The sequence below is a fragment of the Cyprinodon tularosa genome, unplaced genomic scaffold (genome assembly GCF_016077235.1).
Source record: "Cyprinodon tularosa strain WSP-4 unplaced genomic scaffold, ASM1607723v1 ctg376, whole genome shotgun sequence".
Lineage (NCBI taxonomy): Eukaryota > Metazoa > Chordata > Actinopteri > Cyprinodontiformes > Cyprinodontidae > Cyprinodon > Cyprinodon tularosa.
The window spans coordinates 314,483-386,571 of NW_024039092.1; the positions used below are offsets into that span (position 1 = coordinate 314,483).

Consider the following 72,089-nt stretch of genomic DNA (forward strand, 5'->3'; position numbering starts at 1 on the left):
GTATCTCCACAGTTAACAGTTCCCAATTCCAACTTTCTATCTGTTAAAAAAGTAAAAAAAAGTATTATTTTCCCAGTTGGATCACTGTTGCAATGGATATTTAAACCTAATTTATTTGTGTGAATTAAAAAAAGAGAACATCTGTACACACACAATAAAACAAGCTTTAGTTCATTGTCATTTTCATTCTTACTTAAGATAATCTTTCTCCTAAGGTAAAGTGGGGGAAATAAATATTTGACCCCTTGCTGATTTTGCATGTTTGCCCACCGACAAAGAATGCAACGATCTATAATTTTAATCATATGTACATTCTAAGAGTGAGAGACAGAATCCCAAAGAGAATTCCAGAAATTCACATCATATGAATTTATAAAAATTGATAACCATCTGATGAGGAAAAGCAAGTATATGACCCCCTACCAAACAGCAAGTATTCTGACTCCTACAAGCCAGTTAGTCTTTCTATAAGACACAGCCCCAATCCCAACCAATTATCTACATCAAATACACCTGCCTCACTTTGTTACCTGTATAAAAGACACCTGTCAACACCCAAACAACCAGCATCCAACATCACCACCACGGGCAAGACCAAAGAGCTTTCTACGGACATCAGGGACAAGATTGTTGATCAGCACAAGGCTGGGATGGGCTGCAAGAGAATCGGAAAGCAACTTTGAGAGAAAAGATCAACTGTCGGTGCAGTTATCAGGAAATGGAAGAAACACCACCGCCAACCTCCCTCGGTCTGGGCCTCCACACAAGATCTCGCCTTGTGGGGTGTCCCTGATCATGCGAACGACGAGGAATCATCCCAAAACCACAAAGGGGGAACTGATGAATCAACTGAAGGCAGCATGGACCACAGCTACAAAAGAAACGGTTGGTAACACACTACGCTGTCATGGATTGAAATCCTGCGGCACATGCAAGGTCCCCCTGCTCAAGAAGAAACATGTACAGGTCCCCATGAAGTTCGCCATTCACCATCTGTACGACTCAGAAGAGGCCTGGAAGAAGGTGATGTGGTCAGATGAGACCAAAATAGAACTTTTTGGCCTCAACTCAACTCGTCGTGTTTGGAGGGCCAAGAACACTGAGTACAACCCAAAGAACACCATCCCCACCAAGCATGGTGGTGGCAACATCATGCTTTGGGGGTGCTTTTTAGCCAAGGGGACGGGACAACTCCATCGTATTGAGGGGAGGATGGACGGGGCCATGTATCGTGGAATTCTGGACCAACATCTCCTTCCCTCAGTGAGAGAAGTGAAGATGGGTGGAGGATGGGTGTTTCAGTACGACAACGACCCTAAACACACCGCCAAAGCAACAAAAGAGTGGCTGAAGAAGAAGCACATCAAGGTTCTGGAGTGGCCTAGCCAGTCTCCAGACCTGAATCCAATTTAATTTTAACTTTAATTTTTGTCTTTTTTTCTCCTCCTTATGTTTTTAATATTTTCTTTTGACCGTTTTCTCCCTTTTACAGGTGCTGGTCATAAAATTAGAATATCATGAAAAAGTAGATTGATTTCAGTAATTCCATTTAAAAAGTGAAACTTGTATATTATATTCATACATTACATACAAACTCATATATTTCAGATGTTTATTTTGTTTAATTTTGATGATTACAAATGACAACAAATGAAAATCTCAAATTCATCATATCAGAAAATTAGAATATTGTGAAAAGGTTCAAAATTGATGGCCCCTGGTGCCACACTCTAATCAGCTAATTAACTCAAACCACATGCAAAAGCCTTTAAATGGTCTTTCAGTCTAGTTCTATAGGCTACACAATCATGGGGAAGACTGCTGACTTGACAGTTGTCCAAAAGACGACCATCGACACCTTGCACAAGGAGGGCAAGACACAAAAGGTCATCGCTAAAGAGGCTGGCTGTTCACAGAGCTCAGTGTCCAAGCACATTAATAGAGAGGCGAAGGGAAGGAAAAGATGTGGTCGAAAAAAGTGTACAAGCAAGAGAGATAACCGCACCCTGGAGAGGATTGTGAAACAAAACCCATTCAAAAATGTGGGGGAGATTCACAAAGAGTGGACTGCAGCTGGAGTGAGTGCTTCAAGAACCACCACACACAGACGTATGAAAGACATGGGTTTCTGCTGTCGCATTCCTTGTGTCAAGCCACTCTTGAACCACAGACAGCGTCAGAAGCGTCTTGCCTGGGCTAAAGAGAAACAGGACCGGACTGCTGGTGAGTGGTCCAAAGTCATGTTCTCTGATGAAAGTAAATTTTGCATTTCCTTTGGAAATCAAGGTCCCAGAGTCTGGAGGAAAAGAAGAGAGGCACTTCATCCACGTTGCTTGAAGTCCAGTGTAAAGTTTCCACAGTCAGTGATGGTTTGGGGTGCCATGTCATCTGCTGGTGTTGGTCCATTGTGTTTTCTGAGGTCCAGGGTCAACGCAGCCACATACCAGGAAGTTTTAGAGCACTTCATGCTTCCTGCAGCTGACCAACTTTTTGGAGATGCAGATTTCATTTTCCAACAGGACTTGGCACCTGCACACAGTGCCAAAGCTACCAGTACCTGGTTGAAGGACCATGGTATCCCTGTTCTTAATTGGCCAGCAAACTCTCCTGACCTTAACCCCATAGAAAATCTATGGGGTATTGTGAAGAAGAAGATGCAATACACCAGACCCAACAATTCAGAAGAGCTAAAAGCCACTATTAGAGCAACCTGGGCTATCATAACACCTGAGCAGTGCCACAGACTGATCGACTCCATGCCACGCCGCATTGCTGCAGTAATACAGGCCAAAGGAGGCCCAACTAAATACTGAGTGCTGTACATGCTCATACTTTTCATGTTCATACTTTTCAGTTGGCCAACATTTCTATAAATCCTTTGTTTTTATTGGTCTTCAGTAATATTCTAATTTTCTGATATGATGAATTTGAGATTTTCATTTGTTGTCATTTGTAATCATCAAAATTAAACAAAATAAACATCTGAAATATATGAGTTTGTATGTAATGTATGAATATAATATACAAGTTTCACTTTTTAAATGGAATTACTGAAATCAATCTACTTTTTCATGATATTCTAATTTTATGACCAGCACCTGTATATAAAAAAAAACATTACTCTACATTATTTGCTGTAAATAGATGTAGTGAAAATATGCTGTTAATTTAAATGATAAAATGTGGTAAATTAAATGAATTCCTATCATTTTAATATTTGGTATTTTTTAATTATTTGAGAGATTTATATATTTTAACAAATTTGACCGACCTCATTAATGTGTCCGTTGTGTGGCTGAAGGCTGCCTGGATTCTGGAGCTCCTCTGATAACCTGGATAATGTTCTTACTGTTGACCCCATGAAAGGTGAAAGGTTAGAAACAGGTGGGGGAAGCAACTATTTGAAGTATAAAAAAGGTGCCACATTTTCCAGAAGGACGTTGGAGTGAAATGACACAAATTCCTGCATCAGCTGCATTAAAATATTGTTGTAAACTCTTACCAAGGCAGTCTCTGCTTAATGATGCTTAAAAACCAACGAGAGAAGGAAAACCTTCCATAGGAGCAACAGGTCACCCTGGCCTGTACTTATAGAGTCCCCAAACATTGGGTCAAGTAAGATTAACACTATGATTTGGGTTTAAATTACCCACTCATGGTGAATTTCAGCTCCTTCCGTTCAGGAGGAGATTCAGGAAACCCAAATCAACAACAAATGGATGAATTTCACCAGTCAGACCATCATAAAGATCAATGTTAAAGGTAAGTGGGATTGATTTGTTGTTCAGCCTCTCTTAAAGGAGAGGGCGAGTGTTTTCGAAAAAAAAAAAAAAAAAAGCACATGCACAACCCTGTACCCACTCGTGAGTGGAAACGCCTATTAAACACGTGTGAGACCATGCAGGAACACATTTCTCCTCATGCACGCTCTGTTTAAAAGTTGCTGTTTGCATCGCTCATACAAGCTTACTTTCCAAAAGAAGATTTGCAATTTTTCCATCCTCAGACTAAGTTAAAATGAGGACGAGCACGTAGGACGGCCTTACAACATATCACCAGAATGATCGACAATTAGGAGGACCACTTATTTAGATGATCCACCCAGAAAAAGACCTTTAATTGATATTTCTGTATGGGTGTTATGTATGGACCTGCAACGTTTTCCAGGCCAAGGACCCCCAAACTGATGGCAAAATAGAGCAGGGTCCAAAAAATTATATACATTGGATTAAATTATGTTATATCAAGCTGGTCCTATAGTCACTCTATTACAGATGGAGTCATGTAACGACAGTAATTTCTTATTCTGATTCCTGGTTGATGGGACAGATGTTGTGAATGAAACAGTGCCCAGCTTGAAAGAGCTCCTGTGTGTCGCTGAATGTGTGCATTGATGACTGAAAGACATCTTCTGCCTCCATTTATCTGTTTACTACAGTGTGCTGAATTCATGTTAATGTGGATTTAAAGACATTTTAATTAGGGGAAAATATGCAGGAAAAAAAAAAAAGTCTAATCAACCAAAAATTTCGCAACCCCCATGCAGTACCTCTATGGACCCCCTAGGTTTCACGGACCACATGTTGAAGACCTCTGGTGTAGTTTATTTATGTCCCACCTTGCTGTGAAACGATTTTCCCCTTAAAGGAATAGTACACGCAAAACATGATTAGCCTTCATTTTCTACTCACCCCCATGCTGAACAACACTCTGGAGTACTTTTTTGATATCTCAAATGCATCTGGAGATCTGGGAGGCTTCTTGCTGTCTGCTGACATTCAAATAATGGAGGTCTATGGTGCCCGAGGCAGAAAGGTCCATAAAAGTCCACAAAAAACGTGTCAATATTCCTCCATACTGCTCGTCCAATGTATTCCAAGTGTCCTGAGTAGGTAGCATCCAGAATTTACTCTAAACAAAGTAATTTAGAATGTTTTTTGGGCATAAACAGTAGTGGATAGGATTTCCTAAAAGCGCGTTCACGAGTCTACGGAAACCGCGGCAGACCAAACCAGATGAAAGTGCGCATTCAGCGTCTGCTCTGCCGATAATGCAAGCGTAGAAGAAGAAATGTGCTGTTTACCTGTGCAAAGAAAGAAACAACGAAAGAAAAATGTCTGAGGACTTCAGTGTTGAGGAAGAGCATGAGTTCTTTGCCGAGCTGAATGCGCACTTTCATCTGGTTTGGTCTGCCGCGGTTTCCGTAGCGACGTGAACTCGCAGGCGCGCGCTTTCAGGAAATCCTATACACTACTGTTTATGCTCTAAAAACATTCTAAATGACTTTGTTTAGAGTAAATTCTGGATGCTACCCACTCAGGACACTTGGAATACATTGGACGAGCAGTATGGAGGAATATTGACACGTTTTTTGTGGACTTTTATGGACCTTTCTGCCTCGGGCACCATAGACCTCCATTATTTGAATGTCAGCAGACAGCAAGAAGCCTCCCAGATCTCCAGATGCATTTGACATATCAAAAAAGTACTCCAGAGTGTTGTTCAGCATGGGGGTGAGTAGAAAATGAAGGCTAATCATGTTTTGGGTGTACTATTCCTTTAAGCAAATGAAATAAAATATTTTTACTCATATATAAATAAAGCATCTGAGAAATGACTTGAGTGAAAACAAAAAAGGTTTGTTAAAAAGGTTACTCAAGTACTAAGTAACATAAATTCTGTTATAAAATAGATCAAAATGTAGTTAAGTAGCTACAATTTTGTGCAAGTTTAGTTTTTTAAGCCTATAATAAAATAATTAAAACAAACAAATCGCCTAATTGAAAAATAACAAACCCAGACAGATGAACATGAAAGTCCCTACAGTAACAATACTCGCTTAGTGTACATCAGCCTGACCTCCAAACATAAGATTTTAAAAATATATATATGGTGTGGTGAAAGTACTCGTAAAAGTAAATTTTTTTCAAAAAGCAAAATATAACTAGTTACTATCCTCCTCTGAAATTTAAATCTATAAAACCTATTTCTACAGGTTCTATTTGCTGAGGCCAATCAGATCAACCTTGTATCATTACACCAATTCAACCTCATATTCTTCTTTTGTTTAAACACTAAATACATTTCTACAATAGATACATCTCAGAAAAATTTCTACACATAAATATACACTCACCGGCCACTTTATCAAGTACACCTGTCCAACTGCTCGTTAACACTTCATTTCTAAGCAGCCAATCACATGGCAGCAACTCAGTGCATTTAGGCATGTAGACATGGTCAAGACAATCTCCTGCAGTTCAAAACGAGCATCGGTATGGGGAAGAAAGGTGATTTGAGCTACTTTGAACGTGGCATGATTGTTGGTGCCAGAAGGGCTGGTCTGAGTATTTCAGAAACTGCTGATCTACTGGGATTTTCACGCACAACCATCTCTAGGGTTTACAGAGAATGGTCCGAAAAAGAAAAAACATCCAGTGAGCGGCAGTTCTGTGGGCAGAAATGCCTTGTTGATGCCAGAGGTCAGAGGAGAATGGCCAGACTGGTTCGAGCTGATAGAAGGGCAACAGTGACTCAAATAACCACCCGTTACAACCAAGGTGGGCAGAAGAGCATCTCTGAACGTACAGTACGTCGAACTTTGAGGCAGATGGGCTACAGCAGCAGAAGACCACACCGGGTGCCACTCCTTTCAGCTAAGAACAGGAAACTGAGGCTACACTTTGCACAAGCTCATCAAAATTGGACAATAGAAGATTGGAAAAACGTTGCCTGGTCTGATGAGTCTCCATTTCTGCTGCGACATTCAGATGGTAGGGTCAGAATTTGGCGTCTACAACATGAAAGCATGGATCCATCCTGCCTTGTATCAACGGTTCAGACTGGTGGTGGTGGTGTCATGGTGTGGGGAATATTTTCTTGGCACTCTTTGGGCCCCTTGGTACCAACTGAGCATCGTTGCAACGCCACAGCCTACCTGAGTATTGTTGCTGACCATGTCCATCCCTTTATGGCCACAATGTACCCAACTTCTGATGGCTACTTTCAGCAGGATAATGCGCCATGTCATAAAGCTGGAATCATCTCAGACTGGTTTCTTGAACATGACAATGAGTTCACTGTACTCAAATGGCCTCCACAGTCACCAAATCTCAATCCAATAGAGCATCTTTGGGATGTGGTGGAACGGGAGATTCGCATCATGGATGTGCAGCTGACAAATCTGCGGCAACTGTGTGACGCCATCATGTCAATATGGACCAAACTCCCTGAGGAATGCTTCCAGCACCTTGTTGAATCTATGCCACGAAGAATTGAGGCAGTTCTGAAGGCAAAAGGGGGTCCAACCCGTTACTAGCATGGGGTACCTAATAAAGTGACCGGTGAGTGTACAGTTTCTGTAATATCAACTGAAGTGTAGAGAAACCAACCCTTTAAAGCTTATCCCGATTACTAAATTAGAGTAAAAATAAAAGTCTTTCATCTACTTCCTGTGTTCAACTTTATTGAAGAACAACACTTTCAAGTAATTCTCAGCGTTTATCACTACAATTACAAGATAATTAGTAGTGGTCATATTAGAGAACAGGAATCCGAGTCGTGTGGTAAAACTCAGACCGTTTGTAGTGTCGGCTGTTTCACATTAAAATCAAGAAAAAAAAAGGGGGAAAAAAAAGAAAAGTAACAAGACCATATCAACAAATTGCATTGCGTTAAAAGACGAAACGAAGAGGAAGAAAAACCACACTGACACATTATTCACTGGAAAATAAAAATTCAGGCAAAACATTTGATCATTACTTTTTTTTTTTTTTTTACATTCAGTCTGAACCATCAAACAACTTGAGATTTTAAATTAATCAGCTTTCATTTTACACGTTTCATCACATTTGACATCAGAGATCAAAGAAAACAAAAATCAGATGCCTCAAAGTACCATTTGTCTTATAGGTTGCAGAGATCATTCATTTCCTCAGTTCAGGGTTTTACAAAATTTATATCTTATATATATATTTTTCTGATACATACGGTTTAAATACTGTAATTCATTCTTCAACAAGCTGCTGTTTCCTCTCTTTCGAGGCGATCTAAGTTGCTCTAACCTGATAACTGATAATAAATCATAGCCAAACTCATCGCCACATTTTTTCAAACACAGTCAAAGTTGAGACTGAGACTAAAATACAGGCCGAAACTAAAACTTCCATCAAGTCCTCCAGTTTGCAGATGACTCTGTGATTTACCCAGCTTTGTGCGTTAGCCCTGCATCAAACAGCTGTCTCCTAACTAAAGTAATTAGACGAAGCAGCACCAGAGGTGTATCATCATCTCAGGAAAAACTCCTAAATCCAGTTCTAACCTCATAGATTATCCCAAACATTGAGCCTCGGAGGCCGGGAAAAATTAGACGAACGCCGCCTCATCGGTGACATAGCTAGCCCAGAATATACTGATTGCCATTAGTATCTTAAAGAGTATGAGATTACATTAATGCCTTTAAAAAAACAGATATTCCCCCCCAATAAACTCACAAAGAAAAAAAAAAAAAGGCCCTCTATGAGGGATCAGCTTTGGGTTAGAATACTCAACCGGATAATCACTGTGCAGGCGGGTTAGAAAAATATACACACAGCATATTCACAAGGAGATAATCATGCTTATTTAAAATCTGACTGTAACATCCACCGTTTTGTGTAAAGGCACAAGAAACTGTAGCCCCTCCTCTGTAGTGGCAGACAGAAATAAGGGACGTCCCAGAGTATGGAGGGGAGAGTGTGCTTTACTTTTCCACTGTGAAAAAATACGACCGGACCACCTTAGAATATTCCTACAGCCGCGTTTACATCCGACACGCTTTAAGGATGAAATCAAAACAACAAATAAAGTGAGATAATGTTTATCTTACCAGCTGCGGTTTAAAAATAAGGTTGGAATGGTGCCTTATTTAAACTGGGCTGCTTTTTACTCAATACAGTTATTTTCATTTCTAAATGAGAATCAGAAATAATTGAGATGAAGCTAAGAAAAAATAAAAAGAAAAACAATTACACGAGTAATTTAGGTGCCTTGATTTTTACTAAATCAGAGGATTCCCAAACCGGAAGAGCAGAGAGGATTGTTGGAGCCCAAAGCGCGGCACACAATAGCGGACCTGGAACAAGTGCTGCTGGCTACATATGCTGCGTCTCGGATCTGGGAATCATATCAAACCAAATGTAACAGTCTTCTGGTTCCAGCTTTGAAAACAAATGGGCTGTTAATTAACTTGCTCAGTGACCAGGCTAAATACTATCAGTGTTACAAGCTGATAACAATTAGAGATCTGCAGAGAGATTGGCCGGGGGACAGAAAAGGAGATTTTACACTTCGCAAATGAAAAAATCTGTTTTTTTTTCTCTCTTTAAAACACCAAATGTTTTAAACAAGGGGAGGAGGGTGAAATTTGATGGGCTGAATGTTCATTTAGGGGCACAGACTTAAGCAGAATAAAGGAAGCTGAATTTATTCCTGGAAAAAATCAGATCCTTTTTAATAATCTGGTTTTGTCCATCATCAATTAAGCTACAGTTTAAATTGTGAATATTTTTTTGTTAATTTCATTGTAAATCTAGAGGTCTGACAAACCTACAGGAGAAATTATAAATAGGTAGGTAGTTTGTAATTGGCTAAATGCAAATATAGGATGCTTATAATATTTATTAAATGTTGTTTAGCTGCAGAAATGTGCAATATAACTGCTCACCTGCAAATAGTAAGACGTGGCCTCAAGTTTTCATATAAACAACTAATAATACAGCCCATATTCAGTAGTGCAACTAAGAAATAAAAGCAAATGAAAGAATAAAGTGTGAGCTGTAAAACAGAGAAGTTGAATTTAGTAGGTTTTATTTACCATATATTTGGTAAGTTGGAAGATCAACTTTTTTCTTCTTCCAGTGCATTTTGGGATGTTATTTAGAAATCATTCATGTATTTTATCACAAAGATTTTCTGTTAGGGAAGCTCTTCTTTTTTTTTTTATATGCTCAATTAGGGAAAAAAATTTCAAATAAAAAAGAAATTTGTGTTTTTAGAGAAAAGGCAATAAAATAAAACTGCAATCAGCAAATCAGAGCATTGAAAAAACAAACTGTTTGTAAATTTACCTGAAAACGTACATTTTTGCAGTGTTTAAATCATTTTAAACGCTGTAGCAAAATGATTAAATAATGAGGACATTGCATTTCCTGTTTCTGGAACAAATTTAGCTAGACACATTAAATCAGAAGTGCTTTGACTGTAACCATCCTTATCGTTCAGATGGAGGGCAGCCATGTTGGATTTAGAGGTTGGATCAGTGAGAAACATTAAATCTTCCTTCTTAGAAATTTGACATGTCTTTTTTGTTGCTTTTTTTTTTTAAAACAAACTGAAACAAATCCAGGTGTGTCGCTGCTTGGATTCTAAATATTTGAATTTAATGATCTGGAGATAAAACAAAAACCCAACTGAGAACCAGTGAAGTAACAAACCTCAGCCTCTCATCTGACGAAGCCTGACTGCTGATCTCTTGCTCCCTCTGGTGGCCACTCCAGCATACCTCATAACCACTCCAAAGTAGCGCACATAGAAACATTCACTCATTAGGGTAATGCTTATGCTTTTATAGGAGACCGTGGCTCAGACCAAGAGTGATGATGATGCGGATCCCCGTCTTCTGCTTGTGAAGCTAAATCTGTGAGAACCCATGTTTCTGTCTGCCAGGTGTGGTGATTAGTCTGCTCACAGCAAACATTTTACAAAGAAATATCTCTGAGTCCATAAAGAAAACAAACCAAACAAGTCCTGGCAACTGGCCAATAGAAGATGTGTCGACAACTAGACGCTTTATCTCTATGCAGAAGGCACCTGCATAGATGCTGTAAATACTGTAAGATACATGCAGAGCGAGGAGAAATCATCAAAAATACAACAAGTTCATGCTCTGAGTATGCTCTGTGTTTGGGGAGGGATAACAGTGTGGAAGCCCCCCCCCCCCCTTAGATTAGATTAATGCAACCAATAATTAGATGGCGTTCATCTATCTCCAGTTTCACTAAGGCATCACAGAAATATCAGTCGTACCATGCTCTACAGTGAAGATCTACAGTTAATACTGGGAAACTGGGCATGCAGGTCAGCGCGCCGCCTCCAGCAGCACGTGGTGGGAAATCAACGCGACTAATGGACAGAAAGCATGAGGGAAAAATAAACAGAGAGACATTCTGCTAAATGATCAGCATCGCTCCAACCGCTTCAAAAAAACGCCACCAGGCTTTAGGTTTAACAGCCCAACACTGGCAATGCTGTGCAAAGGTATTCACGCCCCCTATGGGAAGATTTATCACATAACTACATGTTTTTATTTCTCTATGGAGTGAATCATCCTCCATTATTGTTGCAATGCAAATTTGAAAGAATAAATAAATAAAAGATGCAATGTAGAAATGAAACTTCTTTAGAAAAAAAGTTTTGAAAGTAACTGTTTTCATAGATTTTGTTTCTTATATTTTTTTCTTCCATTTTGTTATATTTTATTTCTGATCCCCCCCCCGATTTTGTCTTTTTCCCTATTTTGTTTTTACAAATTTTTTTTTATTGGGTTTAACAAATCACATTTTCTTTGAAAGTATTGCAATTTGTAAAATTAAATAAAAAAAAGAGAAATTCGAAAAAGTAGCAACAAAAAAAAAAAAGGAAAAAAAAGAAAAATAGATAAAACCAGAGAAACAGCAAATGTACTCAAAAACTTTTTTTCTAATTAAAAATTTTTCCTGGATTAATTTTTTTGCAACAATAATGGAACGAATCTCACTCCATATTCAACAACGATGCTCATGATGGAAGTTTGAAACCTATTCAGAAAGTGGAAGGAGACTCACGGCTCCGAATTTTTATGGCTGCTCTGAAAAAAGATAATTCTGTATATTATCCTGAACTCACCATGAGGAAGCATGGTGGTGGCAGCATGATGCTGGAAGCTAAAAGCCTGCAAAAAAAACCTTAGAACTGGGGCGAGGATTCACCTTTGAACTCAGCAGAACTTTGAACCTCCAAAGAAACAAAAGCAGCAGTTCTGTCATTTACAACTAGAACAGGTTTGGCTGATAAATGAGCTTTAATAATCAAACCAGCTGCTTTAAAAAAGTTTGCCTAAATGCGACTGATTCAGACTTTTCAGGGTTTTGTTTTTTGTTATATTCATGAAGATTTGAAAACCCACAAACAAAAATATCCTTCTTTTCTACTTTGTGTTGATCCACCACAAAAAAAAAAAAAACTAAATTAAAGACAAGAAGGTTTGCGTTTTCAAGGGGTGTGAATACTTTTACAAAGCTTTGAATGTGCAGCCAGCAGAATTAGGTGGGAATCTGTAGATAAACAGAAGCAGGAGCGACAGAAACCTTTCTTCCAGTAGAGATCCGCCTTCTAAACCCAGCGGGTGAAGAAAGCGGCGTCGCCCGGCTTTACGGGACGGATCGGGATGATCCCCCTCCGACAGCGGGAGAAAAAGGAAATCCCCCGGAGACTCTCTTATCATGTCGGATAACACCTTGACGGATACACTCTCTCCTCAGTGTAAACAAAACAAGCTTTCTGAATAAATCATGAGTATTTACAAAGTGTCTGTAAGGCAGGGAGGGGAGAGGTAGAACAAAAACATTCCAGCTGAGGCAGAGGGTTGTTATGGATGTCGGATTTCTGTCACAGCTCGTGATTGCGGATCAAAAGACGGACGGCGGAGGGAGAAGTATGGCTGGTGACCAAGAGAGCTACTTATTGGAAGGAGGCCACAGCAGGTGAAACTGGGAGAGGCATCCTGGTGTTGTTCTGAGCTTCGATGGATTTAAGACAAGAGCCCCATGTGAAAGGGGGAGGGGGGGGGCACATCTTCACCGTGCACGGAAAATGAGTTGGAAAAACTAAAGAACAACGAACTCTTGGTTGTTTATTGGTTGGTAATGGAGGCGGAGGGGAAGAAGAAGGAACCTCATATTTGTTAGACTTTGTGATCCCACTCCACTATTATTGCTTTCCTGTTTTTTTTGTTTTTTTTCCACAGGCACTTCAGAGGATTGGGCTTTGGCTGAAGTTGGAGCGTGAGAGAGGAGGCTGATGGGAGATGAGAGAGGAGTGACAGATGGCGCTAAAAGTGTGCTTGTGAATCTCCAATTTGTTTGTCTGCAACGAAAGACGGCTGCCTCCCAGCAGTAGAGTGATCGTTCTCGCTGAGAAACAGTGAGGTTTGGGATCGCTGGTGTTTGAGTGAGTCAGAGAGCACTCTCCTCACCTCCCCCCCCCATCCCCACCTCACAGCTGGGGTCACAACCTGAGGACTCCCAAGGCTGAGGGTGGGCCTCCCCCCCTTGCTTCTACCCGGCGTTTAACATCCATCCTCCGTCAGTCCGTGTGGTTGTTTGCGTGCTTTTCGTCTGCGGCCGGCGATCCGTCCACGTCCTTGACTTTCCGACCCCCTCGCCCCGTCAGGACTTTGTAGCAGCCGCGGGCGATCTTATACATCCAGATTGTGTTCAAGACATCCAGGGCGATGCAAGACGTGATCCAGGCCACCTGGGCTCCCAGGCCCAGGCGCTCGAACTCTGGCGTGCCGAAGGTTGCGAACACGCTGGCCCAGTAGGACGGCATGACGCCGATGCGGACCAGGAAGAACACTACCGCCATGGCGACGCCATTCAGCACCACCATCCGGTGTGAGCGCGGGTACTTTAATGCCTCGAAGAACCACCTGAGAGAGAGAAAGAGAGCAGGAAGATTACAGTTTGTTTATTAATGGGGAAGAAGGTGGAAAAGTTACTCAGACGACAGCCTGTCAACAAACTAACTTTTTAGAAAAGCAGATTATTAAAGCTGTAGGGAAACGGCCGTTCCAACCGTTGCATTTCCGTATTTTTTCGAGTGGTGCCAGACTTTACATGAGTGAATAAAATGAATGTGATCGGTTGTTTATTAAAAGGGCGGGATTGTTGTAGCGGAAGGTTCGCAAGCCTATTCTGTTGTGGACGGTTTCTCGGAAGCATCTTGCTAACCAGTTAGCAACTTAGTGCTAGTAGGTTTCCAATGGGAAATTCCATTGTGACCATCAGCACTAAATTGGTGACTTAGAAACAATGTGACTCAATGGTAAAGTCAATGATTCTTATTTCAACAGTTGCGTATATTAGCTGCGACATATGAATCAAGATGCTATGACAGAAAACATTTGATTGACAGATGACCGTTGATATATGATTGGCCGAATTTAGGTGTACAAGCTGATATATATAAGATACCAAATCCCCCCCTTCTGATTTTAAGACAGGACTTATTTATTTATTTATTTTTTAGAAATTTTCAAAATTTAGGGACAATATTGTCTGATAAATGGTACATTTATATACATGTTTAAGCCAGAATTTTTTGACATCCAAATATGATTTCCCTACAACTCTAAGGGCTGGTTATTCTCCCACAGCAGTGTGTTGTAGCTATGACGCAGATACTTTTGATTTATCCAAATATTTAAGCGTGGTCTGAGGTATTCCACGCCACAATGCAAGAGGGACAATCAGCAACTAGCTGTGGGTCTAGATATGGCCGAGGCGGTGAGTATGTGGGGGCAAGTTTATGCGACAAGGAGGGACATGAGGGCAAGGAAGAGCGGGGATCCAGGAGAAAAAAGGTTCCCAGCGTCCAACGCACTTCGCTCTTCTAGCTCGTCATCTTCCACAATGGAGGTCATACAAACAAAACAAGCCGGTAAGGTACCAAACAGGAAATATGCATAGAGTAGAGCGGATGTAGATTTGACCAATCAGAGGCTTCCTGTCTGCAACACTGTCTGCAGTCACCTACAATTTTGGAGAGGTGCAGCAGAGTGTCTGTGGAAGGGGTGGGGCATATCTGCATTCGCTGAGATACACACAACCTGGTTTCTGAGAATAAATCAGCGTTTAGTCTATAAATAAATAACATTACAGACGTAACAGAGTTTATTAAGCATCATTTCTACTCTGCAAACCCAGAACCAGACATGAAGAAGCAGCTTTTAGTTCTTATGCCCCATTAATCTGAAATAAACTTCTGGCAAGTTGTAACAGGGTTTATACAGGAATGAATAACTCTAACTTAATGGTTTTTAATGCTCTTTTAATGCTCTTAGAAATAATTTTAATGCCACGAACGGGTACCCGTCGACAGGCTGCAGCCATGTCCCGAATTCCTCGTTTTCCAGCCAAATTTGTTGAAATCCCGCGGAAACCTTATGTAAAAGTAAAAAAATTAAAGTTGTGTCTTTAATTTTTCTTTAAATTGTTTTATTTGTTTCTTAGTTCATCATCTAGAGCTCACAAAATGTGCTACAAAAAATTTGCAATGAAGAATAATCAATCAATGTGTCTGTATTGCAAATTTTACTACATTTCTGCAAAGTCAGTTTAGCTGCATTTATTTCTATGGTTTACATTAGAAAGGACTTTAAAATTTAACATCAAAACAGTATAGGTAAGTTTAAGAGGTAGGATTACTTTGGCGTGGCAGATATAAGGCAGATTATCTTACCTTTGGTTCACAAATGGCGTAGACAGCTCTGAAATGAGACGGAAATTGGCAAAATAAGGAAGCACCCCCCGTGTCTGCAAAAAAACGAGACGATCCATTAGCTGGAGATCATTGAATCCACATCTACTCTGAGTATAGAGGTACTCACCAACACGTATCCATATGCATACAGCGCCGCCAAGTGGTGGCAGACAAAAAAGCTGTCCCCCATGGTGCTCCAGTTACATGCTAGCAGAACAAGGTCTGAAAGGAAGAAATGGGGGGGTTCACAGAAAAACAAGGTAGGTTACGTTTGAACTTCTCAGACTATAACAAATAGTTTAAATCAAAGCATTTACACCAAATAGTTGCAGGAACAGAACATTTCTGAGATTAACACCGAAAATCCCACATACTCCGTGTCCACCCCGCTGCGCCCCGGATCGCCTGCGCAAAGCAAAGCCTACATCCTCCACGGTTCCATTCGTATGGAGTCAGGAAGGAGTCAAAATATTTGTAAACTCAGACATACGGAAGAAATAGAAGTTGATATTGAATGTTATTTTTACCCCTATAATCTAAGGAATTACAAAGGCAAACATAAAATAATACACTGGAAAAACGATCTAGAAATAAGTAAAAATTTCTTAGATTAAGTGTATTTACCCTTAATTTGAGCAGGTAAATGAGATAGTTTGCCAATGGAATGAGTATTTTTACTCTTAAAATAAGATAGTTAGATAATATGCACTTGAAATACGACAATGCAATTATGTTTTTTTTTATTTTAAATGTAAATTATCTTGTTCCATTGGCAAAATGTATATTTTACCTCCTCAATACAAGAAAAAATGCACTTATTTTAAGAAAAAATGACTTATCTAGATTTCGATTTTTTTCTACTGTAAGCATTATATTTAAATTCTTCCCTTCAGCTCAAAAAAACTCATAATTCAGTTTAGTATTTTAATTACACTTTTTCTTTTTTTTTCTTTTCTGATTAAACAGATTAGCAGTGTCACTCAAACCACTCAGTCCAGACGCTATCTATTCGGGAACGGATGCAGAATTTACTTTGTGGTCATGGGAAAGTTTTGTGGTTTATAAAATGACTGCTTATTTTTATATATATTAAGGTATTCTGGAATGATTATTGATGACCGTTCCAGTGTAAATGTCTTAAATGTAATATTTTTCATGGGATTTTCCCAATAAGGCGAATAAATGGTGCAGAGAATGTGTTCACCAAATTGTTGGAGTTCCCACAGTCCATGAATGCAACATGTAATGGGACATGTAATGTCAATCCGTTTCCCTGCCCACTCACATCAGATTGGGGTCAAAATCCGAATGTGAAAAAAACTGATTTGAAAGTGTAAAAAAAATAAAAAAAAATCCTGAAACTAAAAAAAAAAATGGATTTGAATCTGAAAATATAAACTCTAAAGCTACAATAAAGAAAAACAAAAAAAACGGGATTTATAATCCTAAACTGAATTATGAGTTTTTTCAAGCTGAGGGGAAGCATTTAGATTCAATTCTTACCGTTTCATGTTTATTTTTTCAGTTTCTCAGACTTTATAGTAAAAATTTGACATTCCATATCAACTTCTATTTTTCTTGTTTAAATTTTTAATTTTTCAGTTTCAAATAAGATTTATAAGTGTACAAACATTTTGTCCCCTTTCTGACTCCATACTCCCATCTTGCTCTGCTCCAACTTCCCCGGAGCTCAAGGAGAGCATGCGCTATATTATTATTAAATTCACAGGAGCAAAATATGCGGAAATGAACGCTTAAGTTATGACATATTAAAAAAATCCCTGTTTCATCCAGCATATGAGCAGTTTTTGCCCGAATATTTTCCTTTTGTTGTGGATTATTGTAACAGGAATAACTAGGATCATACATGTTTTTTATGAACTGTTTGTTCTCAACTGTTAAACTCAGCATCTCTTCATCCCTGCTAAAAAGTTTGTTTTGAAGTTGTGAGATGCGCTCTTGGAAGATGTGACTTTGATTCAACTTTTAAGCCTCTTGTTATAAAAGAAATATTTTGATCAAGATGAGAAATTTGGTTCCTGGTATTTTAAAGTAGCAATAGTTTGCATCCAATCTTTTAATTAAATGGCCTTATATTTTGGAAATAAATAAGAATTATTCTCTAATTAATAGTTACCAAGCTGTCGCTACCATATTTTAATTTGATGAACCGAATCTTCTCGTTGTTCTTTTTCCTTTTTGGTGCGATTGCAATTTCGGATCTTGACCTGGCCGGATTTGATCAAACAAAAATAGCTTGGCTCCGTATTTTAACGGTGACGGAAGGCGAAGGTGTACGTGGACAGTGACATGCAGAGGAGTAGCGGTGGATGTGGAAAAGATGTCATCGAATAACATGACAGACAAGTAATACACTCAACATGCAGGACGGAGACGGAGGATTTGGAATCTGGGTAAGAGAACATAAAGGAACAGCCTAGTTTAAACAAAGGTACGTTTGGACACCAAAGTCTAACGAGCTGAACGCACGTTTGGTTTTTAACCAGCATCTGATGACCAGTTATTCCCCCAAGTTTAACAAAGCTGTCAAGCACAGCTTTAGATTTCAACACTTTAGAACTACAAACTTTTAATTCGTCAAGAACTTAAGCGAAAAAAGGGAAGCTCTTATTCTTTTATATGCTCAATTAGAAAGACAATGTCAAATAAAAAGGAAAGTTGTGTTTTAAGAGACACAGCAATAAACTAAAACTGCAATCAGCAAATCAGAGCATTGGAAAAAAAAAAAAAAAAAAAGACTGTTTGTAAATCTACCAGAAAACTTTGTGGCATTTTAAACGCTGCAGCAACATGATTAAATAATCAGGACTTTGCATTTCTGTTTCTGGAACTGATTTCACATGATACATTGAAGCAGAAGTGCTAACAAACAGCTTTAGCTGTAACTATCTGTATCCTTTAGATGGAGGGCAGCCATGTTGGATTTAGAGGTTGGGATCAATGAAAAAATCTTTTTTTCCCCCCAAACAAGTCCAGGTCCGGGTGTGTCACTGCCTGAATTCTAAAATTTGAAATTTAATGATCTTGAGATAAAAAAAATAAAAACTCTGAGAACCAGTGGAGTAATAAACCTCTGCCTGTCGATGCATCAAACCTAATTTTTCTGAAAGCTGCAGGTTGCTTTCAGTGTTTACCATCTGTTTCTTTGCTCAAGCTTAATCAGATTGGACAAAGAACGTCAGAATGTCGGTTTACTTCAGAATTTAAATAATATAAAGGTCTAGACTTTGACTAGGACATTCTAACATGATAAAACATCCCTGCAGCTTTCCAGGATATTTACCTCCAGAGTTGCTTTATATTCATCTACTCAAACCTGCCTCCTGTCCCTGCAGCAGAAATCTTCTTATTTCATATTAACATCAGATATTCATATTAATTTGATGTTAATTAAGCTGCACTGCATTTAACAGTAGAAGTCTCGAAGGTTTAAGATGTAAGTGCTTTTGCAATGAACCGTTCAGTTGCTTAAAAGACTACAGCAACAAAAAAAAAAAAAACATGTCTAGTTGGGTTGTGTGCAAAAATAAATAATCAACAGAGATCTAAAAAAAAGCAGCTTACCATAAAGGAGGTAACCACAGGTTATGGCTACATTTAGTTTGACCAGATTGGGGTCACCCCTGTGGAAGAGCAAACACAGGGTAAAGGGACATGTAGCACAGCTGTGACATAATTAAAGTCAATGTTAGCACGCCAGGAGAGGAAGTGGGATTAGCATTTATTTGCACTCTGATCACGGATCCACTCCCTAAGGGAGCAAACACAACAATTCTGCAGAATAATTAACAGACGATCAATCATTTCTCTTCATGCTTGGTGGATGATATATGAGCACCGAGGCGGATGAGGTTTGGCGCTCGTATATCTGTGTGAAGTCAAATCTTAATTAAAACCAACATGCTGCTGAACGCGCTCCTTCATTTGAATAAACAGCTTTGGCCTAGGATCCTGCTTCAAAGACTGTCGGGTGTCTGTGCATCAGGACAATGCTTCGGTTTACCTGGGACGGCGGTGTCAGTGACAGGTATTGTGTGGCTGAACGGCCGGCTGGCAGCTCCTGTAATAGGACCTCCCAGCACACATACTGTATAAACAGTCACACTGCAAGGCCAACGCACACAGAGAACCACCGATATGCTCAGTTATCCTGTGGGGACCTTGACCTGAGGCCAGTTGACACTAACTACCATGAATAAGAATAATGTCACCCAGGGTTTTTTGATTTTTCAACCCATCTTTAGGTGGAAAGTGAAACTATTCAGAGTAATTTGTTATTGAACATTTACTTTTTAAACGAGTCCAAACGGCTCAAAAGTCTTCACACCCTCCCAGTCGGTTAACTTCTACAAATATAGATTCTAGAGATAATGAGATGATTAACCTGCTTGAGTAATGAATGAGGCTGGCCAACAGCCCTGGATTCCCAGTCCATCCATGCCTGCGGTGCCCGTAGTTGTGCAGTCACGGACTGCTTGTGCGCAAATAATCCGTTTTTTTTTTTTTTTTTTTTTTTATTGGCACTAGTTGCTTGTTTTTATGGAAAGTAGGTTGACAGGAAAGGGAGAGACATGCGGGAAAGGACCACAGGCCGGATTCGAACCTGGGTCGCCCACATCGAGGATTATGGCCACCATAAATGCACGCCCCAAATAATGAGTTTTTTAGTTTCCTATTTTTCTTTTCATTCACTGTCAGGTCGAGCTGGATGAGTGGATTACATGGAATAGAGTAGAAACAAATCTGACAGTTTTTCATTGAAAGTCTTTAATCTTCACTCATTTTGGGGATTAATGCATCTTATACCCGTTACAGGAGAGACACGGGGGTGTTCAGAAACCACCCGGTGACAGAATATGAAGCGCTAAGGCGCTGGAGCTATAGGTCTAATTGCTTATGAATCAGAAGTGGAAGCAAATCATCAAACCAACAACCTTGTCTCGTTACCTAAAAGTTAAAGACAGGATTATTTACAGAATTACACATAGGCTGCCATGACTTCTACTTACCGCTGTTGTGGTATTGAAGGATGTAATCAGTTTTAGCAAATACCAATCACCTTTTTATAACAAGTTAACGACTTTCGTTATCTCGTTATGACTGGGGCCCAAATTGACGCCTTTTTGTGTCGGTAAAATCAGAGGAGTCAAGATTTTGCTAAACAAGGTCAGAGGAAATAAAGATAAACAATCCAGCCTGTGGTCCTTTCCCGATTGTCTCTCCCTTTCCTGTCAGCCTACTTCCCATAAAAACAAGCCACTAGTTCCATAAAAAAAAAAAAAAAACTAAAAAAAAAAAAATACTGTAGTACAGTATTTTTGTCGAGAAGATGTTTGTTTACGCCGGTTGCCCAGTAGGTAGCAGTGCATCACACAGGTTTATATCATCAAGATCAGAAGGGTGTATGCACTGGAAAAAAACAAATAATCGATATCTAGATACGTTATTTTTTCTTAAAAATAAGTGCATTTGTTCTCGGATTCAGGAGGTAAAAGATGCATTCTGCCAATGGAACAAAACAATTTACACTTAAAATAAGAAAACACAATTGCATTGTCTTATTTCAAGTGCATATTATCCAATTATCTTATTTTAAGAGAAAAATACTCATTCCATTGGCAAACAATCTCATTTACCTGCTCAAATTAAGGGTAAATACACTTAATTTAAGAAATGTTTACTTATTTATAGATCATTTTTTCAGTGTGGATAGCTGCCCAGACTATAAAGCATGATAGCCGTAGCTCCTGAGCGTCTCACTGCCCCCTAAAAATGTATAATCATCCTGCATCCACTTAGCAGCAGATATTGAATCATTTAGCTTCTGCCTTCATCCTTGCATCCCATTAATGCACATTTCAACCCTGAGCTCCTGTTAACCAATCTCCTGTATCACCTTACCGCTGCAGGCCGCAAGCAAATATCGGGTTGAACAGAACCCAAGCTGGACGGAGGTGAAACCAGAGGTCCTGCAGGCCTGCTGCCGCCACAGAGTCCAAAGACGTTTCCCTAATCACATCTTTGTGATTCAGCTTCTGTTAATCAGATGTACAGTAAACCCACATTCCTAATTCAATATATGAATAACTGACTGGAATTCAGCCTGCAAGGAGACATGAGTAGCTTCTATGTTCTAATATCAAGTCCAAACATTTTAAGACTCGAATTTAGTCAATTTTCAAAATTTTGGCAGGAAAATATAAATACATAAAGGAAAACGTGAAGCTCAGACAGGAAACAGTAGTTCAGGTTTATTCATGAGTTTATAGCCTTAATCACAAGGTTCATGTTTCCAAATAACCAATGAACTGTTAGAAGGAGAGTAAAGAAAGAGAAATAAGACAGGAAACAGCGCTCCTGTTTGGTGAATTTGGATGTTAGATAAAAGGAGGCAGAATGACAACAGCAATGACCTCAGAGGATGTACTGCAGCTGCCCCAACTAAAGAGAAATGCCTCAATAAGATCCAGAGGAAATAAAAAATATTTGTTCGTGATATTATTCTTTGATAAGTTGCAAAAGTGCTAAACATTTACAAATGGTTGCTCCCAACGTTTTACCATTATGGTTCCAGTAACTGGATCAATCGATTTATACGTTATCCTTATTTAGGGGCTCGTTCAGGAGCGCTACGATGCAAAGCGATGGGAAAGACGTGCTTCTAGCAATGACGCTATTTGGAGGTTTACAGTCATGAGATCTGTGATGATGTGCAGGGAGTGTCGCTGGAGTTGTAAAAAATCTTGGGTATTTGTCAGTTGTAGGGGTGAAGAAAAAATTTGATTTGAGCTCAAATGGCGTTTCTAACATTTAAAGATTCAGAATTGATTCTCATTTTCTTTGAAAACGATTTTCTTTGTGGATGTGAATGTGCCTTATCAGGCACCGTAGTGTTTGCCGAAACCAATGAACAGCGTGAGCTATGCACAGGCATGCAAGCGTTAGCTTAGCAGGCTACAGAGTGGTGAGTAGTGTTGTGTGAGCTACTGTGTTAGTTGCCGCTAAAGTATGGAGGACGAAGAAAAAGAAATTCAACCACCTCCGGGTTCTTTAAAAGAATCCATTTGGAAACACTTTGGATTTTACCTTTAACCCGGCCTGGGTAAGAGAGGGCTTGACATGACTCATGCGATTTGCAGAGATTGCAACGGTAAAGTTAAGTATTTCGAGAGTACTTCAAATCCCCGTTCTCATCTTGAAAGATTTCACCCAAAGACAAAGTGTTGACTTGGATTTATCTATCTGTGTTTACATTATTGCAATGGGTAAATAAAACATTTACAATTATAAAGTCTTTATAAATGAACTCTTCTTTCATGACAGCAGACTGGAATAGATCCTGAGGATCGTTTTGAATCGTAAATTAATCATTTCTGAATCGAATCGTTTGGATTTAAAAGAATCGGAATAAAATCGAATTGTGACCCGAAGAGTCTATTCTAAATCGAATCGTGGGAATCCCAAAGATTCACAGCCCTAGTCGGTTGGCGACGACTAATCCGGGCCTGGATGTGGCTGTGATACAGGAAGATGGAGCCCAGCACAGACTAAGGTTGTTTCTCGATATGTGTACTTGTGAGTTCTCATGTGCTTATGAACTCGTGCCTCAGCCCTAGTACTGTTCCAATTCAAAAAAACAGCAGACCGAGAACGGACAAAGTCCGCAAATATTTTTCTCACTCCTCCCTGTTTACCAAGTATGCATCAGAGCAGACTTGTCCGTTCTTGAGATTGACAGCTGTCCCAGCATGCACTGAGGCTGCAGCAGCTTCCATGTTAGCGCTCACAGAGCTCAGAGTATTAAGTTAAAAGTTCTCTTTTCTGTTGCTGTTTTTCAATAAAAGTAAGTTTTTAGATCATTTGAGACGAGAACATTATATTTCTAAGCGTCACTATATGGCTCTTTTACTGATTTAGTGCATAATTTAAAAAAAAGTTTCAATGTTGAGAGGACCATGACAAGCAGCGGACCTCTGAGGCTAACCCCAACCAGAGCTAACATTAGCCCGTCTGCAGCAGCCCTCTCTCGGCATAGCTGTGTGTGAAGTACCGCTGGCTATGATGGTGAATTTTTTGCTTTATTTGGCAAATGTTCAGTTGATTTCTGTTTATCTGACTGTGTTCATTATTATTCCCCCACTAAATGAAAAAAGTAAATTGGCAATTTATTATTTTCATCTAGAGACTATTATTAACAGGCAATGCTTTTTTAAATGTAATATGGAAAGCCTAAAAGCAGCTTTTTAAGGCATTGAAAGTGAATGTTTTTCAGACTCATCTCAAGGCACTTTACAGAGACAATCCAACCAGATCATCCAGTCAAATTGATTCAAAGTTTTCTATCTAAGGAAAACCAGTTGATTGCTTCGACTCGTTCACTCGAAGGCAATCCTTCACACCAAGCATGCTTGTAGCGACAGTGGGGAGGAAAAACGTCCCTTGAAATGAAGGTTGCTGGCTGAAATATCACCAGGATAGCACCAGGATGTTGTGACTCTGTTGCTGGAATAGCTGTCAACGTGAGCGCACCAAGAAAAGTTAGAGAACCTATTAACCCAGATATTAAAGGTATACTATGCAACCGGTGTTGATTTTCCAGCGAGGCTCCCCCCAGAGGGCGAAAGTAAAAGTGCACTGTCGTAAATATGCTCAGCTGTTCTCCTGGTTTCTCCGTCAAGCCAGGCGCGGTTGTTTTGAGCTTAGCAGACAGGCGAACCAACGAATCACCATGTCTACTGTGGTAAGTGACTATTTCATTCCAATTTTCAAGTTTGAAAATTTAGCATGTTTTCATACATTATTTGTTATGCATGTGCAGTTCTCGCTGTAAAGCAAGACCGACTCTCGCGATGCACAAGACTTCTGAGCCTGTGGGTGCGGGCCGAGGGCTCCTGCAATTGCAAGTACGGTATTTCCCCTACAGACCACCAGGGCGGCCGAGAAAACCTTTGTTCGACCTGAAATGACTAATTTAATCATCCAAAACATTATGGAACACATCAATTAACTGAAAAATGTTGCAGAGTGTGCCTTTAAGCAAGAATCTTTTTTTCCTCTGACCTTGTTTAGCAAAATCTGGACTTTTTTTACCGACCCAAAAAGGCGTCAATTTGGCGCCCAGTTAAACACTGGAAGTTGAAGAGTTTTTAAGTTAAGATTTTATTTTCCAAGCTGATCACTAACTTGGTATTGTCCAAACTTCAGAAAGAATATGAAGCTGGGAAAGGGACATGCCCACTGCCCAAGCAGCCGATGTCGCCCCTCAAAGGTGGGTGCTTTAAATGAGGAAAACATCCTGTAGCGTATGGAGGCAGAACCCAGCTGCTCCCCATCAGGCACCTCCTCCCTCTTTCTCTCTAAGGCTGGCTAATTGCTGATTTCTTCTCTGGGCTGAGGTTCTCTTTGCTTCGTGGAACATTTTTAATGGTCTTTTCTGGGTGCAGATCTGCTACGTTATGATGAAGGAAGATCTGAGCCAAAAAGCAAAGCTGTAACTTAACTGTGTTCTGACTGATCTGGTCAGACACAACCAACTAAAGAGCTTTATCTGTAGGGTTGCTGTGAGGATGGGAGACATCTGGAGGAGTGTGGAGTAGAGCTGTTGCTCCTCTGGATTAAAGGGAGTCAGCGGGGTACCTCTGACTCCTGGGTACCACCTTTTAGTCCAAAAAGCATCTGCTGTAAAAATCTGACACAGTCCTTTACTATCAAGGGCAAATTTTGCTCAATTATTGTTGCAAAGATGTTTTGTAAAGGATTATTTAAAAAAAATAAAACACATTTTTTTACACTGAAACTTGTAAAAAATGCATTTAAAAAAAGAAACAAAAAAGTTTTATTCATAAAAGGTTTTGAGAGTAACTTTGCTGTTTTCTGTGCTTTATTTTTTTTTTTTAAACACCTTTTTTCAGAGTGAGAAATTGAATTCTTTCCAAATTGCATTTCACATCCTCTTCCCTTTATGCTACCCTCCACTGTAAATAAAAATGTAAAAAGAATGCAATTTGTAAGACTTAATCCAAAAATCTGAAAAAGTCTTTCACTTTCAATCAATTAAAACCCCAACAAAATCTAACATAAAATCATTAATATTGTTTTTTCAAATGAATGCTTTAGAAACGCAATAAAAGAAATATTGGTGGGCATAGATACATTTTTTAACTGTAATCTTGGAATTAATATCACTAATTAGAATTTTGCCGAAGGCATTCATGATATGTGTGCGCTTCCTCCAGAATTTCAAAGAAAAGGTTTACTTTTTTACATAATTGAAAAATCACACGTAATCTTGTTTTCTCACTTAAGTTTTTTACGCAGTTATACTTTTTTTTGACCATTTGTTAATGTGTTTTTACTGCAAAAATAAGTTAAATTCTGTTTAAAGTTCTTAACAGTTAAATTCTGTTTAAAGTAACAGATTATAATTAAAAATGTCTCCAGACCTTTACTGGTTGTTGATTTTCTTTATTCTGACTCCGCTGAGTTTTAATTGGTTACCCCTGCAATATAGTGTCTCCAAAAATCGGACACACATCTTTCTCCGCGGCGTGCTGGTCATGTATTCTCCTCATGATAGATCGCCTCGCAGGTATTTTGTAAGATGGGTCCCCTGTGGCCACCCGGAGATCGAGCTCAGCCTATCAGCCTCTCTGATAGCCTGGCAGCTTGTGGTTATCCACTGAGCGAGGAGATTGCTTAGCTTGGCTGATAGAGCTGTGCTTATAGCTGCATTATTGTCAGTGCGTTACGTTAGATGTGATCATTTCACAGGACGCCTACACAGGTTGGAAGACGGATTCGTTCTCGCCCCCAGATATAAAGCCGCACTAAAATATCAAGGTGAGGGTCATCATTAATATAGACCCAGCCCCCAACCCAACTATGAGGACAGATTAACGCCAATAACGAGCCACCACTAGCAAGAAATAAAGGACAAAAGAAAAGTGAAGCTCCTAAAGCAACCAGAGTTCACTGAACACATGAATGCTAGACCTGCTAGAGGGAGGGAAGAGGGGTGTCCCCATCTTTTCTTCCTCCTTCCCTGCCTCTCTTTTCTGCTCCATCAGCTGTTCAGGCTCAACACAGAGACAATGAACGCCAGGGAGGCGGGCTGCATATATTAGAGGGGGAGGAGAATGCAGAAAAGGAGTCTTTATGGTTGGGTTTGGGTCTGAGCGGCAGCCGGGGAAGTGAAACTGACAGAAACAAATGGAAGGAATAAGAAGAGGAAGAAAAGAGTCTGGTAAGAAAGCTAAGAACTGAATATTAGAAACTCAAAATAAAATATCTGCAGCGCAAGTAAAAAGAAAAGAGAAGAAAACCCAGAGCAGGGGAAAGAGGAGGAGAAACCAGAGACAGGAATCAAAGGCGCCCACTGGAGACTGACATGTTAAATCTACCCTATCCTCTTCCTTCTCTCCGTTTGAAGGCCAGACTGCCATCTTTGTCAACGTAGACGTTATTTAATTACTTCCCTGACAATCCTCCACTGGTTCCTCCTCCCTTCCTGATTGCCTGTCAGTCTGATATATTAAAATAAAAGAAACCAATCCCTTTTTCCCCCCTTCAGAAAAACTTCTGCATTTCCATAACTCTTACCAGACAGGGTTGGCGTTGACGGCGTCATCAAACCACAGGATGTACAAACAGAAGAGCCCAACGATCAAGGCGTGCACAGTAGACACCAGCCTGGGAACAGACAAACACACACAGCATTACAACCACAAACTGGACTCGGATAATCAGGAACCGATAGTTGGACTTGATAAATAGCCACGCACGCCTGCAGAAACATGTATTTACATGTGCGTGTTAAATTAGGCCCCAGAAAGCCTCTCCCTGACCTTTGGAGTGGTTATCTGGGTCACAGAAGAAGTGTTTCTGAGAGCCTGCTGCTCTTATCTCCCCTTTACCAGGATCACAGTTCTTACTTTATCACTGTTCAAGTCTCTGGGACGTTCTACAGGCTGCAGGCGCCGGCCCAAACTGGCTCAACCGTCAGCTAACTGCCTGATCCCGCTATCATTAAAACTACGTTTCCAAGTTTGAAGATGTTTCGCTTTCCATCCAGGAAGCTTTTTCAATTTAAAATTTCAGGAATGACAAGGCTTTACTGGGCTACTGTATAAAACCTCAAACTCAACGCTATTCCTGACATTTTGAATAAAAAAAGCAAACGGGGCAGGCGCAAAAAAAGAGGCAATAAAAGGAACATTTTTTTTCATTATCATGAAATATTATAAACTTTACTCTTAAAGGAATAGTACACCCAAAACATGATTAGCCTTCATTTTCTACTCACACCCATGCTGAACAACACTCTGGAGTACTTTTTTGATATCTCAAATGCATCTGGAGATCTGGGAGGCTTCTTGCTGTCTGCTGACATTCAAATAATGGAGGTCTATGGTGACCTGAGACAGAAAGGTCCATAAAAGTCCACAAAAAACGTTTCAATATTCCTCCATACTGCTCGTCCAATGTATTCCAAGTGTCCTGAGTGGGTAGCATCCAGAATTTACTCGAAACGAAGTAATTTAGAATGTTTTTAGAGCATAAACAGTAGTGTATAGGATTTCCTGAAAGCGCGTTCACGACGCTACGGAAGCCGGCAGACCAAACCAGATGAAAGTGCGCATTCAGCGTCTGCTCTGCCAATAATGCAAGCGTAGAAGAAGAAATGTGCTGTTTACCTGTGCAAAGAAAGAAACAACGAAAGAAAAATGTCTGAGGACTTCAGTGTTGAGGAAGAGCATGAGTTATTTGCCGAGCTGAATGCGCTGGTTTGGTCTGCCGGCTTCCGTAGCGTCGTGAGAGCGCATGTGCGCGCTTTCAGGAAATCCTATACACTACTGTTTATGCTCTAAAAACATTCTAAATGACTTCGTTTCGAGTAAATTCTGGATGCTACCCACTCAGGACACTTGGAATACATTGGACGAGCAGTATGGAGGAATATTGAAACGTTTTTTGTGGACTTTTATGGACCTTTCTGCCTCGGGCACCATAGACCTCCATTATTTGAATGTCAGCAGACAGCAAGAAGCCTCCCAGATCTCCAGATGCATTTGAGATATCAAAAAAGTACTCCAGAGTGTTGTTCAGCATGGGGGTGAGTAGAAAATGAAGGCTGATCATGTTTTGGGTGTACTATTCCTTTAAATATAACCTTTTATGATATTAACATAAAAAAAGTTAACTAAACTTTGAGGCTAACTACATCAGAAGGTACTATCCCACCTTCATTAACGGGGCACTGGATTGAAATGCCGTTCCTCTTTTACAGTAACATCCCTGAATGAGTCTGGCTTCCTGACCTTTAAAGATACTCTAAATAAAACTCAGAGCACGTCTATAAGTGGACAACAGCATTAGTATGAAAGGCCTACGGACAGATAACATGCCCAGCTCTGCCCTTCCAAGGGTTTGATTTCTTTTGTTTCTGTTATCATCGTCAACAGTTAGTTGTAGGGATGGATAATAATTCAAATTTCAAGAATCGACTCGATTATGATTCTCAACATTTAGAATAAATCCTTTGGATATGATTTCACCTTAAAAATTAAGACAACTTAAACTACTAGTTCTCTACTGTGAAGACACATTTATATCCAAGGGAAACAGATTCAAAGACATTACAACTTTTCTTTTTTTTTTATGCTTTTTTTGGTACTATATACACTTTTTATGTTGTTTGCCATATTTTTATCTTTAATGGACTTTTGCTTTAACTCTTTGTACTCTATATAAGCTACTGGAACCAGAATTTCCCTGAAGAAGTAATCCCAAGAAATAAATAAAGCTAAGTCTAAGTCTAAATGGTCATATGATATTTTTACTATATTAGCTTTCAACAGGAAATTAGTAAAGTAATGATAGTTAAAGGTTGCGAGAAATTATTTTTTTTTAATCAATCTTTTGTTCTATGAAGCAATCTTTAGGAATGTATGTGAGAGTCAATAGAGAATGGGTTAGCTGAACTATTTGTTACAAAGTAGGAATAAAATGCAGCGGTGAAAAAATGGTGGGTAATATTCTTATGCTAAACAAGCATAAAACAATAGTTGAACAGGGATAAAATTAAGATAAATGTTCAAATTGTTTTTACATATTTAGTAGGATTGTCTGTTAGTTTGCAGGGGGGGAGATTATGGAAAGAATTTTTGGGAAGCCCTACTTTAAAGATCCAGCTGTTACAGCTGCAGAACGTTTACATTCCTGCAGCAGTAAAGCCTCTGATGTCCAGCCAGAAAGACCCTGAGAAAGAGAGCAACCTTTAACCCAGGTGCTGTTCTCCATCTAAACTCTTTTTAAAAAGTCATTTCTAAGGAGCAATAATGATTATTTTCATGATGCCACCAAATCTAATTGCTCCAAGCTTTAATTGCTGCTTTTATTCAATTTTGCCTTTTATCTTTTAGATTTTAGTGTCCTGGTTATTTAATTTGTCTATGTGTGCATTTATTGCATAATTAAATGTATTATATTCTATTCTATTCATCTGTACCTTTCAATGTGCAGCCAGTTACTCATATTTTCCACAATTTGTTCCAAATCAGAAAATTACTCAAGCTAAGTCGGATTGGATGGAGAACCTCTGCACAGCGAAAGGTACACAATGGGCTTTAACTAGGCCACTCCCAGACAGCCTCTAACCTTTCACAAACTCTTTTTTTTTATTCTTAAACACATTAACTTCCGGTTGGTCCCCTTTTTAGCTCAATGCAACTTTTAATAAATTCTGGACAGTTTTTACACAAAGAAATACTTTAAAAAAGGGAGAGAATTAAGTAAAATAGTGAGCATCCTCTTCATCATAGTGTGAGGGATTGCATTTAAGTCTATTAGTCGATGTAATCAGCTGGTTTTCCTTACATAGAAAATTTGATTCAATTTGACTGTATGATCTGGTGAACTGTACAGTGCCTTGAGATAACGTGTTGTGAATTGGCGCTATATTCATAAACTGAAATGAACTGTTGCAGTTAGCTTGTCGCAGCTATGATGCAGATATTTTTGATTTATGGACAATTTTGAAGCGTGGTCTGTGCTATATTATTCCACGCCACAACGCAAGAGGGACAATCACAAACTAGATAGGATTGTGAATGTGGTGGGTGGCGTGTTGTCATTCAACAATAATGGCAACTGGACCAATGTACGGGTTTTTCGTCACTTCTTCGCAGACTCGCTCTTTTAGCTGGTACATCTTCACGAGTCATTCCACAATGGCGGTCATGCACAAAAAACAAGACAGTAAGGTACCAAACAGGAAATATGCACAGTGTAGAGCGGATGTATAATTGACCAATCAGAGGCCTCCATTCTCTCCCCCCTGCAACACTATCTGCGGCACTGTCTGCAGTCACCTACAATTTTGGGGAGGTGCACCAGAGTGTCTGCTGTAGGGGCGGGGATACCTGCGTTAACTGCAACACATGCAGACGACCTGGTTTCTGAGCATAAAGGCCAATTTATGCTTCTGACGCAAAGCCTCTTCAACCATCAAATCTGTCTCTGTCTCAAAAAAAATCCTGACTAAGCCTCGGACGGTTGCAAACCCACGCAGACCTCAAGCGGAAGTGCACGGACAAAAAGCAGCTGTGATTGGTCCTTGGTATGACTTTCCAGCTGTCTGTGTGGTCGTCCTTCCCGATTCAGTGCCAGGGTGCACCATCTTTAAAAACCCGAGGAACAACTACAATGGACAGCTATGACGAAAGGTTAATTGGTATTTTTTCCAACTTCATTACCTGTTCCTCTTCGATGTCTAGCAACTCTAGATCAATCACAGTGACCGTGATATCTTGCTGACACGCCATTGTTGTTTTGGACGATAAACACTCCCGCCGGTGCCGCCAAAGTCATCATGACCATCCGTCGAAGTTCTCGTGACCATCTTCCAAAGATCCATCAACCATCCACCGAAGATCTCGCGAGTTCTCGATTAGGCTCCCCCTTGCGCTTTTGCGGGAAACCGCTGTGCATCCCTAGAAATTTCAGACCGACAGTGCAGAAGCATACCAGCAAAACTGGTTTGCGACCAGACCCAAGCGACACTTGATGTGTGCCGTTGCAGAAGTCTAATCTGCCCTTAAGCCAGGCTTGAGACGGGCTGCTAAGTGCCAGTAGGAATGGAGACCAGATTCCTTTAGTTTCAAGGTTTACCATTTTCTTAAACTAGAACTTGTTTTGATTAAGCTGCATGATGAGACCTTCACAGCTCTTTGCAGGCTATATGTTAGTCAGAAAAACCTTGTCTATATCAGAACACTGAGCTCTGAGACATGTTAGGATTGTCTTGTTCTCATCTTTGCAAAGACAAATAAAAGTGCCAACGTAGTGATTACTATCGATCTCCTTTATTTAACTTAAATTCATTTCCTACAACACCAGCTTCAAGGCTCTCCTGAGAGAAGCCTCCTGCAGCATAATATTCCCTCGACCTTGGTAGGTTTGCATGTTTGTTATTTAATGGATTTGGATAAAAAGGGAGGCCATTGTAAAATTTCAATGGATTACAGAGAAATGTGTGGCTTTATTGTAATATAATATAAAAAACAAAAAAAATGAGAATGTTTTGATAATCACTGTAGAAAAAGAGGGGAATAATAACCATAATCTTATTTTTTCATTACTTTATTCCACAGTATGTTCTTCCTCTTTGGAGATACTTTCACACTTGTCTCCTTGCACTTAAGTCACGGTTACATAAACAACACTGACACACTCCGACCTGGGTCTTATGCAACGGGGGAAGCACTCTGAAGTGAACCCATTAGGAGATGCTTTGCCTCCAACTTGTTTCAGACTTCTTGGCCGATGCACTCCGTTCTTTCTGCTACGGTCAAACAGGCTAATGCCAGATGCAGCTGGGTGAATGAAAGGGTCATCTCTGAGAGCAGGCTGACAGCAAACAAACCAGAGAAGAGGACACATTCAACAGGGTCAGGGAGAGATATTGCACAACAAATGATTGCCCTCTGAACCCAACCCCGGAGTTTGAAACTTTAAACCCCTCTGTCATGAACCGGCAGGCTTGCATCCCAGCTGCACATGTGCAGGATGGTGAGGCTGCTTGAATGAGACGGGATCCGGCTCGTGTGAACTTCAGTATCAAAAACCACTAAGGGGTCAGTTTGGTCAGGATGTCGTTTCACTGCGAGGCCGGAAAGCCTGAAGCAGCAGTTTGACTGAACGACTAAAAACATTAGTGGAGAACCTTGGAGGTATTCAGAGAGGGACGGAAACAAAGAGTAAAATAACCTCATTTCTATTGTCTTTTGAACTAATAGAAACTCCTCCATGTTTCACAGACAGATTTTGACCACATAGATACAAACTAAACTAAACCATGCATTTCTGACTGCAGTAGTGTCGGTTTTCACTCGGGAAAAACTGAACTTTCCGGTGTTAAAGTAAGTAACACAGATCAACAGATAGAGGTTTTTAGGGCTGATTATTTTGACATCAGTCAACTCTCCGATTTATGTTGCTCATATTTTCAAGGCTAATTTTTGAGCTAATGTTTCATTTTCTTCCTTCATTTACATGATGCATTGTCATAATGATCACAAAGTCTCAATTTTAACAAACATAAAAAAGAGAACCATCACAAAAAAGTAACATTAAAGTCGTAGGGAAGCGGCTGTTCCAACCGTTGCATTTCTGAATTCTCCCGAGTGGTGCAGGACTTTACAGGAGTGAATAAAGTGAATTGGATTGGCCGTTTATCAAGGGGGCGGGATTGTTGTGGCAGAAGATTCGAAAGCAAGTTAGATTGTGGCGGGTTTGTCGGCAGCATCTTGCTAACCGGTTAGCAACTTAGTGCTAGTAGATTCCCAATGGGAAATTCCATTGGGACCAAGTAGCACTAAATTGGCGACTTAGATCAACACTGTCAAGGAACGCTATGGACAGAGGAAACATGCAAGAGGAGGAGAGTTTAGTGTCGGAGGTCGTGGATGAGTCTTCTCCATCATACATTTTTTATTTAGAGGAGGAAAGCGGGGACGAAGATGTTGTGGAAGAGGATGCCAGGGCGGCAGTAGCTTGGTTTGGTGTAGAAGGCTTCCAGCCATACATGTTTGAGCCCTTGCCTCGCAACGCTGCCAGTTCTGTTAGCTCTACGCCTGCTGAAGACACAGACGTCCATCCCCGTGAACACTGAGATGGAACTCAATTGGAAAGGATTCTTATTTCTTATTTCAACCGTTGCGTATATTAGCTGCGACATATGAATCAAGATGCTTGACAGGAAAAATTTGATTGACAGATGACCGTTGATATATGATTGGCCGAATGTAGGTGTTCAGGCTGACGTATAACTAACTGGCCTGCATAAGATAACGAAAAAAAAAAAAGATTTTAAGACAGGATTTTTTTTTTTTTTATAGAATTTTTTTTTTATTTTGGTACAATATGGTCTGATAAAGAGTACATTTATATACATGTTTAAGCCAGAATAATTTGACATTTAAATATGATTGAAGGGGAGTGGCGGTCTAGTTGTTAGGGCATAGGGCTTTGAATCCTGAGGTTGTGAGTTCGATCCCCCACTCCCACAGACTGTCACTCTGGGTCCCTAAGCAAGACCCTTCACCCCACATTGCTTCCCGGGCGCCGCACAATGGCAGCCCACTGCTCCCCAAAGGGATGGGTTAAATGCAGAGAAGTAATTTCCCTCTGGGATAATTAGAGTATATAAAATAAAATAAAAAATGATTTCCCTACGACTTTAAAATTCCCCGAACATAAAGATCAATGCAAATAGTTTGGAAATGCTCTGATATTGCTCTAATTTTTTGACACATTTCCACTTTTGTTTCTGTAATTTTTTTTTTTAATTATGCACAAAATAGCTTGTTTTTATTTCACATATTATTTAGTATTGTGTGTTTTTACTTTGTTTAGTGTTTGGTTGCTGGGATCTTGTTAAAGGTCTAATACTCACACCCAAAGACATAATGTGGCAGGATTATTAGTAAAAAACTTTTAGCTGGTAAAAATAAAATGTTTTAAATTTGAAACCAAAAGTTTAAATGAATATATCAGTGCAATTTCATGCACTCTATTGTTTTTGAATTTTATTTAAACCTATTGTGATATGTGTACATGGTGTCACGTGATTATAGCCCAAATATGTCGTGATATTAGATTTTCTTCATATCAAAGAAATCACATTTATATTGACTTTTCTACCTGCAACTAGTATTTTTTTTTTTTTTTTTTTTGCTGTACCTCTGTGGACAGATGGGGATATAATGTGTTTATGGTGAAATGTTAGCAGCGTTTGTTCCCACGCACCTGGAGTTCCACTCTGTGAGCTTGGTGGGAGGTAGCCGTCTGTAACCTGGTGTGACGGCTAAGGAGAGCCTCGGGCTGGCCACCGAGAAGAGAAGCTGGAAACCCACGAAGCTGCCAGCCACCACGCTCAACTCTCTCGTCTCCATCACTCACCTAAACAGGACAGGAGGGGAATGGGGGGACGGGGAGTGGGTGAGGGACAGGGAAACGGAGTGAGTGATCCACATGGACAGGTCGGGTTGATCGCTGTCAGTCATCCTGGGCAGCGGCGGCAGAGAAACCGATGTGACGGCGGCGGTGCTGAGGGTGAAGCTGCACCCTGAGTTTTCACCAAATCCACAAAGCAAGACAGGAAAAGGAAAGAGACAAGAAGGGGAAAAAACAAAATACACGTATCAACTGAAAACATGCAGGTGACAAAAAAAGCTTTTACTGAGTTTTAAAGAAGAATGTTAAATGAGTGTTTCTGAACACAGCAGGCAGAGCAGGAGCTGGATATAAGGAATAAAAGGTCTGTGTTCGGCATATTTGGAAAGAGGATTACAGCGACTTGTTTGGGACACACCGAAAAAATCCCTTAGAAGAAAACAAAAGACTCTGTGTAAGAAAGGAAAGAGGATTTTTACTATGAAGCAACTGCTTCAGCTCACAGGAGTTTGCAAAACAAACTGCAGTTTAGTTCAACGAGGCTGATCTTTGGTCCTCTGGTTCGCTTTAAATCACCTGGGCATTAAAGCGCCCTGCTAAACAGCTCATATGACTCTTTACGTTCATGATAAAACCTAAAACTTAAAGAGTATTCAAGCAGGATTTTCTGGGATTGACCAAGAGAAAACTAGGCATAATTAGGAAACCGTTTTCACAATAAAAGAGCCTTACACCTGACAGTATATGGATTATAATATATGATGGGATTAAGGAGGTTCACCTAACTGCAGGGAAACCAAAAACATAAAGCCAGAGCAGCATTGGAGAGCTTTAGATGAGGGGTGCCCAACAATCTAATCAAGGAATCAGCCATTTGACGCAGAGATTAATCCAAAGGTTGCAGAACTGAGCAACTCAAGTCCTGGAAAAAACTGGTTTCGATTAGAGCATCATTATGTCCGACAAATACTCTGTCATTTAACATCGCTTCAATTTAATTCATAATCTCTCGCCTACATCTACATGCAGACGATCAAGTTAAAAAAATGTGAAAAAAGATGAGCAGTATGAACATTTTGCAAACTGATGTACACGTTTTTGTCTTTTGTTGGCGTTCTGCCTGCACTGCAAAGAGTGAAATCTAACCAAATCTTACCATCTTAGATCTAAATCAGAAAGTCTCTCTGATGTTGTCAAAAGATAGAAAATGGAAAAATATATTCTATGTTTTTAAATCTTTGTAGTTTTGCCTTAATTTCTGCTGTAAGTAGGTCACATTTTTAGCAGATGGTACTTTTAAGAGTCTGTGTGCAAATATTGTAGGTAACGACTCCATCCATCCACCCATCCATTCATCCATCCATCCATCCATCCATCCATCCATCCATCCATCTTCCTTTAAGTTTATCCCCGCTGGGATCGCAAGGGGTGGTGGTGCCCATCTCCAGCTCTCAATGGGCGAGAGGCGGGGTACACCCTGGACAGGTCACCAGTTGCAGGGCAACACAGAGACAAACAGGAAAAACAACCATTCAGCAGCACACTTACTCCTAAGGAGAATTTAGAGAAGCCAAATAAACTTAACAGTCATGTTTTTTGGACTGTGGGAGGAAGCCGGAGTACCTGGAGAGAACCCAGGCATGCTCAGGGAGAACATGCAAACTCCATGCAGAAAGACCCCGGGCCGGTGTCCTGTCAGATCAGTATACCCCGTCAGACCAGCATACTTATAGTCCATATGCATTGGGATTATCCCTTTAGTTTATCCCTTTAGTTTTGTACAAAAATACACTTTAAACAGGGTTTATACAGGAATGAGGTACTCTAATTTAATAATTTTTAATACTCTTTAGTGTTGGACTGATACCGATACCACTATCAAGCGGGGCCCCGATCCAGCACTAACATGGTGGTATTGGTATCGGTGAGTACCAACAAATAGGGCATCGATACCATTTTGAGAGCCAAAATCTTATTCAACTATTGTCACCCATTCCAGGTAGGCAATAAAAAATTCTACTGGATTCACTTTGTATTAGTCTTTTTCCTGCTTCACAAAGGTAGGCAGCAGCTTTACAAAGCCATGATGGCAATATATTTTACATCCAAGTAGTATTACAATCAACCGGAAGCAGTTCTGTGCAAACACATAGAGCAGGAACCTATTAAAAAAATAAATAAATAAGTAAAGCATTTTAAACACCACTGTAATCACATTTAATGAATTTTAATGCCAATTAAGGCCTTATTTTAGAAAATAATAATTTAATGACTTTTAATGACCAGCGGAAACCCTGTTTAACTACCTCGACGAGCGTGTATCCCTTTAATCATGTACAAAAAATATATTTAAGGTCAGATCTCCATAAACTTCAAAAAACACCAAAAAGTAAGTAATTCAATTGTTTTTTTTGTACATGACTAAAGGGATACATGCCCGTCAAGGTACTTTAAAGTGTATTTTCTTAGAAAACTCAATAGATAAATGGATATTGACCATGCATATGCTGATCTGACAGAATCCCCGTAAGGTCACAAGTTAATTACCAAATTAGTTGACGATTATTTAAAAATCTATTAATCACTATTAATCCCATAAATTGTTTCAGCCCTATTTTATATGCATTCTGATATTAGTTACTTGGCCGATATCCATATCGGAGTGGGACATCCCGAATTCCGACAATAACATCTATTCAGATCTGTTTTCCATACCTGCTTACTTTAAATCTTTTCCAAATTTCAAATCTAAAAAAAGCACTTGGGATAAAACTGTGCAGGTAAGACATGTTCTGACATAGAAACTGAAAGGTTACTTTGTCTATCTAGATAGTGAAATTTCCTTAAGGGCCTTTCGTTTGCCACAGGCAGGGAGGGATTCAGATTTACCAAGATTGTAATACAGCTAATTTCTATATCCTTGCAGACTTTCAAGCATTTTAAAATGGTTTGAATTGTTAGCTTTGTTTATTTATTTTTTCACTTTAAAATGCAAAGTTGACATAAATATTAAGCCTCCATAAAAGCAGAAAACAATCTGGTGAGCCATTTACTGCAAAAAGGTACTAAACTGACCACATTACTATAAACTGAGGCCATTATGAATACGCCAGATCATATGTGTCGCTGTCAGAAAGGTTTGCTTAAAATGCACAGTGCTCTAATTGGGGAAATCTCACTGAGGGCAACAAACTGGAAGTTTGTCTTTGCAAAAAGTGAAAGAAAGCATAAGGAGAGAGAGAAAGAGATGCGTTGCTCTTGTGAACTTCAATGTTTCTGAAACAACAGCGGAGAAAATTGATCCTGCAGTCCCTGGTGCTGACACTGTGCTCTCATCAGTTTCTACAGCTGCTTATGTTCAAGAACAAAACTATCGATTCACCAGACGGACGCATCAGGTTGACTTCTTCCCTCTCCGTTTCCCAAAAAGACTAACATGAAGTGAGCCCGGCGGTGTTAGCCTATGAATGTAAAGATGCTGCTTGAAGCGTGTCAAAAAAGAAAGTCTATTTCTGTCATCTATCGAAAACAATCCTCATGGTCTGAAAGTTTTATTCTGTTGGAAAGAAACCCTGCATCCAACACAATAAGGAAACAAACCAGAGATTGAGGAGGCCGTGCAGATTACAGCAAACTCCTCTTTCCTTTAGACGGAGTCCAATAATCAGCTCTCACTTGGGTTTAGTGTTATCAGATGTTGAAACTTTCTGCGTCGCTGCTAATCTGAACTCTCGCTTTCTGCATACCCCGAGCTTCTGATTAAATCCACCAAATTATGCGAGTTATGTAAAATCTAATTACTGCTGACAGATTATACTGTGCAAGACAAAGGTTACAGTGAGCGGGCAGACACGGCGGGTGAACCTGATACAGCGCAGATATGTGGAGTTATTCTGCTTGCAAAGCAATCTGAGGGGGTTAACCACTCAGACGCACATGACACTCTGTGGAGGTAATCTACACACATGCAGGGATTTGCAAAGGTATTCAGAAGCCTTGGATATGTTTTCCTCCATTTTGTCACATTATAACCACATATATCCATCTATATTACTAGGTTTTATGTTTTAGACCAACACACTGGCATTTCATCTGTTTGGCCTCATCTGACCATAGAAACTTGTTCCATGTTTGCTGTACAGTAGGACTTGTGAGGATTATTAGTTGTCGTGTCAGTAGATTCACCTACCTGAGTTACCACGAAACAACCCCCCCAGTCTGCTTCTCATATATAGGGGTGTAACTATAGATTACTTTAGTGATGAATAATTCCCTTGTTTTAATTAATAAATCAATCATAAACGGTTAGAAACAGACTCCATGAGGATCGTATGAGGGCCCAATATCTAAGGGTTGTGCTCACAGCCCAACACTGTGCAAGATGCTTGGCATTGGCCAGAGAACAACATCCCTACATTTTCCAACAAAAGATCTTTGATTTGAAGACAAGATGGATAGTTTACATAGAATGTGAACCAGGTGAAGCTTAAACTATGCACATCCGACTCCAGGATAGAGCCATAAGAGGACAATAATATATTATCAATTGCAATATAATTCCTTTCACAGTTCTTGAATGGAATTATATTGTAATTCATTATCAATTGTACTATAACTCCATTCAACAACTGTGATATTACATTTTCTATATGACAATATGAAATACAGTTTGCGATTAAAGAATTTGTCACTGAATGATCTTCTGATAAATTAGATTTCTAACATTATATTGGAGTTTGCTGGAGAAGATTCTCAGTCATTCAAGAAGCTTTTTCAGGTCAAAATGTCAGGAAAAGCATTGAGTTTGAGGTTTTGTTGGGCTACTGTATAAAACCTCGAACTCACAGCTAATCCTGACATTTTGAATTAACCCATTTAGGCCGGGAAAGCATTACCGCATTTCTACCATTCAAGCCGGGGGCGCTGTTGCGTAATTCTACCATTGACGCCGGGAGAGCATATAAGTCAAGCAAGAAGAAAGAAGTTTTTTTCAAGCAAACATGGAGGAGTTTGACAGAGAAGAGTTGTCGGAAGGCAGTGATTTTGAGGAGTGTGTCAGCTTTAATGACGGTATAGATGAAAATGATGACTTTGAACGCGCTGAACCAATCGACCGGGATTTGTGGTTAAGACATATGTTCGAAGACGACGAGCCGGACGCTAGCGACGATGAGTTTGAAGGTTTTGATAGTGACTGGAAGACGGAGAACTACCACCGCAATGCACGGAGTGTTTTCAACCGCACACCTGGAGTGAAAGTTGTTTTGCCTGCAGACGCCACACCGCTGCAGGCATTTGAGCATATTTTTAATGAAGAACTTAGGATGCATCTAGTTACCGAGACGAATAGGTACAGTGACCAAACAAACCAAACTCCAACAAGAGCAAAGATGGCAAAGTGGTCACCCGTGACTGTGACGGAGATAAAGACATTTATTGGGCTGTGTATGGGCATGGGACTTCTTGTGTTGCCAGTATGAAGAGATTATTGGCGACAGAGTAAACCTCTCTTCAGGACGCAGTTCCCCCAAAATATGTCCCGGGACAGATTTGTGGCCATCTGGAGGTAAGTTGTATGCAATTCATAACACAGACATATGCATTATTATGCATAATAATACTGTTAATAAGTAATCATCAGTTAGGTATTTATGTAATGTTTGTTCTTTATTTTAAAAACGTTTTATATTGCACATTCTCAATGAAGACATGATCACATATGGAAAAAATAAAAGGTTGAATTTTTTTTTTCTTTTTGATTACTGCTTTTAACTTTTTTTTTTTGGAAGAATTTCAAAGATAAAATATATTTTGAGTTCTATCTGCTACAGAAGCTGAGATATCAATAATTTACTAGGCTTTGACACAGTTGCTGAATTTACAGAAAAACTTCAGGTTTTAGGGGTATTTTTTAAAATCGGCCATAGGTTTTTAAGGTGTTTTGTCCAGGCGTTTTAGGCCTAAATGGGTTAAAAAAGATTCTTGGATGGGAAGACAAACATCTTCAGACTTGGAAACAAAGGCCAGTGGATTATTTTTACTTTATTTTTTTGGAATATATTGGAGTAGATCAACTTTGTAGAATAATTGTCATACGATTTGGTTGTGGGTTTTCTAGGCAGTCTTCTTCAGGCTTTTTTTTCTCCATATCGTAATCCAAATGACATTATATTGATTGTGAATTATGAAACATATTGTAATAAAATTATTGGCCACAACGTCTAGACCTTCATGAAGCCCACTTAGACACAAAATGGTCTTCATTATAAATACAAAATGTGTCTAGTTGTTGTACTTTTTATAAATTTGTGCAGCACTTTGTGACCCTGGTCTGTGAAAAGTTCTATAGAAATAAAGTTTACTTACTTACTTACTTACTTACTGTTTAAGCTTAGTGACTGCTCTGATTGGGTTGATCTTTCTGCAAATGGTCTGTTTTTCAATGCTTTCACGCCACTTACCACTATTAATTGCTAATTTAACTCAACTCAACTTCAACTTATTACTCACCATTTATCCGATAGATTTTTCAGCCATAGTTCATATCACACACAGGGTTCTTAAATACTTTGCAATAGCTGTTCCAAAAAAAATAACAGTATTCATATAGTATCATATAGTCAAATTGATTCAAAGTTTTCTATCTAAGGAAAACCAGTTGATTTCATTAACTCATTGACTTGAAGGCAATCCCTCATACTAATCATGCTTGTAGCGACAGGGGTGAGAAAAATCTCCCTTTTAACAGGAAGAAAGCTCCAGGCTCAGTGTGTGCGGCCATCTGCAGAGGCCGACTGGGGTTCAAGGAGACAGAAGCAGAGATACAAAAAGCAGCTGCAAAAGGCGGCCCCATCCAGGAAACACACAGCCAGGCAGACGAGCTCCAAGCCACCTCCTTTAATGTTTAATATAGATTTTTATTGTTTTTAAGGAAAACATCAGTGAAACAACAAAAACTTGTTTAAACTGCACAAAACAATAGCCTCGATTATAAATAAATGTTTAGAGCTGATTATTATACATTGGCAGAGACAGATAAGATTGACGTATGAGATTAGTTTCAAGTATCGGCCAATCACCGTTCTCCCAAACATCATTACCAATAAATCTATAGAGGATGATCTTTTATTTTTGGGTGGATCATCAAAATATGTGGTCCTCAAAATTGTCATGGTGATATGTTAACATATTAAAATAAAGGCCTCATAAGAGGCAGATATATCCCAGAATGCTTTGCACGTAGAGCTCTACTCGCAAAGCATTCTGGCATTCTGAAACATAGGCATTCCCTTTCTGGAGCGGGTACAGGGTTGTGCATGTGCTTTTTTTTTTTATTGAAGAGGACAGGTCTTAAAAAAAAAAAAAAAAAAAAAAAAACATGAAAATCCTCCACAATACCTTTAACCATGGCCCTGCATGTTTTTTTTTATGCATTTATTCTGTGCCATTAAAAAACACCGGCCCCAGTAATAAATCTGGTCTGGAACCTCCACTGGGCAACATAGATCTGAAAGGTTGGAGTCAACGCTATTAAGCGCAGGTTAGACTTCTGCAATCTCACACATCAAATGTCGCTCGGGTTTGGTTGCGAACCAGTTTTGCTTGTATGCTTCTGCACCGTCGGTCTGGAATTTCTCGGGACACGCAGCAGTTTCTTGGCAAAGAGCAAGGGGGAGATTATTGGAGAACTTGCGAGAACTTCAACAGATGGTTACAAGAACGTCGTTTTGACAGAGACCTTGGCATCTTTATATAATTTGTCTGAAACATCGTACAAGTGGTTGTACCTCTGAACCTCCTCAATTAACCTTTCGTCGTAGTTGTCCATTGCAGTTGTTCCTCGGTTTTTAAAAATGGCACCAAATCGAGAAGGACGACCACGCAGACAGCCGTAAAGGCATATCAAGGACCAATCACAGCTGCTTTTTGTCTGCACACTTCCACTTGAGGTCTGTGCAGGTTTGCTACCGTCCGATGGGTAGTCAAGATTTTTATTTAGGTGCATAAATTGGCGTTTAAGGCACTTAATTCGGTGCTGGGGCACACCATTTTTAAAAACCGAGTAACAACTACAATGGACTACTACGACGAAAGGCTAATCTGTGGTTTTGCCAACTCCATTAAAAGAACCTGTTCCTCTTTGAACTCTAGATCCATCTCCGTGACCGTGATATCTTACAGATGCGCCATTGTTGTTTTAGAAGATAAAGACTCCCGCCACCGCCAAAGTTCTGGTGACCATCCGCCAAAGTTCTCGAATAGGCTTGCCCTTTGCGCTTCGGCGGGAAACTGCTGTGCGTCCCTAGAAATTCCAGACCAATGGTGCAGAGGCATACCAGCAAAACTGGTTTGCGACCAGACCCAAGCAACATTTGATGTGTGCGGTTGCAGAAGAATAAAACAGAGGGATCAAAGGCCTTGTTTAATTTAATTTAAATAGAGTTACTTCCGAAAGCAGTCAGCCAATTTAAACCCACCTGATCCAAAACCCTGTCAGGTTCATGAGCAGAGCAGAAACTACATCCACACCACAGAGTTATTGTACCCAGAAGCAGCTCTCCAGATTCCTGATCATATACGCATTATGAGCCTGAATAATTCATGGGCATCCTTCACCTGGCAGGCATGGCCCTCATCCCGCCCCGTAGGAAGAGAAGAGGCGGCCCGGGGAGCCTCCTCTGCGGCTTCCCCACCCTCTCTTCTTCTGCAGGACCATCCTGCTGCTGTCAGCAAACCATGACCCCCCCACCACCCCCACCCCCATATCGACATAAAAAACATAAATAGTCCTTCAATTTCTCTCCCACCCCACCGTTTGGAAATCCGACTCCAGTCTACCGCATTGCTACACCAAACCACCGGCTTTGGACTTGCACAATACCCCCCCTCCCCTCCCTCCCTCTGATCACACCGGTCCCCTCTAGCATGCTGGATCCTGACATGAATACTGATGCATAACGGCCGATCGGTGCCGCTTCAAAGCTGCCAGGGATGCCTGCATCTTCTCCACACACACACAACACCCTATAACAATACCTCCACCTCCCTCCCCCACGATTTAAAGGAGTGCTGCTCATCATCATCATCATCATTCAGCTCAAACGAACCGGGAATATTCACCTGAAAACAGATTAAATCCACTAAGAAAAGGAGGGAGATCCTGCGGCGTGGATGCAAATGAACGACAAAGTGTTGAAGCCAGCCAAGAAAATGGCGAGATTTCTACGAAGGACCGCATCGGCAGCAAGAAACGCAGCTTTTTTATTATTATATATTAGTTTAAATTTAATGCTACGACTTGAAGGAGGTGTACGAGTGTATCTGAAACCGAACAACGGGATAGAGTTGCTGCTGGGGAAAAAGGAAAGGAGCTAGCAATAAAAACAAAACGGGATAAATAAATAAAAAGTGTTAAGTGTGTAAAATCGGGACATTATGGAGGAGGAGGTGGAGGTCTGTCTGTCTGTCTTACCTGCTGGCCGTGGCATAGGGCAGCGGGTGGCGGATTTAACCCGCCCCCCGTCCTCCAGCTGAAGCACCGGTGTTGTTGTTGTGGGCGTCTTCTCTCCACTTTCCTTCAACTTGACGTTAAGCTAGCGGTTCGGCTAAAGTCTACAGCAGCCCTCTGGTTCCTCCCGGAGACCCCCCACCCCACTCCCCCCAGGACGGCAGCGTCTCCCCGCTTCGCCACGCAGACAGCTCCGTGTCCGAACAGGAGAACAATGGCTTCTCCTACCGCCTCATGTCTTCGCCGCTTTGTCTTTTCTCCTGAAGAGTCCCAAAAGAAAAGTTTTTTTAGTCGCTTTATTTTGGCTCTGACAAGAGAGCGAGCGAGCCGTGACGTCAGCACGTACCCTCCCCAGCGTGCACACGCCCCCCTATATACGGGCTACACCCACTGGAGACAAAGGCTCCGTCTTAAATATGATTTATGGAGCTGAAAGCAGGGCTGGCCTCAGGTTGAATGGGGCCTTTAGCAGAATCTGGTTGAAGGCCCCCTCCTACTCAAAGCTTCCTAGCCTCTTTAGTGTTTTATTATGATTTGGTTGAATATGGGCGAGGGGCCAAGTTTAGCCCTTTATAGGAAACTCAGTAAAAAAATAAAATAAAAATTGAAGCCAATAGTGTAATTGGAACCCAGGACAAGACCTTGTTACATTTGTAACATTCAAAAGATATAGATATCTTGGCAAAAATGAATGTCAATGTAATGACAAGAAACACCAACTTGCCTGAATATATTAAGAAAAATAGTGCTTCTATGAGAAATTCATGAAAAACAATAATTTTTTTTTGGTACAACATAACCTTATAGCAGAGGTCTTCAACGTTTTCCAGGCCAAGGACCCCCAAACTGATGGCAAGATGAAGCGGGGACCCCCTAATTATATATATATATTATATCAGACTAGTCCTATAGTCACTCTATTACAGATGGAGTCATGTAATGAAAGTAATTTCTCCCTGGGATTATTAAAGTATTTCTGATTCTGATTCCTCATTAAGGGGACAGGTGTTGTGAATGAAATGGTGCCCAACTTCAAAGAGCTCCTGTGTGTCGCTGAATGTGTGCATCCATTTACTACAGTGTGTTGAATTCATGTTAATGTGTATTAAAAGACATTTCAATTAGTGGACAAAATTTCAGGGGGAATATTGTCCACTAAGTGAAATGCCTTCTTCATGTATGCTCTTTCCCATACATGGCTTGTTGGGAAAACTGACCTTGTTCATGAAGGTCATGATTGTGGAATCCAACACTAACAGTAAACCTGTCAGCAGGTGCAGGTGTGGAACTCTGTAGCCTTTCCTGTGTTTGTTCATGGATTTCCTGCAGTAAATCTCTGCAGAAAAGGTGGATTTAAACTGAATAACACACAGATGTATTAATTATGTGACAAACTGGGTGATTTTTGCAGGTAATTGTTTGCACTGGGTTTTCTGGGGGTAACATACATTCCTGCCACACATTTCAGATTTTATTTTCATAAAAAAATTTTTACACTACTGCCCTACTTTGCTGGCCAAAAAGTAGGATACTCTATTAAGTCTATTAAAGTGTTTTAATAGATTCTTCTGTTTGAACAGCAAATTACTACATATTATCTGTACTAAATTGCTATATTTAATCATCATTAGTCAAGGTTAACCTTTCTAAAGAGATGTTCGAGGAATATTCAAAGAAAACTTTCTCAGGTATGTACTACCTACAACAAAGTATGCCTTTCTGAGTCATATGCAGCGACGTTGATGATAGGAGGAGCGTCAGTTCATGTCCTTGTCAGGCAGTGTATTCAAACGTAACAAAGCAAATGTTTCGGGGTTGTATGAGGATACTGCTTTATCATTTTGCAGTCTGTTGCTTTTCAAATGCTTGACCTGTTTTTCAAGCAGGGTTGAGTCATTTTAGGGTTTTACAGTCTTGCTTTTGAAGTTGTCATTCTGGTTCTACTGCACATCAGGCTCAATTTATCATGTGAATATCTCTAAAGGGAATTCTCTTCCTCCTTATTCTAACTGAACCATCTTGACCCCAACTACTATCTGTCTCAGTTCTAATCAGGATCAAATTCCTGGTCGGAACTGTCAACGGCCTTCTGCTGATAACTGAAACGTCCTCCTTAGGAGAGTTGAACACTCCACAGTGATACACACACACACACACACACATAGTCGTTCTGCCATCGTAGTGAGGACCATGTGTGTTGACTCCCATTGACATCCACTGATTTCCAGTCATTTTCAACCCTGTCTATACCCTAACCCTAAACCTAACCATTACTAATGCATACCTCACCCTAACCCTAACCCAATTGACGACTTAGCCCTAAAGCTAACCATTGGCAAAATAGCAAGTTAGGAACGGCAAAATGTCCTAAACTTTGCAACAACTGGTCCTCAATTTGATGATGAAATATGAAAAATGGTCCTCACTCTGAGGGCTACACAAGTACACACAAACACACATACAAGAATTTTTATTTTTTTTTACAGTGATACTTCCCTGGATGATTAAAATCTAAGATAATACATTTATTGAAGTGACTAAATTATCTTCTTTGTATACAGAGTTGAAACTATATAGTATCAGGAATTATAAAAGGACACAAAGAATTATCTTCTCACTGTCTGACCGTAATTCAGAAGTTTTTTTTTTTTTTTTTTTTTTTTTTTTTTACAGTTTAAGGTCAGCCAGAGTTACAACAATTAGTCATATTTGCTAAATGTCAGTTAATTATTATTATTAGTTTAATTCACTGTATCATTGGGGTCTAACATTGGGGTTATCCTTCCAAAAGCTGCCTTAGGCAAATGCTACAGTGTGAAAATAATCAAAATAAGTAAAAACTTCTTGAATAAAGTATATTTGCATTATATTTTATTCATTTATTTTTTTATTTTTTAACAGTGTCCTGTCTTGGCAATGTGGCAATAAGAATATAGTTTAGCAGGTAAGTAAAATGATCTGCTAATGAAATTAGTTTGTTTGCCCCTAAAATATGATAATTATATATACTGCACTTATAAATAAGAATATGGAGATTTGTTTGTCATATGTTAAGCACAAGACTGTTATTCCACTGGCAGATCATTTTACTTACCTGCTTAAATTAATTATAAATACACGTATATTAAGAAAAATTCACCGGGTTTTGCAGAGTACAACTAGGTCTAGGTTTTAGGATGCCTTTACTGCAAAAAGAAATCCCCATCTAAGCAAGTCATACAATCATAGATCTGTCCCTAAACAAAGTATTTTTGATCTTCTTCCAGGATTGTTGTACTAAACCACAGCAGATCGTGCAGGTTATTCATATTCTTTTGAGTAAATTCTACTCTAAATAAGTGCAATAATCTGCTAGTGCATTAAGACGATGCCAAGACTTCTTGCTTTGAGGATATATTATGGTATTAAGAAATCTTACAAAGTGCAATTGTCTTACTACACTGGCAGATACTTGCACTTATTTTTAATTAGATTAACAATCACTAAATCAGAATCTGTTTTTGTAGTGCAGCTGAAAAACAAGAGCTAAAAGACCTTTTTGACTAGATTTAAAATTGTAAAACTTGGTTAGATGGATAATTTCTGCAGTGTTGTTCCCAGTTCTCAGCTTTGCTCACAGATTTTGAATCGGACTCAAACCGTCATCATAAAAGACTGACCATGCATCATAAGCCTAATGCTAAAACCTTGTAAGTAGTTTAGCAGTACGCTCAGGGTCGTGGTCTATCTGAAAGACTTGTTTCGTTTTCCGACAAGAACTTTCTGACTGTGGCGCTGGTTTAGTATTTCTACTCAGATCCTTTCAACTTTTAATACCATTTATTTTGTAAGGTACACCAGTCCTTCCTGCAGTTACAACATTAAGCTGCAACCGGCATAATTCATGTTTGAAAAATGTTTTAAAACTTTGAAAACTCTCTTTTCCTTTAAATGTGATCACAAGACTACAACAGCTTATCTAAAAATAGGAAAATATTTCTTCAATAAGTATATTGTCCTTAATTTGAACAGGTAAATAAGAAGATCTGCCAGTAGTATCTTATCATCTCAGTAGTACTGAGATGATAAGAGATGATAAGATACAAATTGATATTATAAAGTAGTTTTGTCTTATTTGATATGTAAATTAGTTTATTATGTTACCAACAATTCTTACTTAGTTACAAAAACTGACTTAGTTAACAGTTTTTCCAGTGTAGTCATTATTGCCAGCGTTAAAATTTTTTGTCCCCGATTGCATTTGGATCTATTATCTCCCTTTTTGTGTTGATTTTAGAGTGACAGTTTAAGACAAAGAAAGAGTTAGACTGGAAGGTTCAACAACAATCTTCACCAGCAGCATGCAAAAGCTCTCAGAAGTGAGAAACTCAGTAAATCTTTAGAAAAAAACTGTTACATGTGCTGTAATCTAAACTGATGGTCTGTTATAGAGTTAGTATTTTTCATTTCCCTTTTCTCCGAGCAGAGAGCACAGAAAGAGGCGTTGAGACGACTCGCAGGAAAGGCAGCAGCACAAAAGATTTCTGTGTCAACAGGATGGGTGAGTTGAGACGAGATCAATCTAATCCTGCCTTGAACAACAGCCAGATTCGTTTTCTAGACGTCAACTGCCAACAAGTGCAGATCAGATGCCAATCAAGGGAGCTGCACGTTGAAAGAAAGAAGCTGAGAGGAAGAGGTGCATGAAATCCGATGGCTAAAAGGAAATGATTTCACTCTGCTATAATTCTCTCTTAATTCTCTGTTCACATTAAGATGTCTGTTATGGAAGCTACATGTTATCAGTTTTTAGATCAGGGGGAAATGTAGATTAACCAAGCTGGTCAATAAGGCTTTTCAACAGGATTTTATATTTAAATCTGACCTTAAACAGGGGTTTATTTTCACACAATGTAAAGACAATTCAATTCAATTTAAAAACAATTGATTTCTTACTCACATAATACTATAAGCTGATGGCTCTGGGAAGGAAATATAGGATCAAAATCCTTACCAGGGTGAAAATACCTCCATCTTAGGTTAGACTGAACTAAATAATCATCTAAAACTCAATTAGAAGTTGTTAGAATTATTTCCCGTTTTCTGTGAATAAGAGTGTGAGTCTCTGACCTGGATTTAAGACGACTATGTCTCCTGAAAGCAATGCTCCTATCTAGCTTGTTATGACTTCCCCGTCTTCTGAAAGGAAAATCAATGGTTTTGAGAAAAGCTGAGTCAGAGATAGAAAGCAAAGGAGTTATACAGAGAATTGAGGGATTGCTTAAAGTTCTGTTTTCTAACAAAGGACCTAACAAAATACCCACCGGCCTTCAAGCCTCAGATTAAACTGGGCACTGGTAATCTGAGAAAGAGAGACAACAGTAGGAAATATGATAAATATGGAGGATAAAAACCAAACTGGTTCCAAAACTAAAAACATCTTCTGAACCTAAATTAAGGTCCTGTCCTACCGTAACATAAAGCTATTTTCTAAACCCCTGATCTTCAGGCTTTTGTTTGGGGAATTCTTTATGTATTGTTCTATGCTTAACTAAAACTTTTCAAAAATTTGATGAAGTTCAGGAAAAAACAATTTATCTTTTCTGACAGAGACAGAGTAAAAGACCCTTTAATTAGATATAATCTTTATTAGTAGAATGATACCTAAACCAATTCTTTACAATTTCATTCAAGAAGTACGATTTTATTTCTGTTCTTTAGTTTAGTGTATTTTAATAATGTAAACACAACCAAATATAATGTAAAAATATATAAATTAATGCCAAAGGGAGCTTAAATGTAGATGCCACTGTCAAGCTCAGAAAAAAGGGATCCAGTATTTAGGGTGGACTAACAGTTAATTTTCTTAAAATGTTTATTGAAAACTATTCAATTCAAATAAATTCAGTTTATTTCTATAGCGTCAATTCACAGCACATGTCATCTCAAGACACTTTACAGTTCACCAGATCATACAGTCAAATTAATTCAGTTTACTATCTAAAGAAAACCAGTTGATTGCATCGACTCATTGACTCAAATACAGTCCCTCACACCAAGCATGCTTGTAGCGACAGTGGAGAGGAAAAACTCCCTTTTAACAGGAAGTAACCTCCAGCAGAACAAGGCTCAGTGTGAGCGGCAATCTGCTGAGGCTGACTGGGGTTCAAGGAGACGGAAGCAGAGATACAAAAAGCAACTATAAGAGGCGGCCCCGTCCAGGAAACACACAGCCAGGCAGATGAGCTCTGAGCCAGCTCCCATGTCAAAGCATGAAGAGAGCACATCGAGCCAGTCACAGTCATAGAAACAGGACTACTCTGGATAACAGGCCGATCTCCAGCATCTATAAACAAAGGCGTTGATGGCAGCAGCACAGCTGATATTTCTCTCCAGGATGGAGTCACAGCCAAACAGGAACAGACGAGGCAAAGCTACTATGAGAAAAAGCAGAGAAAGCATAATGTTAGAGACTGAACTAACAGATTTTGCGGAGTGGGAGAATAGAGATAGAATGAAGCAGAATGATGAAATAGGGGTCCCTATGTCCTCCAGAAGTCTAAGCATATATCAGCATAACTATAGAGATAGCTCAGGATAACCTGAGTCCCTCTAAATACAAGCTTTATCAAAAAGGAAACATTTTAAGCCTTCCCTTAAAAGTAGACAGGGTGTCTGCCTCACGGACTAAAACTGGTAATTGGTCCCACAGGAGATTAACGAACTAAACTAACTAAACCGAAGTGAACAGCTAAGGCAGGAACCTCTGCAGGAGGAGACTGCAGATTTGTGTCCATGTCTTTCTGGAGGTGGATGATAATGAACATGAGTCACTTAGCTGGTTTTATAGTTCAGCCCGAGCCCAGAGGGTGAGGATCGTTCCAGTGGGCCGTTGCTGCACAGAGTCCTGAGGTTGATGTATCAATGGTCAGATGACAGGCAGGTGATCCGAACCAAGCAGAACAATGGTAGGCACGATAAACCAGAGGGCGAAGCCAAAGCCAATGTCGGTGATGTGCTCGGTAGTCAGAGCCAGGCGATCGGAGTCGGGTAACAGCTTTAGGTTCGGTACACAAACAGGCAGAGATCCAACTGGAGCCTGAAGACTGATCAACCAAACGGATCTATATCTTTTTTTTTATTAAGGAAAGTATTTTTGATGTCTTTGGAAGTGAAGTGTAAAAAAAATATATTGATTTTATAAATTTTTGTAAAATGGTTGAAAAAAAATATACCTTATTTTTTTGTCTCTACTGAAACATTGCTTTCACGGTCTTGGTTCTGTTCTGTTTGACTTTGCTCCATGTTTTATTGGTTTACTTCCTACTTTGTTGTACTTTCTAGATATATTTGAGTTCTAAGGTTCTTATTTGTTGCCCTGGTCTTCTTTTCCCTAGCCTTTTCCTTGACTGCTCTCTTCACACCTGCTCCCAATCTGCTTGTTATTCCTCTCTTTGTTCAGTCTACCATATATACTCTCCTTTTGCAGTTCCTCTGTGCTGGTTCCTCATCTTACTCAACTTACTTTGCCTACCTCCTCTTTTACCCTGGCTCCTCTTGATTGTTTCCCTCAGATGTCTCCATGGTTCTGGTTTGTTTTACATTTTTCATGTTGGATTTTTTGTTTTCCATCTCAGTTACCTGTGTTTACTCAATTAAATCTTCAAGAAACTCACCCCTGCCTCTCAGCCTCCTGCATTTCGTCCTCAAACCTCATCAAAACCTTGACAATTGCATGCTTTAGTCCATTGAGGACACACTTCAAATAATTTTTATGAATACTCCTTAATTTATTATAAAGAAAATGTGTTTCAAAATCTGAAATCAGTATGAAAAAAATAATGGATTTAGAATAAAATTTGCTTTTATATGTGTGCAAGAAACTGCTCGCAGACCATATGCTGACCAGCCTCTCTAAGCCTGGCTCAGATCTAAAACCTTCACTGAGTCATGTGGTGGCATTTTGTTAGTCAAACAATAGTTTTTATAGTGACCAAATGGAGGATACCTACCTACCTACCTACTTTACCTATTAGGAACAAGAAGATATTATAAAAGAGGACCACACCTTGGAGCCAGCATGTTCCATTATTCCAATCAGTCAGTTTTTTTGCCTCTGGTTTCTAATTACCGACATCTTAAAATGTGTCACATTAAAACCGTCCATGTCTGACCTTCGTCTATCAGAAAAATCACCATAAAAAAATATGAACATAGTTGAAATATATGTGAGCTGAGAAAACAATAGTCAGGTATCAGCAGGCTTATTTCACAAAACAGAGATTATTGATGTAGGTTGGGATTTTCTAGATACCTTGGCTTAATTTAGCCTCAAATTAATTTTACTAAAATAGTAACACAGTTACCTGCTCCAGATCAGGCTTAATTAAACCCATTAACAGTGAAATGATCTGTGTTTGGCTCAGATTTTCCTCTACTGGTACGTCACTATATGCAGGAGATCTTAAAAACCTTAACAAAGCCGCTATTTCAGAATTAGTAAAAGGTTATAAACACAATCCTCATAACCTTCACTGACCTCAGAACAATGAACTACACCAGGGATTGGATTCTACAATATTGCACATGAAACATGAATTATACTACACTTCACAGAAGAAACTTTGGAACAGGTGAACTACTTTTTGGTACTCTGAACCACACTTACATTAGGATATAAAGCCCCCCTGCAGCACATGAAGGGTTTTTTTTTTTCTTGACAGAAAATCTCAACATTCAGGACCAGACATGGGCAATGTGGAGTCAACAAAACATCTCCATGTCATGTATTTGTTCTACCCAGCCACTGAAGCAGGTGAGTCCAATCTTCACCGTGAATTAACCTGTGCAGATTGGACTCACCTGGTTAATTGGCTGGGTAGATTAACTAAATGACATGGAGATGACTTGTTGACTCCACATTGCCCATGTCTGTTGAGGACAGACTGATTCCTGATTAGGTCAACAACGTACATTTATTATATGCATGAATGAATAAATGCAACATGGAGGCAAAGTGATCTGGCTGACTCCATGAATCCAGAACCTGTCTCTCAATGGTTCCTGTCTAAAACAGGCCTCCCTTTGCTTAACTTCAGGACACGTTTTTCGGATGGGGGGAGTCCTGCTCCAGAAATATGAGCCAACCTAATATTTATCAGAGGATCAAATATTTGCGAATGCACCTCCTAAGTCGGTACTACAAGATTTGTAGGTTACATTCAACATGTTATCCAGATTCTACCACTCTGCTCAATATTTGTATTGCTGACCTTGATGGTAAGCAGAAAGGAACAATCGCCCCACTATTTATACCGGGACCTAGGAATGTCCAGAACCATTTGATCAGCAGACCAGAGAGCTCTGCTGGGGCGATGTAAGATAAACCTCAGTTAAATGTAGCGGAGTGAGACCATGAAGGGCTTTAAAAACAAGTGTTAAAACTTTAAAATCAATCTGAAAATGGACCAGGGGAGGATGGGAGGGATGTGGCTTTGCCTGGATGAACCAGAGAAGAGATGAGTTGCTGCATTCTGTACTAACTATAACCGTTGGAGTGACGACTGTGGGAGGCCAGAGTAGAGAGCGTTGCAGTAGTCCAACCGAGAACTAATTAATGCATGAATCACCTTCTCCAGGTCAAAAGACGCAGCTGCAAAAAGCTAGCTTTGAAAACAGCATTGATTTGTTGTTTGAAGTTCAGTTCACGGTTAAAGACAATTCCCAGGTTCCTGACGGCATTGCCGACTGAACCCCCGACCCTGGACTGAATCTGAGGGACATCCTTGGAACCAAAAATGATGAAGTCAGACTTACTTTCATTCAGGTAGAAAAAAATCTGTCGAAGCCTTTGTTTAATGTCCAAAAGGCAGCTATGGAGAGACTCAAGAGCAGTGGCAATATTAGGGAGCAATATACCTGGACATCATCAGCGTAAAGGTGGAATGATAAATTGTGTTCGGCCATGATCCAGTCATTTTAGTTCTGCATCAAGATTGACAAGTTGAGTTAAAAAACAAGGATACATTACGAGGAATCCATCTTGAGTCACCACTTTTACGTCATTTGACTTAAATCATGTGAGAATTCTTCCCTTTAAGATCTGTACGTGTTACAATATTAGATTCCACTGTTCATTTCAATTGTTCATTTTTGGAAAAATAGAAAGTAACATGGTATTGTGGTCACTACAAAAACTAAGGATGTTTAGTCTAAATAAAGCATATTAAATCATCAGGTAAGATATTGTGATGGTTTTCAGTGCGGTACATACTAAAAGTAATGAATCCTTATGTTTGTAATCACTCTGATCATCTTTATGCCCTTAATAAAGGAAAAAATGGGTTGGAAATCTAATGATTCTAATAAATAATAAAAAAATTTTTTTAAATGATATACTTTTTAATCATCTGTGAATTTTGAGAAGAGAAATTAATATATATATACACTATATTGCCAAAAGTATTTGCTCACCCATCCAAATTATTGGAATCAGGTGTTCCAATCACTTCCATGGCCACAGGTGTATAAATTCAAGCACCTAGGCATGCAGACTGTTTTTACAAACATTTGTGAAAGAATGGGTCGCTCTCAGGAGCTCAGTGAATTCCAGCGTGGAACTGTGATAGGATGCCACCTGTGCAACAAATCCAGTCGTGAAATTTCCTCGCTCCTAAATATTCCACAGTCAACTGTCAGCTGTATTATAAGAAAATGGAAGTGTTTGGGAACGACAGCAACTCAGCCACGAAGTGGTAGGCCACGTAAACTGACGGAGCGGGGTCAGCGGATGCTGAAGCGCATAGTGCGAAGAGGTCGCCAACTTTCTGCAGAGTCAATCACTACAGACCTCCAAACTTCATGTGGCCTTCAGATTAGCTCAAGAACAGTGCGCAGAGAGCTTCATGGAATGGGTTTCCATGGTCGAGCAGCTGCATCCAAGCCATACATCACCAAGTGCAATGCAAAGCGTCGGATGCGGTGGTGTAAAGCACGCCGCCACTGGACTCTAGAGTAGTGGAGACGCGTTCTCTGGAGTGACGAATCGCGCTTCTCCATCTGGCAATCTGATGGACGGGTCTGGGTTTGGCGGTTGCCAGGAGAACGGTACTTGTCTGACTGCATTGTGCCAAGTGTAAAGTTTGGTGGAGGGGGGATTATGGTGTGGGGTTGTTTTTCAGGAGCTGGGCTTGGCCCCTTAGTTCCAGTGAAAGGAACTCTGAATGCTTCAGCATACCAAGACATTTTGGACAATTCCATGCTCCCAACTTTGTGGGAACAGTTTGGAGCTGGCCCCTTCCTCTTCCAACATGACTGTGCACCAGTGCACAAAGCAAGGTCCATAAAGACATGGATGACAGAGTCTGGTGTGGATGAACTTGACTGGCCTGCACAGAGTCCTGACCTCAACCCGATAGAACACCTTTGGGATGAATTAGAGCGGAGACTGAGAGCCAGGCCTTCTCGTCCAACATCAGTGTGCGACCTCACAAATGCGCTTCTGGAAGAATGGTCAAAAATTCCCATAAACACACTCCTAAACCTTGTGGACAGCCTTCCCAGAAGAGTTGAAGCTGTTCTAGCTGCAAAGGGTGGACCGACGTCATATTGAACCCTATGGATTAGGAACGGGATGTCACTTAAGCTCATATGTGAGTCAAGGCAGGTGAGCAAATACTTTTGGCAATATAGTGTATATTTATGAGGAAGATGTAGACAAAATTTTAACAGATCAATGTAACCCTTTATTTCATGCAATGGTACATTGATTTAGTAGTAAAATATATCCCCTAACTTTATGAAAATACAATAAAGATTTAACTGTGAAATTACTAGAAATGTGTGCCTTAGATATTATACGACTAACGTATATAACATTTTCAGGGAAAAGACATATTTTTGAATATGTTTCCATCTCTGACTTTGCACAGATTCTAAAGAATGGCTCAGATACAAAGAATCCTTCACTTAAAGCTGTTCTCTGTGATGTCATATTAGGAGAAGTCGTTATATTTTCTAAGAATTTCACCTTGGTGTTATAAAAGCTATTCATAAAGCACTGTAGGCCTCTAGAGAGCTACTAAAGCAGAAACGTGTAAAGAGCAGTCAGGAGGATTTACAGAGAATAAGAATGTCTTAAACAAAGAAGATGGTATAAACAAAGGGAGCTGATTGGCTGATCAGGCTCCTTAACGGTGAAATAAATCAAGACAAATCTCTTTAACTGTCACACAATTATCAATATGGGGATAAGATAAACTTTATCTTCACATAGAGGGAGACTTTTTTCAGCGGTCACACAGGTTAAAGGTGAACCTCTAGTTATGTAACTTTATTGCAGATGAATGAATAATAGGACAAATATTGAATAATCATTAATAAAAAGTAGAAAATCTAAAAGCAATATTGCAAAGACCTAATAGGAGTAATGCAAATGCTAAATATGTTTTCAAAATTGCAGAAAATATACACATTATATTAAATATTCACTCTAACATACATGAAAGGAAGGAAAAAAAAAGTTTTTCTCTTTTTTTCTACTAAGGCAAGTTTATTTATATAGCACATTGCAGCAGCAACACAATTCAAATTGCTGCATTAATAAGCCAATTTTTCTGGAAGTTACATGCTGCAATTAAAAGAAGTGTATCTCTTTAACCACAAGGTATATTTGAATATATTTTGTTTCAAATTAAAGAAAGAAATTCTGAGATTTATGAAGATGTATACATTTTAGTATACAGTACGTGTTAGGGAGAAAGATTGCATAGAAAAATGTGAAACTTCTCCTGAAAAAAACATACTTTCAACATCAGCAACTGTCAGGCTCAGAACAAAAGGACCTAGTTTTTTAAGGTGGAGAGACAGTTAGAAAAAAGTAAAAAAAAAACAATCCACTGGACTTTTCCACCAGCACAGAGAGACAGTTAGGTTTCAAATTTTTTTTTTATTAAAGGCAGAACTGTAGAGGATAGCGATGGCGTCTAAGGAAGGAACCTCTGCAGGAGGAGAACACAGGTTAGGGACCATGTCTATCTGGCGGTGTCTTAAAGTTCTTAAAGTTCAGTCCGTGCCCAGAGGAAGAGGTTGGTTCCGGCCAGTTGGCTGCTAACAAGACGTGGTGGGCACCGCACAGAGAGTCCCAGATGCTAATCTCCTGAAGGTCAAAGGACAGGCAACAGATCACAACTGAGCAGACAAAGGAAGGCAGGATTATCCCGGGGTGGGGAGTCCTGCAACAGGTCGGGTAACCGCGGGTCCCCGACGGGTCACCCGCTAAAATGCTCTTTTGCGGGTGAAAAATACATAAATAAAAATAAACGGGTCGGGGGTCGGGCGGATATTTTTTTAGTGCGGGCGGGTAGTTGGTGATTTTTTTTTTATGAGGGTGTGTGGTTATGGACATCAGAAATGTTCTATTAATCAGGCACTGGGGTCACCCTTGTTGTAGCTTAAAGCCCTGCCGGCAGTGTGGGCTTCCCTCCAAAAAGGCCACAGTCAGTGCAGTGTTAATGGCGCTGTTCTGCAGCGCAGCGTACTATAGCCTATTACTTGATGTGTTAACAGGTCGGGTTGCGGGTTAAATATCAACGGGTCGGGTCGGGTTCGGATTTGAATTGAAGATATCCGCGGGTGACGGGTCAGGGTTCAGTAGTCATCCTGACGGGTTCGGGCGGGTGCAGCTTGGTAAAACTCGACCCGTGCAGGACTCTAGAATACATGCTTAGGAGTCAGAGCCAGGAGATCAGAGGTCTGAAGAGGTACCAAAGGGAAATCCAGGACAATGTCAGGAAGGAGTTAGAGGGTTCGGTACACAGGCAGAATCCAGCAGAAGTCCAGAAGTCTCAGAGGTCCAGAGGCAGAACGGGTCAGGATCAGGCAATCAGTAACTTTAAGCTACGCTAGAAAAACTCTCATCACAGGCTCAAGAATATCAAGCACTGATGACTGGTTGATGACTGGTTAAACAGAGACTGGAGCAGGTGGATCAGATGAACGGTAATGAGAACTGCGCGGAGCTAGAAAGGTGAAGGAAATTAGTAATCAGGCCAGGCATCAGCACCAAGAGCGTGACATCTGCTTTCTGAAATCATGCTTTAGAAGCCACTTCTATCTTTCAAAGTAAGGTGTTGGAACTGATTTTGCAAAAACCTCCCCTTCTAAAGTGAAATTACAGAGTGCTTTTCATTTTTTTATTTTTTTTTATTTTTTTTATTTTTTTTTTACAAAATGTTTAGGCAAGGTTATTTTTAGAACAGTAAGCAAATCTGTTCCATTAGCATTTTTTATATGATCAGTTGTGCTGTTAGGAATAATGATGAACAAGCGCCTACAGGGGGCAGTCACCATCATTACAAATGGTCTTTCGGCTGATCCAGAGGGAAAACATAACTTTTAGGAGCCAGAAAGGATGGACTACACAGCCTTTGGGGGCAATAGTGAGGTAGAGGTTTCTTTTTAAATCTCAGGTATATATTTTTTTTTCTTAAAGGTATAGGGGAGGATTTTCGCACATTTTTGAAAAGACCCGCCCTCTCCACTTTAAAAAAAAAATACTCATGCACAACCCTGTACCCACTCCCGAGGGGGGGAGTCTATTAAACATGTGCTAGAGCGTGCATGAGTCCGTTTCTCCTCATGCAAGCTCTGTTTAAAAATTGCTGTTTGCATTGCTCATACAAGCGTACTTACCAAAAGAAGATTTGCAATTTTTCCCATATGTCAGACTCACCACCGGTAAGTGAAAATGGGGACGAGCACGTATGACGGCCTTAATTTAACATATCACCAGAATGATTGAAAATTAGGAGGACCACTTATTTTGTTGATCCAACCGGAAAAAAAGATCACTTTCACTGGGTTCTCCGTTGCTAAGTAAACTGTTATGTACTTTTAGAAGCAGAGTTGAATGTATTTTTAACATTTTGAAATGAAGGATGTGATGCGTTTGATTGCAGTGGTTGAAAATCTGGAGGAATCTTGTCTACAGGTTTGGAGTCCAAGTCTCTATGGGGTGAGGGGATGAGCTGATTACGCTCATGCACAACTTAGGTTTAGAGTGAGGTACCACCATTAGCAGAACCAAAAGCCACAATTTAGTGGAGATATTGAGTTCTAATTGCTCCCTTAGGTCCATTAAGGACATCAAAAAGCCCCAAATATCCTAAAATTATACACGACCATCCCCCAGCCAACTCTAAAATATATTAGAGAATCTGGTCAGTATGTCAATGTGTATTTATGCAGGAGTAAAGGGCGAGTTATCCTCCCGCAGCAGTGTGTTGCAGTGAGCGTGTCGCTGATTCCACACCACAACGCAAGGAGGACAATCACGAACTACCTGTCGGTTTAGATACGGCAGAGGTGGCGAGGAAGTGGGGGCAAGTTTGTGCAACAACGGAGGGACATGAGGGTGAAAAAAAGCAGGGATCCAGGTGGAAAAAGGGTCCAATCAGAAGCCTCCTGTCTGTGGGACTGTCAGCGGTCACCTACAATTTTGGAGAGGTGCAGCAGAGTGTCTGCGGAAGGGGCGGAGGCACATTTGCGTTCACTGAGACACACACGATTTGGTTTCTGAGTATAAATCTGCCTTTTCTTGTGAATGGAACTTATTATAATGACAGAAGTTTTTGCACAAGTCAACCATTTAGAGATTCAGTGCAAACAAACCACAGTAACAATAAATTACATGATGACATCATGAACTCGAATGACTGAGAGGTAATTGATAAGGTCTCATTGAGACATGCTGGTCCAGGCATGTTTGGATCCTGAAAATATTTATTAAGCTACAGAGATAAAGCAATAACCTTCATTACAATGTCGTACCTAGCAACCTTGTCAACCAAACCTCCTTACTAAGATAAAGGTTTGTCATCTTTTTCTGCTGTTATCTGATTCTTTATCTGAAGATAAAACTCCTTGGCAGGATTTCTAGGCTAAGATAGGAGCTATTTGGAAAGACTCTGAGAAGCTTTTGGAATGCACGCTCTGTGCTTTGGGAAGCCTGTGATACAAATGATTTTGTTTAGTGTGCATGACTTACTCGATAAAGAGCAAACAAAGCTTTTTTCTAAAGGGTTTTCAGATAGTGAGTGACAGTGAGAAGGTGTTGCCTCACTGCGGCAGGGTTTGTAAAAAAAGAAACACAGGTCTATTAAACGGGTAAACCAGCTATAGTGTCATAAAACCTGTAAAGCCTCGCTAGAGGGGATTGACATTCATGAACAGTTGGCGTATGAGAGCGTAAACGGCCGTATAAAACAGTTATAAAAAGGGAACTGTAAGAGGTAGGTTACTTATTATCTGTTACATTTTTGGGGAGTTTTTTAGGTTAAAGGTTTGCCTGTTCATCCCAGAAATCAAATATACCCCAAAATCAACCTTTTATTTAACTCAGTTCCTCAGGCTTGTAAGGATATGATTAGCCTCTAAGAATTCAGGGTCTTAAGTGAGTTCGTTTTTGTTATCTAATGGAGGTAATTAATTTACACAGTCTTCCCAAACTAATCCTTTATTTACAAGGTCCGGCTGGGATATTTCCTGTCCCTGATGAATTCCTCTAATTAACCTACAAGACTGTAATAATGACAGGGAAAGTGACATGGTTTATTATATTATGAGCAATTATCAGGCTACTTCACCTCACAGCAGGGCAGACTGCTTTCCTCATCAAGATAAATGGCAGGACGACGGAGCAGAGGCAGGGAGGCAGGCCCAATTTACCGGCGGGTTCTCTGGCCAAAATACAGGCATGAAATCTGGAGAACTGCTTTCAGTCGAGAGGAAATGACAGGAACTGGTGCTGGGTAAATAAAAGCTCTGCAGGGGACCAGTATGCACAGCTGGGCAGGACATTGTTTAAACCTTAAAGAGGGCAGGGAAGGTGAGTGACAGTTCGGACCTTTGCCTGCAGTGAGATAAAACATGAATGATGGAGAACAGGACGGAAATCTTTAAAGGATATTGTTAGTCAAACAGGAACTGAACACTTTGGCAGAATCCCAGTTGAACTGTTTCAATCCTGACTGTTTAACTTAGAGTCTCATTGTTAAATAATGTCTTCAAAGACCTAATTTATATCTGGAAATTCTTCCGTTTTCATCCTATCGGCCAAGTTCTGATGTCTCTTTTAATTGTTTTGTGTATCTCCAAGTAAGAATGCTTTTATTGTCCCAATGTGAGGAAAATTTGGTTGTGAAAGTGGCAAAAACAAGTAGACAGAAAAAAGCTTTTAGGGACACACAAGATTAAATAGGATACCGTAATATAAAAAAGAAAAACTAAATACATTTAAGCTGTACAGCAAAAGTGAAAGAATACATTTCAAAAAGGAAAAATATTCTGCTGTAAATAAAGGGATATTAATCTCAAATGAGAAATATTCAAGTTAAATTGAAAGGAAATAGAAAAACTGCAGCCTGTTTATAGAACGATGGAAAAAAAAAACAGCAAAAAAATGTGATTATAAAAAACAAAAACAAACAATAAAACACTACAAGATCAGGTCAAAAAAGGGACTAAATAGGCATTAGAATCTGTAATCATTAACATCTGAAAGACACAAACTGAGTGGATTAGGATCAGTGCAAACATTTCTTGATCAATGTTCTGTGTTTGCAAACATTGAATGGGCCTGTATGGAGCAGCAAAGATCATTCTAACAGCAGCTGGAAGGAAGGATTTACAGAAGTACTTCTTTGTGAATCTACGGAGCAGCAGTCTTTCAATGCATCCACTTTTCAGCTGTCATTGTTTCATGCATGGATGGGTGATTTTATGCAATAATGATGTTATTTTTCTTACAGTCCTTCTGTTCCAACTCCTGGATCGGTTCCAGGGGCCCATTGTCGTACAAAGCTAGCCTTCCTGAAATACTTATCAAACACATTCATCAGCTGCAGATAAGCTGCTGCTCCAACAAACATCTAAGATGATTTCAAAGCATCAGTGATGAAACTCCAGTCTAGGTTGATGCTAGATTTAGGGCATCGACAATCAGAACGTATTTTATTCTATTCTAGATCCTGAAATCGTGTATTTTATTTATTTTTCACATTTTTTGTTTGTTTTTTTGACAAATGTTTAGAAATGGATTGAAGCTGCAGCCAAGTGTTTAGAAAAAACATCCCATTGTTCTGCACCCTATATCATACTGCATAGTATTGTATTAGATTGTATTTCATTTTTCATGTAACACTGATTTAATGCCTAATCTGTAGATTTTAATAAAAAAACATAATTGGAACCATGAGAGTCCAAGATGAGATTGTCTAAAAGTATGATATCTATATAGCCTACTGATGACATTAGGAATAAGATCAGTTTGATTAAAACAGAAAATATTTATTTCCAGGCTCCCTGGTGGAAGAAATCCTCATATTCTGCAATAAATAAGAGTTATTGATAAAAACTTCTCTGGTTGCACCAACCAGGAAAGAGCACAATTAGCCAACTTAGCAAGTATGATTGGCAAAGGGGTGAAATGTGCTGGAAATACATGAAATTCGCAGCAAAAATAAAAAGTGCTGCAAAGACAAAAAATGAGCGTTGTATGTACAACATAAAACTAGAAATCACAGATATTATTATGATTACACTTAACAAGCAAAGGCAAAATGTATCATTTGAGTTATTTTTTAGCCCGGGTGCTAGAGCTGAATTATTTTAGATTTTATTTCTGGCTATGTGTAGCATTTCACCTTTGTATTCATTTTGTGTTTGGATGGTAACATCATTTATGTGTTTGCAGAGTATTTGCACTTTTCTGCTCTCTGTTTTCCCCGACTGCAGCATTTTTATTTGACAATATTTTCCTTCTGGATGTGTTTGGTGTGTTTGCGTATCAGACTAAATTCTGTGTTTGCTAGTCTCATTTTTACATTTTCTAGACTCATTATAGAGTTTACTAATGTTATTTTAGTGTTTGCTAGACACGTTTTAGCTGCATATTTATTTATTTGCAGTGCATTTGCACCTCTAGGCCTCTCCTGTATGGGGGCTAATTGCAGGGACCCATGCACTGCAGCAAAATAGATGTCATCATTAGGACAGAAAATTATGTGGAAGCTTTGAAGCAAAATGTACGGATATCAGTCTGAAAGCTGAAGCCTGTGCACAAGGTTGTTGAGCTATAAGTTACTTAGCAACAACAAAGTCAACGTTTTTTTAGTGGCCATCACAATGCCGTGGTGTGAGTCTCATAAAAATGTATAAGCAAACTTGAAAAAGAGTGTGTGTGTATGTGTGAGAGAGGGAGGGAGAGCAAAGCGACTTATAAACCTGATCCAGGTCTATTGGAGGAATGAGTCAAAATCCCAGCAAACTGTTGCAAACCAGATTAGACCCAAATTATACAATTTAACCATTCTATGTATCTATACATATAGATTTACAGAATATAAACCAATATTTTTTCTCTAAAAGATTTTTTTAAAAATAATTAAGTTATTCTGACTGATCTAAAACTGGAAATAAGCTAGATTTAATACAACCAATGCAAAATTCTGGTTTTAAGTGTAAATTGCTTCATTATGGTGATTACACATAAAAACGATCTAGATATAAGTAAAAATTTCTTAAATTAAGTGTATTTACCCTTATTTTGAGTAGGTAAATAAGATCGTATGAGTATTTTTACTCTTAAAATAAGATAATTAGATAATATGCACTTGAAATAAGACAAAGCAATTTTGTTTCTTATTTTAAATGTGAATGGTCTTGTTCCATTGGCAAAATGTCTCTTTTACTTCCTGAATCCAAGAACAAATGCCCTTATTTTAAGAAAAAATGACTTATCCAGATATCGATTTTTTCCCCCTTGTATGATGTTAAATCCTTCGCTGTGAACCTCTCAAATTTTCACAGGTCTCATCCGGTGATGTTAAGCTGTCTAAATAGAAACAGACAGAGAGAAAAGCAGAACTGATATCATCCTTTTCCACTCAAGCGGTCCCAGTCATAAGACAGAGCTCCTGACTCACAGGAAATGTCAGTGTCTTCGCCCTGAGGTCAGGGAAACACAAAGCTTTGATTGGATCTTTTCTAAGATACCCTATAAAACACAGGCGGGTACCAGGAGGAGACCTTCAAAGACAATTATCTGAATGTGCTCATAAAAAGCTGGCTGAGAATATTGGAGATGATGAAGATTAACATAGAACTTCACTTACATGGATGAATAAACAGAATGATAGAAATATATAGAACCATCTCTTTCATGCAGAACGAGTAGAAGCATCAGAGAATGAGCCTATAAACCCACTGCAGAACAAGCATATATTACCCTGATGTATGCTGCATAAATATGCACATATTTGCTTAATGATTTCACTGTTGCATGTGTGGGAATAGATGCAGGCTTTAACAAAGTGTAAAGTAATTAGTGTTCACAGAATATTAATGAGGTCTTCCTACACGCTTTGCATATTATGACGGGGGTTTAGAGACGTCCTTTCAAACAAAAAAAAAGAAAACAATTATGAAGCCAAAATTAGTTCTAATCCCAAGAAAACACTTGGCAGAATACATCTTTACGCCGCCGTCTTCAATTGGTTGCAGTAATTACAAACCTCCCTTGAGTTCTAGGAGCAATGTTTGAAGTCACCAAGCCCCAAAATATTCAATTATCCCAGAGGGAGACTAATTATTACTGTGTTGCAGGTAGGAAGTCAAGAACGACAAATATTCAAACAAACAAACATACAGTTTAGCCGAGCCGTTGGGGTAATTACTCTGTTTCAGCCGTGCAGGAGGGTCAGCGTTGAGGGGAAGCTTGTTTAAAAAACCCTCTCAAGCTTTTTCAGGCAGTTAAAATACGGTGGCTGGCATTAACAGTTCTTTCCTTTGCATCTTTCTCATAAAGTCACAGCCACAAAGTTCCTTTTTTTGTGGAATTTAATGTAGTAGACCAACTCAAAGCAGTGCATGATGGCCAAGTGAAGACTGATGTTAAGTGTTTGATTAAAAAAAACATTTATACTTTCTAAGCTTATGCACATTGTTCAATAAAAGCTAATATTACACAGGGAACTTAGACCAAACATCTCCTTCAATGGTTCAAACTGCTTCACTTTGCGTTGTGGAGCATCCAGATGATTTGTAAATAAATAAATGTAAATCCTGTTATTGTCCTCCAATGGGGAAATTCGTTCTCTGCATTTTGACTCTGCCATTGTGTGGTGCATCAGGGTTTAAGGGTTTTTCTATGGAACCCATAGTGGAGGCTGTGCAGATCAAACCGGATACTTGCAACATTCTCAGAGCACAAGTGCACTGCTCTAACCACTAGGTCAATTCAGAGTCAGGCAGGGTTCAGCAAACTGGGAAGGACAAGGCATTGATTAGAGATACATGGCCTACGTAGGGTCCAGGGGCGGAGCTAGATGGCGGGCCAGGGGTTGCCATGGCCACCCTTAGCCAATCATTGGCCACCCCTACCATTTTTTCCCTCTAATACAGATGGTGGCAGCAGTAACACTCTCAAGTGGAATATTCAAAACATTTATATTTTTAATATATTAACATTTACTTGACAACAAAAACATATATATATATATATATATATATATATATATATATATATATATATATATATATATATATATATATATATATATATATATATATATATATATATATATATATATATATATATATATATATATATATATATATATATATATACTTTTATATATAATATCATTAAAGATGATAAGTACAGAATTCTTGCTCTTTTCAAAACTACATTTTGTGTTATATGGAGTAAAGAGAAAATGATTTCTCTCTGCAAGTCATATGGGAGTACTCGGTGAAATCATAGATAACTATTTTAATATCGCACCAGAACTCAAACCTGAAAGAATCGTATCCACTGTACCTTTTATCTAGGAAGATGTTTAAATATATGCGTCTAATATATAGGATATTTTGTCTTTATTTAGAAAATATAGACGTGGTTGTGCTCATTGATTTTCCTGTTGCAATAATGTAGATTTACCCAGAGGTTCTGATGCCTATCTACTTTTAGCCACCCCTCAGTATACATTGGTTATTGCCTGCCTGGCCACCCTTATAAAAACGTTCTGGCTACGCCTCTGGTAGGGTCAGAATTTGGAGGCTGTGAAAAAGGTAGAAAATCAGTCACTGGGTAAAAAGCCAACTGTTTGAATAAGGAACATCAAATCAGCAGGAGAGGTCGGAAGAGTGAGCAGCCTGATCAAGGCAGAACCAAAATTATTTCAAAAGTTATTTGGGGGCACGGATGTTAACATTTCTCCAACTTATTTCTACATATGTTAGGGAAACATTCAGGCTTTAACGGGGTGTACTAACTTTTTTAGAAAGCTGCAGGCTTAATGCTTTCTGTGCGTCTGGAGTAAGCCTCTGCCTCATTGAGAGGAGATCAAATATCTGGGTGTTGGAGCAGCAGACGGGTTAATGGATCGGGGCTTTCTGCAAGTTATGAGGGCATTGCTTCTGCTGTGGTGAAGAAAGCGCTGAGCTCTCTATTTTCAGGTCCATCTGCAATTCATCCCTCTATTTTATGAGATTTGGGGCATTAGGAAAAGGATAAGATCCGAGATATGAGCAGATTACTTTGCCTTGCAGATTACCTGAAGAGTGCCTTCATCCAGGTAAAGCTCAGAGCACGGTTTCTGTTCCTCCACGTAGAAATTATTTGGCTTTTGAAGCCCAACCTTTCTGAGTTTCGATGCTTCCCCTCAGCGTATTGAGAGGATTTTCACTGCAGACCCTGAACCCAGTGGAGAGACTAATCCTTTCTGACATGGATCCCTCATGAGAAGCTGTCAGCGCTTCCATCCTGGAGAGTGGATTAGCAGAAGCAAAAAAGATGGATGGACAGAGTGCAGATATAAGATCTAAATAATTTTTTTTATTTATTTAATACAATCCATGATCAGTGCTTTCTAAATTTCTACCTCAGTATTTGCATTTATCCACCTTTTCTCTGTATCCAGTCTTAACATCTATTCCGTAACTCTGTGCTTACAGGGAAATTGGCAGGAAAGACAGAAAAAAATGTGAAAGAAGGATCTCTGGTCAGATTTCTCCAGATTTATGATACACTGAATGTGTGGCTATAAAAAAACCAAATACACGTAACCCCGAATTCATCAAAACGGTCCTCTGGGGAAGCATCTCTTCATCAAACACACAGACGTTACCAATCTAATTGGAAGATGCACTGATTGGGCAGAAAGGCTGCAAACATTTGGAGCCTGATGATGAAGATTCACTTGCACAAGGGACAATATAAAGATAAACATATGGCCAGAGATGCAGTCGTTTACAGCAAAGGATAATTAGTAATTACTGTGTCATGGCCTAGTCAAAGTCTAGCCCTACATACAAGTGGGAATCTGTCAGCAGCTGAGAAAGTTGCTTAAAATCAAGACAAAGAAAGATGAAAGAACTGCGATTGTAATCTGTTTTACGAAGAGTTGAATAAAAATAATTAGTACATATAATGTGTAGGGTTGTCAATAATATTTAAGACAGGGCACTTTGCATTGCAAAAACAAAGCTATAAAGTTAAAATGTCAAAAATAAATGTATTTCCCTTTAATTTCAGTATTGAAATAATATGAAATTAGCATTTTAACCCTTATAATAAGATAATTATAAGATAGTATGCTCTTGAAATAAAATAATGAATTTGTTTTCTCCTGTTTCAATCCTTTCAGACCCTTTGCCATTTTCAGAATTTTTTAATCTAATATCAAAATTTTTAAATCAGAAGATCAAAATATTTTGATCTTCTGACAATTTTTTAGAGGCTTTCTGTGTGAAAAGATATTCCTTTATTTGCAAAATCAAGTATTGCTTTAGTAAATACACAGTGAAAGTCCAGTGACATCACATCAAAAATCAAAGTGTTCTCATAGCTTAGAATTAGTAGTTTATAAATACATAATAGGCGGAAAGCCCAAAGAGAGACGCCATTTTGAATGGCTGAAAGGTCGTTAGTTTAAAAGAAGCAAAAACAACTCTAGATCATTCTACCTTCCGCTTTCTGTTGTAACAGAGGACCATCTGAGTCAAAAGATACAAACCAAAAAAGAAAAATGAAGTGACAACCAGGACAAAACAATATCAGCTGCAGCTTTTACCAAGGTGGAGATAATCTGTGAGGGAGCGGAGCTTCAAAACAGACTCAGAGGTTTCAGGCCTTCAGCTTGCCAGTTAATTTAGTATAATGGTGAAGTTTATTTTTCCCATTATGTTAGAATTAATTGCTCCTCCCAGCAGAGATGTCTTGTTTGTTTGCTCTCATACAATGAAAAAGCTCAGATGCAAAAAGTTATGAGCTGCTGTTATTTTCACAGAAATCATACAAGCAAGCGATGGTAGGGTTTCTTTTAGTCCTGCTTTCAGAGAAACGTTCCCCGTGTTTCATCGTTTATTTTAGCTGATTTGACAAAGGCAATGGGGGTTAATGTGTCCCCTCCATTCAAAGAGTAGAATGTCCCTCACAGGCTTCTATAGTAGGTAATACACGTTTAACCATTATGTTATTTGTATTTCATCTAGTTCACCACTAGATGGAGGTAGCTCTTGCACACTGAGGCTTTAATGTTAAATGTTTGTTATGCTTATGCTTATATTTAATGATAAAAGGGGTGTGAACACTTTTTAAGGTTGTGTCTTTATCCAGGAAAAAACATTCTGAAAATAAGTAAAATATCTTATGATCACTGTATTTTCTAAGAATTTGAGCAGATAAATATGATGATTTGCTAACGGAATGAATATTTCTGCCCTTAAAATAAGATGATTAGACATTATGAAATAAGATAATTTAAATACACTGGAAAAATGATGTAGAAATAAATAAAACAAATTCTTAAATTAAGTGCATTTACCCTTAATTTGAGTAGGTAAATGAAATAGGTTGCATGTGGGATGAGTATTTTCACTCTTAGAGTAAGATCATTAGATAATATGCACTTGAAATAAGACAATGTGTTTTCTTATTTTAGATATAAATTGTCTTGTTCTATTGGCAAAATGTCTCACTTTCCTCCTCAAACAAAAAATCACTTATTTTAAGAAAAAAATAAGTGCATATAAACATATATTTAATGAATTAATTAATTTTTTTTTCTTTTTGCAGTGTAGTTTTCAAATTCTTATTACATTTTTGGTAAGATGTTTATATTTAAGACAAAATTGTCTTTTATTCATTTTTTTGCAGCCTAAACACTTTTCTGTTAATGAAAACCTTTTATTCTCCAAAATACTGCTATTACCTTACTAAAATAAATCTTCAAAACACAAAATAATTCTAAATAAATTAAACAGAGTGCATAAAATTTAACTAAATTGACCTTAGGCCATAAATGAAATAAATAACCCTTCATAACAACTGCTGCGCCTTTTTGTTATGCTAATAATGAACACAAGATGGCGGACAAGATGTAATCTTAGAGTAATGGCACTTAAAGAGGGCCTGGAGCGAGGTAGCTTTTCTTTTTCATTCAGCAGCTCTTACATCACGGCAATATATCCTGAGGAGTGGTCTGTATTTATTACACGGCGGGAAGAGCAACAAACGGGAACCAGACCAAGTTGAAATGCTGCAGAGCAGGAGCCATCTCCTGCAGGAAGCTTTGTGGCACACTGTGTCATCTTCATGCTACTAATGTAAAGCATTTGGTCTGGAATGGAGCTGAACAGCCTGTGCCAGGTCCCAGTATGTGGGGGTGTGTGTGTGGAGGCGTTGGATGGGGGGGGGGATTAGGGCTGGGGTGCCATAAGTTAGTGTGGTGCCATGTGCAATTCATTCCACTCCACACCCACACAATGAAACCAACTACTGCAAAGACAGAGAAAAATATATATATATATATATATATAACATGATGGCTTCTTAAGAGAAAACAAGATGTTGAGGAAGGCAGGACCACACGCTCGCACACACCTGTCATCCTTTACCTCCACTGGCAGCTATTGTCAGGATACATTAACCCCACTTGTCCCCAGAAGTTTGATGAGCGCCATCAGACGAGAAGAGCAGGTCCTCCTTCTTCTTGACATCAGAAACAGCTGGGTCCTTCTGTGTTATGACTCCAGCTGCCACATCTGGTCTATGAACGTGTGTGTATGTGAAATTCTTTATGCATTACAAGGCCCCCCTGCCACATCTGGGAGGCGGCCAAGCCGTCCCACTCCCCTCACGCGTCTGGACAGCGTCATGCCAACACCTAAGCTGTCACTCCGGCTTACCTGAAGCCCACCTCACGGTTTAGAGGCGAGACGTCGGCTGCATGTGCACCGTCACGGCTTACTTGGGCGGATGTGTGAAGCCCAGAGGTCTGCTCGGCCGAGCGTGTACGCGTTTGTGTCTCCTCGCGCAAAGTGAGAACCCGGGTGTCAGCAGTGGTGTGCATGTGTGACACTGGGCGCATGTATGTCCTTGGGGCAGAGAGGCTCCAATCTTCACACCTCTTTGTTAAAAACCACCCGGAAAGACACACCAAGCTCTGCAGCTGGAGATTTCTCACAGGTCACAGACTCTTGCTTTATGTCAGGGGCATTTTAAATATGACCTTTTTGAAATCAAGTAAACCTGCACATTTTTAGACTTAGACTTACACAACTTTTGTTGTCATTTTGTATACACTGTTAGGTTTATTCTTTATACATCATGTGCATTGTTATTCTTTTAGCCAGAGTAGAAGGCCTTCCTTCACATTGTGGATGTCACTGTGTGTACGGATGTCATCTAAATAGGACAGCCTTCTTGTCTTTTAAAGATAAACAGGATATGGGCACATCTTGGAGCTGGTCTGATAAAGGGGAGCTATCTGTAATTCTTGGGCATAGAGGCAAGATGCATGAAGTTCAAGACATGGATGGCGTGTCAATTTCAGTGTATACAAAACAAAATTTGGTTTTGTAAAGCTTCTAGACAATAAATGAGCTGCAGCTTTACAGAGAAATTACCATTTCCTTTCCATAAAGTGCAGCAATGATCGAATTTAGACTAATCTATCAAAATTTTGGTAAAATACAGAAATCTTATTCAGCTTAAGCTGGGTTTACACTGTGCGATTTTTGCCCTTTTCGGGGCGACTTTCCAGTCGAGCAACATTTTTCCAATCTGGCCAATTTTTTTCGTGGTTGTGCGTTGTGTAGTGTACGGGGGGTAACAAGGGCGATCAGCCTCTCATAACCACCTCCATGATGCGGAATCGTGAAGTCGGGAGAAAATCAAAGATGTTTGAGTTTCTCCCTACCGTTGTGGGCAAATCGTTCAGTGGGCATAAGCAATCAAGGAATCTTCTTTTTCTTCTTCCTCTCAGATGTAAACACAGAAGCATGGCGGGGGATGCAAGTGAAATGGAGTTCTTTCTGTAAAATTGACAGACCGTTTGCTAAGCCATGTCTTTGTCCAAACACGACGTCGCCTTTTCTTTTTAGGGCTTTCAGCACAGTATTGTACAAATTGCCAAGGCCGCGCGTTTCTCTCTAGCGAGCTTCATATTCCTCTTGTCTTGGTTTGGCTTCCGGATAAACGAGTCAAAGTAGAGCCATTTCACTGCAGGGC

The 72,089-nt window shown here is 39.5% G+C and overlaps 1 protein-coding gene across 2 annotated transcripts; it reads right to left on the reverse strand.

Moving 5' to 3' along the window:
- Positions 1 to 12,979: 12,979 nt before the first annotated feature.
- tlcd4b (TLC domain containing 4b) lies at positions 12,980 to 44,890 on the reverse strand. Of its 2 annotated transcripts, XM_038296737.1 has the most exons (7): positions 44,504 to 44,888; positions 34,885 to 35,037; positions 27,178 to 27,267; positions 19,144 to 19,202; positions 15,686 to 15,780; positions 15,538 to 15,611; positions 12,980 to 13,726 (listed from the first exon to the last, which is right to left on the reverse strand). In XM_038296737.1, exons 2-7 carry the CDS (start codon positions 35,028 to 35,030, stop codon positions 13,381 to 13,383), a joined length of 810 nt encoding a protein of 269 aa, XP_038152665.1. In that variant the 5' UTR covers positions 35,031 to 35,037; positions 44,504 to 44,888; the 3' UTR covers positions 12,980 to 13,380. The 2 variants fall into 2 exon arrangements, with proteins under 2 accessions (XP_038152665.1, XP_038152666.1); XM_038296738.1 differs by lacking the exon at positions 34,885 to 35,037 and having other exon boundaries at positions 44,504 to 44,890.
- Positions 44,891 to 72,089: the final 27,199 nt, after the last annotated feature.

What these genes read in the sequence shown, in the direction of transcription:
- tlcd4b (XM_038296737.1), bottom strand. Translation starts at nt 35,030, where the DNA reads ATGGAGACGAGAGAGTTGAGCGTGGTGGCTGGCAGCTTCGTGGGTTTC. An exon ending in ATGCATATGGATACGTGTTG is followed by an intron (nt 15,612 to 15,685) that starts GTGAGTACCTCT and finishes GTTTTTTTGCAG; the next exon opens with ACACGGGGGGTGCTTCCTTA. An exon ending in ACGCCATTTGTGAACCAAAG is followed by an intron (nt 13,727 to 15,537) that starts GTAAGATAATCT and finishes TCTCTCTCTCAG; the next exon opens with GTGGTTCTTCGAGGCATTAA.